This window comes from Catharus ustulatus, chromosome 11, assembly GCF_009819885.2.
Source record: "Catharus ustulatus isolate bCatUst1 chromosome 11, bCatUst1.pri.v2, whole genome shotgun sequence".
NCBI lineage: Eukaryota > Metazoa > Chordata > Aves > Passeriformes > Turdidae > Catharus > Catharus ustulatus.
In genome coordinates this window covers 10177516-10249604 of record NC_046231.1, presented here as the reverse complement: position 1 = coordinate 10249604, position 72089 = coordinate 10177516, and positions in this window count along the sequence as shown.

Here is a 72089-nt window from a genome sequence, read left to right as displayed (position 1 = left end):
CTTGTATCCCTCTGTCTGTCACTTATTCAAGCTATATTTTGTGCTGCTCGTGCTCTGGCAACTATTACAGTCATCCTGCAGAGATGGGGCTGGTGCACGGCTCACTCCACAGCCCCACACACTGGTTAAATCACTTCCATAGCTCTTCCAGCTATGACTGGTACCAGCACTATGAAGAGCTCTGGCAGGCAACAGCCATTGCAGGATTTTTGTTGGTACTCACAGCAAAAAAAATGAGAAACGATGAGAAATGACAGTATCGAGAGTGTAAAAATCGGGTGGCATCAAATTTGATTCTGTAATCTTTTTCTGTGATGAAATGGAAAACTATTCTACTTTTTATAATTATTTTTCAGAATTCATATACAACTGCAGAAGCACTGTTCACAGCTGCTTTTTGCATTTATAGTGCTAAACTATCCTGCAACTTATTTCTTCATTAATCTGTGTTCCCCATTGTTCTGCATTTTTAATGTAGAAATGCTAAATTCCTTTCCACAATATGTAAATTATTTCCAGCTGCAATTGCTTTATTCTTCTCTGTTGAATTTTTTGTTTCTCTATAGTTTACCTCAACTTGGTGACTATTACATGTTAATCCACTTCAATGTTTTAATTATTGATAGTACACAATGAAGTCTTTTTTTGGTTAAGTGCATAAGGTACCTTTGCATAAAGTAGAAGATCAATAAAAAAAGAATCTGCAGACTATTTTCAGCTTATATTTCACAAATAAAACATTGATGCTCCCTTTTAAGTTGTCCATCACTCATCCAGCAGGTTTCGCAGACAGTAACAGTTCGTTAGTAATTTCAGGAGGGGAAGATATATGATGTTGTAAATATTTAAAATCAAATTTGAAAAAAAGGACAGAGATGAATGTGATCAGAGTAACACAATGCTGAAGGCAACATTTTCAAAGCAGCTTGGTAGGTATTGTTTTCCCTTGTAGGTGGCAGCATTGAAAAGGAAGTTAAACTGGGGCTGGAGCAGGCACCACAAACACCCTGCCTGAAGCTCACACCAAGTTGGAGTATGAAACACAGGATAACAACTACCAGATCCAGGCAGGGTGAATTAAACTGGGGTAGAGATTAACTCTTGTTAATTTTAGCCAGAGGTGGATTTTCTTAATTAGAAAGATAATGGTGTAAAAGCTTAATATGTACACAGTCATATTGCAGGAACTGGCTTCTGTACAGTGGGTAAGATTTGTTAACATGATTTTTATTTGAGAATCATGAACCTGGATGAGTACTTTCAAAACCCCCCTACAATTTTTGCTGTTTTAGTATTTAATATTTAGCATCCTTGACTATATACTTCTATGATTCATAGCACAGAGGGCCTCATTTACAATTAACTTTTTATTTTATTCTTTATGCTGGTCTAATAGTAAAGAGCCTGCCCCATGTCCAGCCAGGGCTGTTACCCTGCTCATTGCTGAACTCTGGGAAAGGCACTGAGGAGCTCAGTGCTTTTTAAGACAAACAATTGCTGATAGGGCTTTGGCCTTCTTTTTCTCTGGGCATGGGGTAGTGAGCACCAGCATCAGAGTAAATAGCAAATTTATGTCTTTTAGCTCCCAAGTTACTTTGAATTGCTTCCCAGCATTCAGCTGGTGCCCCTTCATTTATTGCCAGGAAATGCCATACTTGAAGGTCTTTGATGCTATTATTAGTTGATGGTAAATTAATAAATGAAAAAGCACAAACTTTTAGACAATATATCAACTCAGCCTGGAGACAGAAGACTGAGGGGAAGCCTTGTTGCAGTCTACAACCTCCTCATGGGGGAAAAAGGAAGGACAGACATTGATCTCTCCTCTCTGGTGACTCAAGTAAATGGCCTGAGGATGTGTCAGGGGATGTTTAGCTTATCAGGTATCAGGAAAAGGTTTTTCATCCAGAGAGTGGTCAGGCACTGAAGAGGCTCCCCAGGGCAGTGGGCACAGCAGCACCTGCCAGAGCTCAGGAAATGTTGGCACAATGCTCTCAGGCAGAGTGTCCTTGGGGATGTTCTGTGTGGGGCTGTGAGCTGGACTCGATGATCCTTGGGGTCCCTTCCAGCTCAGCATATTCTGTGGTTCTGTGAATTCAGGAAGTGTTTTTAGTCAATTAATTGAAAAACAGATTGTAGGATACAGTGGCATCTTACGCTTCTTCATTCACTTTGCAATAACATACTGCAAAAATTGGCATAGCAGTAGCTTAAATGTTTTTATTATACACTGTGCTGAACTAGCACTGGAAATGTGAAGAATTAGATAATACAGAAATAAAAATAATTTGAATAATCAAGTTACAGGGTATCGCTGCTGTTTCTTGCATCCTTGATGAGCCATGGCAGCTAAAATGATCACCAGGCTTTGATTCTTTGTTTCTGTGCTGGAGGGGTCGGACCATGAGGCAGCTCAGGTTGGGAACTTGGGAAGTTTTGAGTCCAAGCTCTGGCTCAGAACAGTCAGCTGTGGGCTGGGTCCAGCTGGGCTTGGGAAGCCCCAGGGGTGGGCACTGCCCAGGCTCTCGGTGCTGCCCTGTGCCCACCCTGCCGAGCTGCTCCCAGCTGGGCAGCCCCCAGCACAAATTGCTTCTTAATTAATAGCTTTTTTTCTGGAATTTAGAATGTCAGAATTGTTTAGGTGCTAAACAGATATTTTCCCAGTACCAGTTTGAATAGATTTATATTTGATTTTCTATTCCTATAAAGTAAAACTCAAATTGTAAATTTTAAAATCTAGGTTTTATGTTAGTTGGAATACAACATAATCAAAATATTTTTAGACTGACCCATCCTTTACTGTTGCATTTAAAAATAAGAGATCCAAATAAGGTGTGTTCATCACCACTCTTTTGCTTTATTATTTGTCATATATTTTTAATACATAAGTGACATCTGATGTATTACTTAATCAAGAGAAAAAGAATTATACCTTGCACGTAATCAGTTATTTTTGCCATATCAAAAAAATTAGACTAACAGATGAGGAAAATAAATAAGATGAACTTTAAAAATGAAAATGCTTAGCCTTTGGAATTTTAGTTGACAGCTTTTGAAAATTAAATTATAAGTCAAGTACTGATAGGTTTGATATCTTCTTTGCAGCTTTGCAGATGATGTATTGCAGCTTTAATGGAATATCATTTATCATCTGATAATAACAAATGTAGTATTTCTGAGCTTGTCATCTCTTCTGTGATGACAAATAGTCCAACTTGTAGCAGTGATAATGGGATTTTATAATGATCTCTCCAAACTGACTCTGCTGTGGCACACTCTGCTATTTTACACTAAATCTGAAAATACCTATTTCAAGATAGATTACAATAGTCAGGTTCTTCAGAACTGCTTGTATGTATAAACTTGTGTGCTACAAAAGTTGCATTTATCTCATTGATTTTAAAGTTTGGTCCATTGCATTTTGGTGGCTTTTATAGTAAAAGTTGTCTGGATTTACTAAGCAGTATGTTTGTCACAATTTTCTTTGTAACAAGACTCATATGTAATAGTCCAGCAGCAGATATTTTTGCCAAAGTAACTTGTTTTATACCATTGTATGAGAAGAAACAGCAGCTCAATCTAATTCTATAAAAACATGGCCACCTACCTATTGAAGTGTTATCAAATGGCTTTTATTCACATAATTTAATGCCTTTAAAGGAAAATCTTTTTTCCTTGGTAGTATTGTTTTTATCTTAAAGCATAAGCCATTTTCATTAATGAAGTTGATTTCTGTAATACAGCTGCCTTGGTGTGTCTGTCCAACCCATCTGATTCTTTGAAAGCAGCCTTGTCTTTTCAGGGACTAATAGGCAGAGTTTTAATTTACTTGAGCTTGGCAGTTAAACTGTTCTTCAAAAGAATGACTGAAAATGGAGAAATTGTGAAGAAAAGTGGCTATTGTTATTTAAGATGCATTTAAAAAATAACTAGAATGTCTACTTCTTGTAGTCAAGTTTCTATGCAGATTCTGAAGTAATTTGGAGTACCCTAATATTCAAATATCAAATATAACCTTGATGCAAGTAAATTTAGCAGAATTTCTTCATGTTGTCCAGATGTCTTGCCATTAAATACTTAAATAGGGCAACTTAAAATGCGTGATCAGAAATAGATTTTTCTTATGACTCTTCCAATCTGAAGATAGTGAAATCTCCATCTGAATTTCTCAGGGTTACTTTTGTGTACTCTTGTCTTCCATGAACATTTATTCATACAAAGCTATTTCAGAGACATTCATGAGAAGTTTAGGGGTAGATTTGAACTTGATTAAAAAATGAAAAGCTGTCTTCCTCTTCTCCAGTGTAGTTCACTGAAATAAGGGAGCTGCTTCCAATATTTCTGTAATTGTCTGGCCTTGCCATGTGCTGCTCTGCTGCCACTTCTGCTGCTTTTTGTGCAGGGATCCCTGTCAGACAGGACCCAAAGCCTGTGCTCTGGGGGCAGGGGAGCTCTGGTGGATGGAGAGCTCTGGGGTCCTGCCAGCCCTGCCCCAGCCACCAGCACAAACCTTACCCACAGACCTGCCTGAGAGGCCCTGACTGATAAATTCCAGCGTGGTGCTGTGGTGAAAAATCTCTGTGGAGACCTTGAGAGCACCCCAGGCACTCTGTGCATCCCCAGGGCTGGCTGGAGCCCTTGGAGGAGCCACAGCTCAGGACCTTCCTGTGGCAGCCACTGTAATATTGATGGTGCAATGTTGTCATCTGAGCAGAGCTCAGCGTGCTGCAGTTTGGGGGTTACATCCACACTCTGCTCACAACTCGGAAGCAATGCATGTTTTATCCAAGTTGAATTCAAACTAAGCTAACCTACAACCACAGCAAATCATATCCATTTTGTGCTTTTTAGTCTGCATTGTTTTCCTGCCTGCATTTGCAGATGACATTAAATCTTAACTAAAATTAATCCCAGATACTCCTTTTTATTATTGCTTTTATTTTTGAACAGTGGTAGAAGTTTCCAAAGGGATTATATGTAATCAAGGATTTGCAGAAAACACTCTGGTGAAATATGAAATTTTAAATTCTCCTGTTACACTAAGTATCAACACATTTAAGCATCTTTAGTCTAGCAATTTCTTTCAAGTCTCTTACACCCCATCCTTCTGAAAATGATGCCCAAGTAACGCTATGTCTATACAATATTCAGTGTCTTAGGAACCAAGTATGTGGATAATATATGTAACATCAAATATTTAACACTTCAGTTGAACATAACTCCTGCTTATAAACTTCATCCATGCTTTAATGTAAACTGAAAACAAAAAAAACAAAAAAAAATAAAATCATCTATATAATGAAATCTATATCTGCTGCTGAAAAATTTACAGAGGGAAAAAATATCAAATGCCACTTCAAAATCCATTTTGTATATTTTACTGACACTCCATAAAGGCAAAGTAAGAGCATGTTTGAAATGAGGTGGAGAATTAAGGAAATACCCTTTCCACTCTTTCCTTCAATACCCAAAATTAGCACACTGGATTTTCCCTTTAGCATCTAAGTAGTGACATAAAATCTGAAGACTGGGGGAATTGACTTGAAGATAAAAGATGAAAAGGCTGGAAGTGTAGAGCGTGCCTAAGCAGTGATAGAGAGGGTGTGATAAGCATCTACACGGGTATGGGAAGTGTTAACACCAAGCAGCAGAGGAATTGCTGGGTAAGTGAGGGTGCAACTAGGAGTTACAGGAAGATATTTGAAAAGGTAAAGTTTTGGTTGATTATCAGCAAGAAGCTTCTGACAGTGTTATACATCAGTTGTGGGCAAGTGTCTGAAGTGATCTCCCTTGGGATACAGCTAGCCAGAGTGGACAATCCACAGGATGATTTAGGAATAATCCTGCACTTGTGGTCAGGCACTGGGCCAAAAGACTCATAAAGGCTTTTTGACACTTTCAAATTCTCTGACTTTTTGTTTCTAAAAGTAATTCTTGCTGGTGAAAAGAAAATCACAAGATTTTATATCCCCCAGCAGTTCTGATATCTAGGAACAGATCTATCGACCCAATCCCGCAGACAGGAGCCGTGCCAGGAGTTTCCTACCCCGGAACAGCCTGAAACAATGACTGATGTCCAGTGCTAATCATTCGCTTTCTGTCAGCTCAATTGCACATTCCTCTTTCAATGTGATCTAACCCCTGCAGCAAGTGAGATAGTGTACATCACTGCTGCAGTCAGCCTTCCATTCATCACCGGGGGAAAAGGCACCACTTCCTCCTCGGCTGCAGTGCCACGGATCCTTCAGCCAAGCCAAAAGGCCAGCAGAGAAATTAATGAAAGCAATTTAAAGTTTGGGGGACAATGTGCAAACATCTAATCTGAATTTTATGGAAATAAGCATAAAGGACTAAAAGCAAAAGAAAGGAAGCAGACAAAAGCAACACCAAAAACTGGCAAAAGAGCACACGGTGATAAGACTAAATTCTCCTGCGCACAGTCACAAGAACATCCCCAATTAGCAGAGTATTATCTGAAAATATTTGACAAAATCTGTTGACCTCAAGATCTAAATATGGAGTCCTGCTCTCAAGTAAATCCATGTAAGCACTGCAGGGAACTGAAATCTTAACTAATTTCTGCATACTTTTCTAGGAAAATGAGAAAATCATAGGTAGGAGGTAGTTGCTCAACTTTAACAGAGCGGTTCCCTAAACAGCTCCTTAGAAAATCTCTTATGTGTTCTTTCTTTGTTTTGCTCCATCTTGCCTTCAGTTGATAAAATCTCCAGAGTGGATAATTTTGAAATCTGCAAGCTATATTTTCTTATAACCTAGTGTTCATAATACCTGTTTGTGTGAATGAAAAATAATTGAAATTAATGAAGTTACAAGGTTGCATGTGATATAAGAGAAATACTGGGTTTGCACTTTTGAGGGCAAATATTGCATCAATTTAATATTCATGAGCACAAAATCCTCATGTTCTTGGGGTTAGATTTGTTTTTTCTCCTGTTGGAGTGAGATTTTCTGAATTTAGCCTCTGACCAATGCAGACTCAGCTTCTCTTCTGTGACTTTGTGGGATCTCTTCTACAGCTTAACTGTCTGTTAAGAAATTATTGGATGACTTTATAAAAATTAAATGGCAGATTTGTGTATGTGACAGGCTGTATGAAGGATTATGTCTTAAACTGCAATTTCCAATTTGACACACTCTATTAAACACAAAATTGAATGTCATATGTAATGGTCATATGGTTACATTTTACTATTAAAATTATCTTTGTGAGAGAAAATTAAATTTCTTTTAACTGAAATGTATACAAAATTAAATACCAGGTGGCTTGATTAAAATAAGTATGTGTGATAGTCTTTCCTTACCTTTATCAAAGAGGTGATTTTCTATGCAAACAGATGCTTAGAACTGGTGGATCATGACAGGAAATTTATAAATTTTAATATGATTTAAACCTCTATTGTGTTAATGCCCGTTTTATCAGGTTTTTTATTTTAAAAAATTAATATAGTTTTACTTATGAGTTGGTTGTAAATACAGCTTTCCTCCTTCTAGCAGATATGAATTTCTAATTCTACAAAACAATATTTATGTAGAAGAGAAGTAGAACAGTCTATTATATCAGTTAGTCCAACCAGGAAACAAATTCTAGGACATGATTGCTTACACAATTTAAGAATCAAATATGCAAAAATTGTTTGTCGGCTGACAGTTCACAAGCTGTCCATAAATAGAAAATAGTTTTCACCATAACTGGGACAAGTGAGAGAGTAAGACACTGAAACTGTTGAAGAAAATGATGAGTAGGGAATTTCAGTGCTGACTATCCAGATGTGCTGTTACAAACAGCTGCTCTGTGTGATCAGGGGAGCTGGAGAGTGGCTGTGTCCATCCTGGGCATCATCCAAGGGAAATACCCCTCCCTGTCTGCAGAGACCATGGAAAGGCTTCTGTCCTTAGGGGGCTGAAGGGCTGCTGAACAGGTGTTGGTTTCTGGGGCTGCAGCCTGAGCTCAGCATCTCTAACAGTTTGCCTTGAGCAGGCAGAGGATGTGCACTCAGGCTGTTTGACTTTCTGCATCTACACCCACGGCCCAGCCTCCAGGGTGAGGAACATAGTTTGTGACATGTGCCAAAGCTTTTTGGTTTGGTTGGATGATTTTTTTAAAGCATATTACCATCTAGGACAAGTCCAAAGCTTTTCCCCAGTGCAGGATCTGTGCAGCTGATTTGTGTTCCAGGTCTGGAGCCCACGTAGGGCTGGGGAGGAAGAACGTGGATCAGATCTTCCTGCACTTGCAGGTGCTGCTTTGCCTGGGTTTGCACTTCCCATTCTAACAAAACTCAGTACACTTGGATGTTCAGGTCCAGGTTTGTGTCCCAAAAGCTGCTTTTCCCTATTGTCCTCTCTGAGTTAATTGCTGGATGGGGTTTCAGTAGTTACTGTGGGAGAGAGGGGGGTGGGAGAGCAATCTGCATGATTTCTGATGCTTTCTAACTGCACTTCAAAATTATTCTGGGAATTTGCCTTGTTCGTGTGTCAATTTTTTTGTTTATTTGTGGACTTTGTGAGTCTCATTAATCAACACCAAAAAAAAGTGCTATAATTTTCTGAATTGACAGGAGCTAATGTAATCCGGCAACAAAATGATTCTTGCAGTGTTGCTTTTTGTGGTGGTGTATTTGTTATTTGAGTCTTGGTTTTGCTTGAAAAAGGCAATTTAAAAGAAATTGTGCAGAAGAGAAAGGCAGATTAAAGGAATCCTTTTGTGAGGCATGAGGGGAAACTTTATCACTCTTCATTAGAACAGTAGTAATGACTGGAGAATGAACTATGGATTCCTTTCACCTGTTCATACACTCATTGTACTGTAAAAAGCCATAATGTAGTCCCTATATTAAATACAGTTAAATCTGATTTCTATGAATGTGCACCTGAAATAATGTCCCAGGTTTCAGAGATCCAGCCTGTATATGTTGAAGAGCAGAACTTTCCAGGTAGATGATGCTGATGCTGCATTAAGCACACAATATTTTTATTATTTGCATGAATCATGCCTATGACTCTTGGGAACCTGCAGGCACTATATTTCTAGCAGATCTGTGCATTCAAAGGATTCATAAAGTACATTTGAACAAACAAGCTACCTACTGTTCCTGTTCATCATGTCCCTTATCTTAATAAATAATGAAGGTGCCATGGGCTGACAATGAAATATTTTGAAAATAGTTTTAATGTATAGCTGGCAGAGGACCTGTTAGGCATTGATAAATTACACAAACTGAGAGGATGAGAAATCTGTAAAATATTAATGGTGTGCTCCTGCAGCCAGGAGAGAGGATGTACCTGTGCCTTACGTAAGGTGTTACGCTGCCTGTGGCTGGAGGGGAGGCTTGCTGCTGCAGGGCTCATCTTTTGGGAGTGGGACTCACTGCCTTGTGCTGCTGAGGAGAGCAACACAAGGGCTGTGCAGGGCCTGAAGATCCATCTGCAGTTCCTGTAGCATGGGGTCCATGAGACAGAGCCAGAGGAGAGCTGCAGAAGTGGCTCTTGGCTTGTAGGGATGAATTGTAAAGGAGCTCCCTGTGCCCCAGTGCTCAGGGTCCCTGTTGTGCCCTGGATGCTCAGCTTGCTCTTTGCTGATGGATTCTGGATTGCGCTGCCTGGAGGGGCTTTGTACATGGGAATTTGGGAAGTATGGGGAGATCTGTGGGAATGCTGTCCCCTGAGGAAACCAGCCCCTGGCATGGTGATGCTGTGAAGGGGAGGCAGGATGGGATCACAGCCCTTCCTCCTCGTCTCCTGAGGTGGGAGCTCACTCCTTGTCCTTTGCCCCAGTAACCAGCACCTTCTTTTGGGTGAACACTTCTCTCACTCTTGTCAACATTGGAGCAATAGCTCAATACTGCAATTATAACCCCAGAGTTATCTATAAAACTCTTGTCCACTGTTACTGTAAGCCATTAGACAGTTACATACTGCCAGGAAGTTTTTTTTACTCTGTGATTTGACAGTGCTGTCCCTCTTTTAGAAACACTGCTTGTGAGCAGAACTCTCCCTCAACCTGGTGGGTGTTTTGATCTGGATATTTTCTTATGCATCAAATGTAAATGTCTGCAGCAAAGTGTTATTGAATTCAGAAAATCAGGATTCCTGTGGTGCACAAAAGAAAATAATTCTGGAGATTTGAAAATTATTGAGTAGAACATATTTTGGCTGAGAAATGAGTAGTAAAGCAAGGAAAAAAAATGGGAGTAGTACCTTGACTTCAGCTCACTTGTGATAATGATTTGATTTATTTCTGGACAATTCTGAATTGAAATTAAAGCTACGAATGTTAGTTTCAGTGAGAAGGATAAGAACAGATATAAATAAGAAAAGTAAAAATTGATAAAGGGTTTAATTTTTGTTTACCATAAAACCCAAAATATTGCTTTAGTTGGGATATGCATGCCAAGGAGAGGTTTTGACTGGAGCTGGAGCCCCAGGTGCTGCGGGCTGTGCCCCTCTGAGCCCTCCTGCCCCCCGAGAGCACCTGTCACACAGCATCTGCCCTGAGTGACAAGATAACAAGTGTCACTTGTCTGTGCATTACATGCACTTCAGAGAGCTAAACACTTTTCAAAAGTTTAGTAGTTTGGATTACACCACAATGTACCTTTTCTCTTCAGAGCACAGTGTTGCATTTAGTCATTAACTGGGAGTAACTGAGAGTTGAAGTACAAGCATGATTTTTTCTTTTTTCCAGGAATGTTTTCTATGTCCCAAATTCTGTTCAAATTGCTTACTAACATCTGAAATGATTATATTCTTTATTAAAATTATCTAGTTAAAAATAAAATCTGTCATTATCTTAGCTCTGAAGCTCAGCTAATAGCTTTAGCCACTTTGAACTATCCTCACAGCCTGAATTTAATTTTAATAAACACACAGATATGTAATCCATAACCTGATCTAATATTCTGTATGTGAGTATGCCCTGTGTTATCTCTGATATTGAATTATTTCACTATGGAGCATAATTATCTGCACAGGAAAATTCTTATTTAATTTCACTGAAAATTATGTAAAGATTTTCCGTACATCATGCACTAACCTTGCAGCTGGATTAACATGATGGACTATCAAGTCTTCTTTAGGGACATAATGCACTGTTGGGTCAATAGTCCGTGAACAAAGAAGGATTTACACAATAATCTATAACGGCTCTTTAGGAGCTGTTATGGTCTATCAGGATAAAAATCTGGTAGATAATACATATAAAGTGCATACTTGCTTGAGGAAAGCAAGCATTTGACTGCTTAAATTCTAGTCCTTTAAAGGTCAAATTCAATTCTTTTAACATTTTGAATGCGAGTTTGCTTGTGAGAAGATTTAAGTCTACTTGCTTAATTTCGTGCTTCATGACAAAAATAAAATTCATTAAAATACACAACAGGTTTATGAAAAATAATGAAGGATTTTTTTTTTAAGCTTTCAATACTTCCTTTGTAAAGTAATGTGCAATGATGAATGTCTGCCATCCTCTCTGCCTTGGTGTCCAGTAAGTTTCAGAAAGAGAACAGAGGGACCCAGCAGCCCTGAAGGGTAGGGGAGCTCCTGGGGTGCAGCATCTTGGCAGGGCTTTGGGGTCCCAGCGCGCCTCTGGCTCAGTGCCACTGCTTCCCTCTGACACTGGCCTGGGTGCAGGTGTTCCTGCAGAGCCCTTCAAATCCTCAGCAGGCAGGGCCAGCAGCCAGAAGAGCACTTGTTTCAACTTCTCTCAGTGATGAATCTATATTCTCTAGTCCTACATGTTAAAAACTCTGTTCCTTGTCAGACGTGTTCTTCCAAGCTCACGCAGTACAGGATGACACCTCAGCTGCTGTATTTCAGTCACAGCAAAAGAGAAGGGAGGATTTTATTTGTTTTGGGTATTTTTCTATGACTAGAATAGCAACTCCTTATAGCTCTGTTCTGGGCGCTCAGCTGAATGCACACGTTAGGAATTTAATTCGCAGCACCCTTGCAAGAGGCGTGTCCCAGGCTGTGCTGCAGCAGAGGGCAGCAGAGCCGCAGCATCGCCGCGCCGGCACCGGTGTTGACATGGCACTGGGCACCTGGGCCATTTCTGATATTGTCCTGACACATAAACACCTGGAGCCAGGTTCTCAAAGGTTATTTGCTCACTAAAAGAGGAATTAGCAAAATGAACTTACATGCCAAAAGTAATTTTGAATATTCTAAAAAGTCTATAGTCCTGTGGAAAGATTGATTTTAGAAAAAGTCTCTGCTGTCGTCAGGGTGGGAGTGGAAATTAAAACATGTTCAGAATAACTGGGCCAAAGTGACTTCTGGGAAAGTCCAGACAACAGAATTTAAAATTATGTGATTATGTGAAAGTCCAGCTCTTTTCGCTTGCAGCAGGCACACTACCCCAGTTACAACCCTCTCTTTTTTTTTTTTTACTTAATATTTTTTACAACATAATACCTAAAATACTTATCTTAATAGGAAGAGTAGCAGTGGTTCATAATATATTGCTTTATTTTTCATTGTGCAATTTACTTTTAAGTCATTACTCTACCTGGTGCGTAAAAAGTCAGCAAATTATCAGAGTTTATTCCATTGACTTTCTCACACCTTGAGAAATAGCCCATTTGTATTATCACAGTTTGATATATTTCCCATTTACTGAGCTTCTTTGGCAAGCTGGCATTTTAATTTAATTATACTTTTTTGCTAATGGTCTTTATTTTTCAGTGTCTCTGTGGTAAAATGCCTTTAAGGTCTGGGATTTTTTTTGTTTTCTTTCTTTCCCTACTTTTGGCATGCTCTAGTGTAAATTTATAAACTGACAAAATTCAGTGTAAAATTCCAAGAGGTGAAATTAAGGAATGTTAAGAAATCCTGCGTTGAAATGAAGAAGCATTTCTTCACTTTGAGAATGTGATTTCTGAATATATTTAGTAATATACACCCTTAATTAGAACCTGCAATGCAAAGAGAGCACAGCATGTATAACACAAGCATTCAGGAATTTTCATGCAGTTTCATCTATGTTGTCTAAAAATTTTGTTACGGGTTTCAGTCTCAGACCACTGAACTCAATGGGAGCTTTGCTGCATTTTTTCTTTGTGGATAGATCCTTAATCCTTAGTATATATCCTTAATATAAATTAAAGCTACTGTTAAGAATTAAATGCATATTTTTATAATAATGCTTCCCATATGTGTTTGGTACTGATGTAAAATTCCATTTTAACACATAAGTTCACTGGTTTTTCACTCTGTAGTCCTTTTTGTAACTTCTCTTAGACCCTTGTCTTCAGAAAGGTGGTACAGACACACTCTGCTAATCCTGTTAGCATCCTCATGTTTGCACCATCACCTTCCTAACAGCCTGCAGGAACTGCTGGATCTCTTTTCCTGGAACATTAACAGAAGTTTGTGGTGTGATCCCGAACTGTTTGCTTTGGCACCTCTTAGGAGCCAGAGAGAAGAGGGTAGGAATTTTTCAGTGGCGGGGACATTGCACACTGGGGTGTGAATTAGGAGATCAAAACACAGCTAAACAAATGGGACCCGTGCTGTAGGGATGATGGAAAACCAGGAGTGGACATAGCACACCTAACCTCCCTCAATTACAGCTTGACTGAAGCACTAAAAACATTCCTGAGAGGGGAAAGCTGTGGTATAGAGAAAATGTGCTGAAAACCTGTGACTTTTTTGAATTAGCACCTTATGGAAATGAAAGTTAGTGACACTAGACCTAACTCTCTCTTCTGCACACCCGATAAATCAGTATGTCTGGGTTTGAAGTTCCAGCTTTGATATGAAAAGACAAAATAAAATTTATGCTGTCAGTCTTGAAGAAAAGCTCTCCAATTTCTCAGTGGTTGCTTTGCAGGAGTGAACTTGCTGCACACTTTAGTAACAATTGTCCAAACTGGAGTGCAAGTTTAGGGAACATTGACAACCTTCTTCTCTGCTGAATTCTCACTATAATCTTCCTTGTTCTCCTTCTGCCATTATGTCTCTCTCCTCAACACTTGTGCTTTTCACTTTGTGCTCTACCCTTTGAAATGGGGACATTTTCTTTCTGTGGCTTGTGTTCACTGATGCTGCTGTGCCTTGTCATGGAGAGTTATAACCACAACTGCAACTACAGTGTATGAGATGTGTAGGTGAAACTGAGCCTCTTAACCATGTACTTGCAGATTCTGTTAGTGCTGAGTTTCTCCTTGCTGAAGTAAGGATTGGGTTTTTCCCCCCAGATTTGGGTCTGCTGTGCCAAGGGCTGATTCCCCTTCCACGTGCTCAGTTGAGTTTCTGCATTGCTGCGTTATCACAGCTAGGCTGTGTAATGTATCAATACACTGTGTCTTAATGACAGCAAACAATAAGGAAATTATTTGCAGTAACCACAAATTAGAACTTTGTGCAAGCTGAGCTGTACAGGAGAGTCACAGCTGCCTTGCTTTAGCTGCTGTGATGGCTGCTCCTTGTTCTCTGTGCACAGCAGCTCTGCAAGATTCAGTGTCACAATTACACCTTCCTAACTGAGGAAATCACACGATGAAAATAGGCACTTGCTGGGCTATTTAAAGGGTCTTGGAAAAGATTTGACATAAACATCCAGAAGAGCATGAAAACAAAACCAGCTCTCGGGATATAGAAAAGAAATGCTATTGCCTATTTGAAGTTGGTTTTTTTTAATTATTTCTTTTAGTTTTTCTATTTAAAAGAAAAAGAGAAAAAAACTTGGAAAACCCATTAAAAAGCAATTTAGGATCTTGACAGCAAATCCACAGTGAGATGTAAGGAATTCAGTGTCTTTAAATCCCCTACAAGAGTGTTAAAAATGGAAAATTTAATCAGAAGAGGGAAAAGGAAGCAAATGATAAAAAACATCCTTTAGCCAAGTGACAGTGCCTAAAAAAGTTTGTGTGTTAAAGAAACTTGAATGAAAAATAATATACAAACCTAACATTAAGATTAATGAACCACTAGGCAGTTTAAAGAGGTGTTTTCAAATGCTGATTCTCCATCATCTGAAATCAAGAGTGGATATCTTCCCAGCTAGATGGAGTGCAGGCTGCAGAGCCTCTACTTGTCCATCTCATGCTCTTTCAGACTGGCTCTTTAATCTGTTTGTACTTGCCACCATCCACAAAGATGTATGAAGCTTTTAATAGAAAACTCTTCTGTGAGGCCTCTTTCTGTCATCAGAGCAAGGGCAGTAGATAATAACCTCTCATTTTACGACTTCCTCTGTAAATGTTGGCTTGACAATTAGCATTTTCAAAGACTAAGAGCAACCTTCAAAGACAACCATCACCAAACAGAAGGTTGGTTGTCGAACCAACATCAGGATTAATGGCAGAGCATTAACAACGTGACAAAATCTCCCCTGAGTGTTTATTTGGTGCCATTTTCTGTCCTCACTAGTACCGGTGCAATAAGAGGATGTCAGCTCACATGTTCCCAAAGTTAGCTTTGAAACACCTTTAGGAATCCCAGCTCTGTGTGGCATTGCCCTGGGAGCGGTTGGTGCTCCCTGGCCGAGGAGGGGCTGGGTGCCAGAGCAGAGCTGTGCCTGGCTGGGTGCAGTGCCCACCTCACCCAGAGCAGCACTGACACATCTGACACTTCTGCCTTGGCTCTCATGGACAGCTGCCTCTGCTTGCAAGTGGTTAGGAGAAAAGGCAAAGAATGGGTTTTGTCACACTTCTTCCAAGTTTTCATCATGCTTTTGTCAAAGTTTGGAGTACATAGCTGGTTGAAAGTTGAAGTTTTGACCAGACATCTTTTGCTGCTGATCTGAGCTGCCTGGGGACTGAGCCTTGAGCATCAGGCTCTGTGTTTTTGTCTGTTCCAGGGACTCTGCAGGGTGCCATAGCAGTGGCTTGGTTTGTTTAGATCCGAGTAGTGAAAATCATGTAAACATATCCCATCAGGATGGCTCTTCATAAGGACAGGAATAAATCAATTAAAGAAATGGATCATAGAGAGCTCCTCTCTCATGCAGAAGAGCAGAGTACTGTTTCAAAGGACTGTCCAGAACTGGTGCTGTATATATTTAAATAATTCTTTTGCTCATGTAAAACTGAGAAGTGCAAGTTATATACAACAGAAGGAGAACAATGGGAGGGAGGTCTTGACTGCATATTTCAGAATAAAGTTGGAGTAGAGCAAAACCAGAAGATGTTTGCCTTTACTCACACTGTGCCCTAAAGGCCTGGCATATGGTTATAGCTTTACAAGGAAAATAATTTTTTATTCTTCCATAGAAAATAAACAATTTTTTGTTGTTGTATGTTTTGTTGTGTTTTGTTGTTCATGTTTTTTGTTTTTTTTTAAATCCACAAGTATCTTTCTGCTTTCTTTCTATTTCATAGTGTTCTTAATCCATTTTTTTTTTTGCTTGGAAATTAACTTAGCATGGGATATGAAATAATTTTGTATACAAGAGTTACTATTCTCAGTCCTTTACAATGAACAGGGACAGATTCAGTGTGGCCAGGTGGAATCTTTTCTAAGTCTTGCATTCAGTTCAGATTCCCTACATCTCACATGAACGCAGTGTAGTTTAGAGAGCTGTTACCCATTAATTATACTCCACTTTATAAGCTAGTGTTTCCATAAGTCGTCAAAAGTGAGGCAAAAGAAATTAAAATAAAATGTTTTCAATCTATTTTACATCTGGAAATAAACAGTCTTAGTAATTTGTAGCATTGACAGAATTAAAACTTGTGAGCAAAGTCTGTCCAGCTGCAGTTCCAGAGGGGAACTGTTCCGTAAGGCAGCAGTGTGGGAGCAGCCACTCCTGCACTTACACTGGGGAGTTTGATTTTGGAACAGCCTCTTGGTTCTGCAAAATCATCAAAGTATATTAAAGCAGACTGATAACTTTCAGTTTAAATCTCATAAATGTTGTGATGCAGTGGCTGAAATCCAAGATTTCCTCATGTAAATTAAGGATTCTAAAACTTTTTAAAACACTATCTGAGGACAGAGCAGCAGTAATTTTAAAAAGCTGAAGGCAAGGAAGGAATGACTGCAGCAGCTGAACATGGGGTGAACTTCACTGCTTCAAAGCTGACAAAAAGATGCTTCAACAATTTCTGAGGAAAATATAGAAAAAGTGGAGAAGAGCAAAGCCAAAAGAATAATTCAAGGTCTGGGACATCAGTGTTACCTGAAAAACTAAATCTATTCTGCTTAGTGGAGAAAAGGTTGAGTACTGATTTGATCAAGGTGTGTAATTATGTTCTGGGGAGAAGTCTTCAGAAGGGCTTCTTTAATAAAATAAAAGAAGTAACAAGGGAAAACAGTTAGAAGTTAAAGCTAGGAAAAATTGGATGCATGTTTTCAATATGAATGTTAATTAATCATCAGAATGCCCTTGTATGTGGCAATTTTCCATTGCTATTAAATCAAAATAAAACAAAGCAGAACAGTTTTAGAGGGACGCAAATTCTGGTAGTAGGATAATGCAAAATACTAGGAATTTAAGTAACTAATCAAAATAGCTTTAAAATTTTAAAATCAACCAGGTTTGCAATTTTAAAATTTAAACCCAGACCTATTGGGACTCTATTTCTTCACCTCCATTCGGTTCAAACACCTCACTAGTGAGTCAGTGCATATCCTCTGACATCTTAGTATACTGTTTCTTTCCTTTGTTCATTTGAATCCTAAACTTATTAAAAGGAGAAGGATTTTGAGACTGCTGTGGATTTTAATGTATCCTCAGGGATTTGGTGAAGGTCCCAGGACCTTAAGAAGTATGTATCTGTTCCTGCTCTACGTGTTCCAGGCATAAAAATTAACTATGTGACCAGGCTGCAACAGAATGGAAGTTACACATGCCGAGAGTACAGGTGATTGCTGTTGAAAAGGGTGGCTCCCTATTCCTGGTGTTAAAGTTCCCTGTTTTGCTTCTGCTACCTTTGCTGAACTGACTTGTTTGCCTGGGCATAAAGTTTTGCTATTTTGTTTTCTTTTTGGGGATTTTTTTAGTGTTTTTTGGGTTTTTTTGTTTATCTTTTAATTTCCATATGGCTTAGTTCAGAAAGTTTATCAGCAGAATCTGCTCATAAGGGCACTAAGACCAGCACAAGATGCAGGAGCAGGGAGTGAGAAAGAGAACATGCAAAGGGAAAGGTGAATGGAGGAGACCATCCTGCAGCACTGAGCCACAAATCACATCAGAAATTGCCTGCCTGTGCCCCAGCTGCAGTCACATGCAGTGTGCACGCTGCCTGATGATAGATTATGTTTTCAGTGCTTATGAAACTCAAGCTACCCGTAGACTTTTTTTGCTACTGCTGCAGCTTTATATAACTGTGGCCATTACTGTTTCTTTTGTCTTTGTTCTCTGGAATGTTTAAGAGAGTTGTGCACATGCTGTTTAACGAGATTTATTTGGCCTGCAAGCTGCAGATGGGCAGAAATCAAAGGAGGTGGAAGTGGACATTGACATGACCTCCAGCATGTTGTTTATGGAGAACATCCTTCTAGTGATGTATGACAAGTCTGAGGTCAATGATTAGTATCTATTAGCTCTTTGAAAAATGGAGAAAGCAATAGTTCCTGATGGTGCATGTTTTAGATCTGGTTAAAGTGGAGAAACCTGATGTGAGAAGAAAAAAATGCTTTAGTGTCTATGTATACAATTACCACACATCACCAGGGCACGTTAACACTCTAATATGTACACACAGGTTTTGTTAGTAGGGAGAACTGTGGTCTAGATTCCTCCTGTCTCCCCTTTGAAACAGATGGATGTGATTATTTATTATTATTCACATCTTCCTTCTTTTTCTTTTAAATTCTTTTATTTTTGTTTTTGTTGGAAAGCTAAATCAAAAAGGATCTTTACATTCTGTTCTAAACACAGGGAGGGATGGGGTAACTTGGTCTTCTGCAAAAAATAAGCATAAGTTCTTGTGTGAGCCACCTTATGTCAGCTCTCCTTTAGTTCAGCCACATAATGAAAAAATGAACAGGCTTTCAAAGAATTTGGGGAAATTCCAATATAATATTAGCATGAGAGATCTCTGCAGATGTCTCAAGTAGCTTGTAAAATTATTTCTGACCAGATTTAAGCCGCTAATATTAAGTGATACTGCAACAATATTTTCAAGATTCAGCAGTCTTTACATAGATGTTTTCTTCATATAGTTGCACATAGCATTATGAATTAAAAGAGATTAGTTATATACCCCTGAGAAATTGTGTGCAAATCCAGACACAGTTGAAATGGGTGTAGTCAAAACTGTAAAAAAAAAAAAAAGTTTTTATAATTTCATTGGTAAGACAAAAAAATATCTTTTTAATTTTTAAAGGGATGCCTATACTTCAGGGGAAAAAAAAAGACTGAAAAATTAATTGTGAGCACTTAGAAGAAATAATACCACAAAATATTTGTTTCCTGCTATTAGTTATACCAAGGACAAGCACTTGTACTCAGTTAAGAATCTAAAATGATCATTGTCCTTAGAATGAGTTCAGAGACTTTTTATGCCATCAGTCTGTCTTTCAAAATTAAGTTTTCTCCAGCAGCAGCCCCTCCTCCCCACCATACTGTACATGGTGGAGGAGCTTAGTCCCCAGTGGCAGCTGCCCTTCACCTTTCCAGTGTCCAGAGGAAAAAACTTCCAGGTAAAGTGATGATTTGGGAAAGAGACTGCATGGGTGAGCTGCAGTGCCTCTGTGTGTCTCCAACAGGCTGTGCTAGAGGACATGCTCGAGCAGAGCAATGCTCATAAATTATTTTGAAATGATTTGAATGCACTTTCAGGAACGGAGGAGGGGGAGCTCTATTGTCTGCAGAACTCGCGCAGAGCAAACTGCGTTTGTTTATGGCTGGGCTGAGACATGAAATGATCCAGGGGCTCCAAGCACGTAGCTGCCAATATTTCCTCATGGCTTTGGAGGCACAGCCTGATAAACAGAGAACCCAAAGTTTTATGCAACTTTCTGTGAATCGTTTTGCTGATGCAGGAAGGATTTTAGTTTGTTCCCCAGTGACTCTGCTGCAACAGAGCAGAGACTTTTCCTCTGGGGAATGCTGTGCATGGGTGCCTCTGTGGGAATGTGTGTGTGGGGAGCTGGGAATGTCTGCATTTGTCTGCTGTCAGTCAGGTGTTGGCCTCTGCGTTGCCTGTTCAGAGCAATGAGATTCTCTAGGATTAGCCCCTAAATCTTAATGAAGACCTCCTGTCTTCAGAAATCCTCTTCCACAATGGTTTTCAGTGCTTTAGGCAGGCATACAACTTTCCTTTCCCATTCATAACTTGGAGTCTTATCCTTTTTTTCTTTTTTCTTTTTTTTCCCACTCTTCTTTCACAGAAATTAAATGGCAGTGGTTGGCTCCAACCACCACATTCTCTCTCTGCTTAATTTCTGCTACAAAGTTCTCCAGTTCTTTTATCTGCACAGCTGTTTTTAATGGGCTGTTCAGAGAAGGAACTGATAATGGGCACTTTGTGCTGTTTGGATTATCACTAGCTCTAAGGTTGGCAGCCAGTATTGGCAATATGCTCTTCTTTAGGCAGCATTTTTTTGTAGCTGGACAGCAACCCAATGACACCAGACAAAGCTGCAGCAGCAGCAGGCTGACGAGCAGCAGTGTGAGCTCCTCTGCTTCAGCCAACACCCCTGGCTGGGACTGGCAGCTTGGGAACTGCCTGCCTTCCTTTCTTTCTCAACTTTTTTACTTATCCCTTATTGTTGGACTTGTCTTCAAGGGAAGCTAAGGGTGAAGTTTGGGTTCATGAAGATATAAAACACACACCCAGAAGGGAAGTATGAAGTGCTGGGGTTTTTGTCTGTAAGGCTGGTTAATAGATGTGCAGAGTCAGGGAGTGTCTAAAGACTCATTTGAAAATGTCCCAGCCTTTCCCAAAACCTTGTCATTTGTAAAGAAGTATTTGAGAAAACAGACAGGGTGTAAGCAGATCCTCTCTGAAGGGGGAGGTTTTAGATACATTCACAGTTAGGGTGACAAACAGTTGACAAAAGCCTGTCCATTCCTTATGTCCTCTGTTGACCTCCAGAGAATTTGGATCTCTACAGCTCTCTAAAGGAGAATAGTGAGAATATATGAAGTAAAGAATAGGAAGCGGAACTTTCCTAGTAATATTCTTCTCCTGGTTGTTAATGTATCCATCAGCTTAAAACAAGGACATATGGTGAAGAGTCTGGGCTTCTTATTGAGCCCAGCATGGATACCATCATAATTTTAAAAATCACTATGCTTTTAAAGTCAGGCCTGATGTAGAGTTTCTAGTCTACTTTGTGGCAACATAAAGCAGTTTATTCATCCCACTGAGTAGCTCAAAATACTGAACCCATTAATTTAGTTACATTTTTGAAAAGTTAGATACTCGTTTTGGAGCTGTTTCACAGGCTCAGCCACTATACAGTCTGTCTTCAGTTGCCAGGGATTTCTAAGAGCTGTTTCTTCTCTAAGTGTGTACTCCAGTTCAGATACCAAGGAATTTTACTCACAGGGTTAGGTTCTCATTGGTTTCTAAAAGTCCACTACATTTTATCTGGGATGGGAACATTTTCTGATTTCTCTGTGTGTTTCCATGTATTGAGATTGCTCCAGGGCTGAGTAATTTTGATTTTTAATATTTGGGAATTAGATTGTGTCAGAATATACAAAAAGTCAACAGTCACTTTGTCAAAGCTCCAGCCATAAGAAAGATGACATGGTATTATTTCTTAGTACCAAATACAGAGTTGCAAAACTACTCTTCAGTTTCTAAGAAAAAAAATCCATCCTCTTGAAAAACAGAAAAAGAAAGTTACATTTTTTTGAGAAAAGTTTAATCCCAGAAGGGAAAAAACACTCAAATAACTGAAGTTGCTTCTGGAAAAGTCATTGTCCTCTTCCTGCATTACCAGAAATTCCTCAAGATTTTTTCCTAACACTTCTTGAGAACTATCTAAAGGACACCAAATAACCCTAAAATTACACAAAAGGTGGGGGGAAGGAGAAAAAGATGACAAACTTCTTCTGTAATAGAGCCATCTAGGACAGAGCCAAACTTGAGAGAACCTTGTTATCACTATACCTGGCACATTGCTTTTACTTAATTCCACCACAGTATGCTTATTTTTCCAGAAGATAAAGGTCTATGAATGTTCTCAAAACCACTATGAAATTCCCCTGAACCTTAACTTGTGAAAAATTGTGTGCCTGGCTTGTTCGTATATGCATGAAAAGAAATTAATTTTGAATATAACAGTAAATTTAGTATTTTATTCATCCATCTCTTGCATTACTTTGCACCTGCTAAGTGCCAGGATACCTCTGTGAGTTAGGTAACAATGTTAGAGTGAATGGAATAATTCACAATGAATAATTTATTTGGAGTTAGTCTCTTGGCTTGCTCTCAGAATATCCATCAGAATCTTACCACTGTTACTACTTTAAATATTTAAAGGTTGGGCTTTTTTCTTCTTTTTTTGCATTCTAGCTACATTTAGAAATCACAGACAAGTGTGTTCCTCTTAAAGTTATTTCAGCTACTTTTTGTGTGCTTGATGTGATAAAATGTTAAAATGCTGGTAAGGAGGGTAGGAGGTAGATCAGGAGATGAGCACATCCCAGTCACAAATCTCATTTTCCTTTAGTTCAGCCTTCACCATTCATTTCTTTGTGAAGTGTCAGGCCCCCAGGTCAAGGCACCCCAGGTCTTGGGACACTTTCTTGCACTGTAGAGCTGGGGCAGTTTCCCCTCGCTGGTTAGACTTGCTTTGCTCCACAATGAAAGACATTAACTTGAAGTCAAGTAACCTTTGTTAAGTCAGCATGTCTGGCTGTTCAAAGTCCAAACAGAATCCAGTAGGCAGGAAGAAGTTAATGTTTTTAAAAACTTGTGCTTCATAGCTGCTAAATGACTGAAACACGAGATTTCCAGCCTTGAAGGGTAGGCATCAAATTCAAAAATCAAAAATCCTATTTTTGAGGTGAAAAGAATTGAGAAGAAGGAAGGAGGAATTTTATCACTGCGAGCATAGCATGGATAGATTTAAGATTCTCATTGTTATATTAGAACAGGAAATACCAGGTTCTCAAATATTCCTTGAAATCAAGGACCTGGTGGAAGCCAATTGAAATCTGTTGGGAAAATGTCTCCAAATGTTTCAGCAGGACTCAGATCAGGCCTTAAATGTGTGAACAAGTAGCAACTACAATGAAAACTTGAGCTGTACTTACTCTAGCAGGATCTAGTAAGAGAAAGTGATTATGATTGCTGGATTTCATAATAAGTTTAGAAATCTTTTCCTGCTTTGGTTTAAAAAAATGAACAAACAATGACAAAACTACAGGTGTTTATAACCCATACTTTATAGTCTGAAGGAAAGTTTTCCACATCAACTCCAATATAAAGCATCTGTTCATATTATTGACACTATATTGTATTGTCAGTTTCAGTAAACTGATGTTATTATGGACCTAATGTATGGAAAGTGTCATGAATGAGACTGCACAAGGGCACACACTATCCAAGACTCTAAAAAAAAATGTTATTTAACTTTTAGGAACACTAAAAACACAAACTGTGTCACATAAAATTAGAAATCAGTTCATAAAATAGTAATAACTGACCTGCACAATGTAAATTTCCTGAAATGTGCACTCATGTTGGCAGCAAGTAACAGCTAATGAAGGGAGTTTACAGAGCTGATTAACAAGGCCCTATGCTTTTTATTAGACTCATTTTGTTAATCCCTAAAATTAAGGAATTCCAGGTGTATGGAGCCAAGTATGCAAATGATTTCCTTCCGTCTAGCTGCTGATTTCATAAAAGGTCCTCCAAACAGTGAAATAAAACACAACATGCATAATGTGGAAAGCTTTACTACATATGAGAGAGCAGTCTGGCTTTACAGAGTTAAGCACAGTGTGCTGTAAACTTGCCACAGATACAAATTTGAACAAAGCTGTAAAATATGTATAATTAAATAAATTAAAGGAATGAATGAAACAGAAGGAAAAAAGGGGAAAAAAAACTCAAACAAAACCTTTGCCTTTAGTTTACTGGTTGTCAGTTCAGCTGTTGTTACAGCTGAAAACAATATACCTAAAATTAAGCTTATCAGACTAATGTAAGGCATACAGATCTCTGCTGGAGCAGAAACATTTAAAATGATAAAAAACCCATCATAATCTGCTAAAGATGTAGCAATTAGTCTGGTGGTGCTGTGGTACTGCAGATGCTTCTTACATGCAGTTACACTTGGAAACTGGTTTATTAGCCCATAATGTATGCAAATACCAACTCACTTTAATTTGGGGTACACAGGCCTGGCACCATTAAAGTCAATGATAAAGCTCCTCTGACTAAAACAAATATACACCCTCAAGCTGCTCATTACTTTCACTTCCTTTCATCTTGTCACAGTTCAGCAAAGTACTTTAGCATGTGAGAAGTCCCAGTAACTCTTAAAATTAACCCTAGCTTTTGAAATTCAGCGGGCTATAAAACACATGCTACCTTTTGGGCAGCCTGCTCTGCTTCTGTATGACATTATGGAGACAATTCATTCTCACATTAAATTTAAAAAGCTTATAATTTCTACAAGTCCAACATTATATGGTTCAGGTTGCTCTTTTCTCCATGTAGCTATGGATAGGCACTGTCCATTCATCTGAGAATAGTTCTTATTTAGCTTGTGGGACAAGTGGGGCTATAAAACATACAGGAAAGGGAAGAAATTCCAGATTGGCAAGCTGTGGTTTACCTGGAGTCAGTAAAAAGCCATGAGGCCAAATCCTGGAAATGACTAAACAAGGAGTGAGTTCAGGGGGAGGTAACAAGCTGCTACCAAGCTCTTTATAAGAGACAAAGACTCGGGAGTCTGAGACTAGACTGGCAATGGCTTTGACATGCTGAGAACGATTCTAATTCCACACAAATTACTCAGCTGTCAGTCTCTGCTTGCTGGAATCCACGATAAAAGAAAGAAAACTCCCTATGGTGCTTTATCGCATATCTTTTGTTCTTTACAATGACTTATTTTCAGGATTTAGTCCTTCGAGGTGATCCTTACCTGGTTAAGGTAAGGATGAAATCAGCAGGAATGTCCCAATAACCTGGCCTACTCTCAAGTGTGTAGGAGGAGTGTTTGGGTGGGTGTGACCTATCCATCTCACGTGGCAGGAGGAGGAAAGGTGAACTGATGTCCCTGGCAAAAGCCCCTCCTGGGAACACATGCACTCCATGACCTGAAGGCATCTAGGGAATTACCTGTTCAGTGTCACATCTACAGGTTAGACTGCCTGTGGATTTTCCACAGAGCAGCCACAGAAAGGGTTCTAGCTGATCTTTCAACTTCATTTTCCTGATTAGGCAACATAGAGCTGTCCCGTGTGTCCTGTCTATTTATATATTGCACATGATTCCCATGGACTGCTCATTTAATGTAAAAACAGTTCTTCATTCAAGCATTTTCTCTCAAAATCTCTCTTGATATCAGAACACCACTGTTTCATATACTGGGGAAATGAAACAAGACTTGTCCTTGTCTCTCATGTAATGTGTGTGATCGTGGTTTCTGCATTTCAGATTCAGTCCTAATACATTTATAAATTATATTTCTCTAGTGATACACCGAAAACAGAGATTAAATATTTACTTTCCAACCAGGCTCACTCAACTTTTTAAAAGGTGCTTAAGAGGGTAAAATAATCGCATTTACCTCTACTTCACCATAACGAAGGAAAAAGATGAGATGTAAATTGCAATATAGCCATGGGTGCTTTTAACACACTTGTACTATTCATGTGCTGTTATCTGAGACACTGATATTTGCATCCTCATGAACCAGCAGTGCTTGCAGTATATTTACTTATGACAAGAAAAATAATAATTGATAAAGAAAAAATAATTGATATAGGTAAATATTAAGAGGCTGTTTCAGTTACTTGAATTTCCAGTTTGATATATGTTTGTTGATAGAGCAGACAACCATGAACTGTGTGCTGAGGTTTAAAGTTATTCGCTGGTTGCTGGAAATAAGTAAGAAATACCTAATCTCACAATCTTGGAGTTAACCACCCAGTTCACTTTGCTCAATGCTCAGATCTGAGTCCAACTTTTAGTCAAATAGAAAATATTGTTATAAATCTTGTGCAGTTAAATGAAGTGCCATTTTCCCAAGTTGTACTTTATTAGCACTTGTGTGCTGCTACTACAAATCATGCTAAAAAGGCTCCGGAGCAGAGTTTGGGTACAAGTTGAAAGCGTGGCATGTGGTTATTATTACAGATTTTGTCAGGGCACAGGAGCTGTCAGGACGTGGACTGACAGTGGTGCTCACACCGTGTGAGCTCGCAGGGCAGCAGCTCACAGCCACGCTCACACACAACATGCCAGAGCTTTTTTTTGGTCCCCCAGGAAAGATGTAGGAGGACGTGATGAAAGGCAGTTGTGAATGAGCATTCTTTGACAAAGGTCAAATGCAATTGTTTGCCATCTGCCCTTTGCCAAGTGGGCTGTATTTAATCTCAGCCATCATCTTTAGCAGGCTGTACCAGAGAACTGTATGACACACTGTGATAACAGTATCTTTAGATACACCTCACTGACATGCAGGGATGTCCTTTCAAGTTGCAAATAAAACATTTTGAATAAAATCACAGGTAGAGAAAGGCTTCCATTAAATGAAATCAGTAAGTTTATTATTCAGCCTATCATAAATACAGAAGTAATAACAGATTTCAGCATTCACTGTAAATTCGTTGCAAAACTGGTATAAAGAAAACCTTTTACAGCTGCAAAAAGTACGTCACTCATCCAACCCAGTGGTAACAAGAGTAAATACAGCTCAGAATCGTATTATCCAATGTGCAAAACAAAGAATTCTTTCATAAAGTCACCTAATTAGTGTAAGTAATGTACATGTTCAAAGTCTAGGCATTAGCCAGATATACATGTACAATTATACCCTAAGAATTTTGCAGAATTATAGAATTTCTTTTTAAAGAACTTTCTTCTTAAAAGGGAACTAAACATGAACCCATTGAAGTTTTTTATTTTATTTTGAAAAGATTGAAAATAAGGTCTCAATCCTTTTGTCATTTACACGCTTGATTGCTGTTGTTGATTTTTGTGAATTCAATGGACCTATTTATGGGAGTATGCAGGAGACCAGAAGTGGGTTACTCAGTTAAAATATGTTTATTATTGCATGAACAAATGCAATGAATTCTGGCGTTCAGACAGATACTGGGATAAGAAGCTATTTGTGATCTACCAAAAGCTGACTGAACAGTTTTCCTTTCAAGTTTTCAATTTCACCTAAAAACAGATCACCTAAAAAAGGAAGTTTTATTTTATAACAATGTTTAGAGGAAAGAAACTTGGCATTCTTCTTGGCTCTCACCTTGGTGCATAAATTTCTGAGTAGATTAAGCCACTGCATTCCTCTCGAGAAAGATACATCCCCAGGAGAACCTCACAGGGCATGGTCTCAGCATCACTTTTCAGGTCTCTCTAAGGCAGAATTTCATGCAAAGCCACAGTGACCTGTCTAGTAATGAGTTTCATAGACTTCTTTGTATCCCACAAAGCCAAACACAGTTTCTGGCATTGGCTACCTCTCCCTGTGCCTCAGCAGATATCATGCCTAAATGCTGCTCCAAAGTTGTGTCTGATTCTTCTCCCATCCTACAATTAGCTTGAGTCAATGAAAATGAGGGGGATTTTGTAAACTCAAGCTGTTTATTTAACAGTAGAACGTAGATTTAGCATCGTATTCTTGAAACATATATATGTTTCAGGATCTTATACCTGAAACAAACTATTAGCCCTTATGGACCTGCTCTTCCAAACCTCCTCTGTGCAACCTGATGCTTTACTGTCATCAATTAATATTGCATTGGACCTGCTCTTCCAAACCTCCTCTGTGCAACCTGATGCTTTGCTGTCATCAATAAATATTGCATTGCTGTTGGCAAATTATTGTATGACTTGGACTCCAAGGGATTACTGTATTTTATAAGTTGTTAAAACTTGCTGCATTTCAAATTCCAAATAAGATTGGCTGAATTCATGGTAGCACACATCATGGATAAATAATTTAACAACATGCTGTTTCACATATGTAGAGGATGATAGTCAGCACTGAGAATAAACTGCCAGAACCAGCATAGTAATAACTAGTAATACTCATTTCAGGAAACTTACACAAATATTTGAAAGAATAAAGCAAATCTGCTTGCTTTAAAAATATTCCAGGCATGGACTAACCACAGACTTTGGTCTCCTTTCATGTTATAATTTTCAGGGTTGGCTTTCTCAAAGAGACTAAAGCATATACTCAATCAAACTCACTGCACTAAATCTGCTATATGGTTTATCTTGAGCTATAACTTCAAAGTGCTTTTACCTATTAAGAAACTGATTGTTCCTCTGTAATTGAAAGAGGAAGAAACTATTTTCAGGTTATGAAGATAACAAAAATGTTTTACTATAACATGACATACATATAATAATTTATATACATTGGCTCAGATTCTCCTGCTTACCTGGTCTAATGTACATTTCTTGTATGCACATGACCTTTAGAAGCTGGAAAAATCCCTTTTAGAAGGAGGACAAACTTACATTCTCACTGAAGGAAAAGAATCCACAGATATGGTGGTGTGAATCAGAGGTTAAATTCAGTTTCTGCCTTTTATGTGATAAAAGGCACTCATTCATAACTCTTGAAGTTCACGAGGATTCAGGAAATTATCTGAAAATGGGTGTTGAGAAGAAAGGCATGGTGAAATAATTTATTTCACCTAACTAAAATGTTAGCTTATACTCTATTGGACTTTTCCTGGGTTTCATTGTATTTCCTGAGTGGGTGGCAAATCACATTTCAAGGCCTTTTAGAACGCCTGACTCCCTGTGTCCCTGCAGGCTGTGAGTGTAGAGATTCGAGCTGTTGCAGTGCAGCTTATTTCAGCATTGCATTGTCATTGGCAAGACACAGCTGCAGACACAGTGTAGGTGGTAGAGAAGGTTGGGTGTGAAAAATGGAGCTCCCGATTTAAGAACTGGGAGCAGGTTGTTTTGTGTTAGAAGAGACCTTTATGCCTTCAAATCAGCTCTCCTTAGAATAGGTTTGATTGACTGTGAGCCTCTGTCATTACTTTTTCTGTAGTTCTCCTACAGGCAAAGATCAATTGATGTCACACCTACCTGTTTAAAAGTCATGAGAAAATCTCTGCTGATTGCTGCCAGAATTACAGCCTGCCACAAACTGCCTCGTATTCAAGAATGTAATGGTTAGTCAGAACCACAGTGTTAATTCTAGCACAAGCTGAACTTGAGCTTCTCAAAACATTTTCTACAGTAACTAAGAAAGAAACTTGAAAAGTATGGGATTTACAAAAATAGTCTGATCAGTCTAGAACTACTTATGTCTGCTCTGCAGGATGAAAAAAAGTGTTTATGAATAATCATGGTGCAGTAATTTTAAAATACTACTCTATTTCCCTCTTTTTATTAAGAAGAAAATCTTTGTCAGATATTGTTTTGGTAGGTGTTAGCTGCGTAGTAATGCTAAACTGTAGCATTTTGTGTCAGAGGACAAAAACTCCCAGAGTGTATATGAATTGCCAGTGATGTTTAGGTGACCTAAAGTTTAACAGCTTTAGCACTAGCTCTGTAAATGAAGGAAAAACAAAACAAAAATACCTCAGACCATGCATTAGCTGCCAAACCAGCAGAACCATGGTTATTTCAGCCAGTTTTTAAAGTTCCTAAAGTTATTTGTCTACTGAGCATTAATTCTCATGCAATAGAACCGCACAAGCCATTCGTCCACACAGAAAGAAAATGAAGTTGGTGCAAACTGAAATTTAAATATGGAGCTATATTCTGCCTCCCTCATCCACAGGTGATTTAAAGAATGTGTTGAACTTGGAGATTATCTTCTCCTGTTGGAACTCATTATGAAGCCAAATGGTAGGAGGCCACCCAAAACATTGCAAAGTATATCAATAGCACACTATCAAATATTGAGAAATAAGATTGGAAAAAGATTCTCCAGAAAAGCAAGAAAAATATCCCATTATGCAGCTACACAGCAATAGGGAGATTCATCCTGCCATGTTTCATGTCCACTTGGTCAGCATCTGCCCCATGGGTGCTCAGCTCACAGTTCCCTGCCTGTGAGTCTGCTCTTGCAGCCCAGGGAAGTATTGCATCAAATCTTTTGAATTGTTGCAACTGCTGAGCAGAAGTGCCTTTCAAAGTGTTTTGCATCGTTTGGTAGCCATGCTATGCTGTGTTAGACAGATTTTATAGACTATTAAATAAAAATCAGAGCCGTGCCTCCCCACCAAAGAATTTGCTCTGCTGTCTCTAGGACACCACATAGCAACTTTCCTTCTTGGCTGTGAGACTTCAGGACTGCAGGTCTGTAGATAGACAGACCTGGACAGCAGCAGATTTTCTGGGGAAAAAGAACACTCCTTTTCAAAATTAGGTGCAGCTTCAAAGGGTTTTTTCTTCTTTTTCTTACCAGGCGTCTGGCTGCAATACTGTATGAACCTCAAATTATTGGCAGGTGTACAAGGGTACAGAAAGTCTCAGTTATGAAAAATTATTGTAACACCTACCGTATAATATGACTATTATAATTAGACTTCAATTATATTTCAAATTTAGCTGTTTAATACAAAAACTATTATTAAGGAACACTCCTTCATGTGCTAAATGAATGATTGAATGTGTCATTAATTTATTTTATGGCAAGAACGTGACTAAAGGAAGAAATTCTAGGTGGCTGTTTGGATAGTAAGTACAGAGTTTTAACATTTGATTGACAATCAAAATATGTGTTAACCAGAAAAAACTGAAGAAAGAGTCTAACCACTGACGGAGAAAATCCATTTGCTTCAACATATTAAACAAATGTTTCTTTGTTACAGAGGAACATTTTGTTGATTTCTAAAATATTCAAAATAACAGTTTTAGAGAATCTAATAGGTTTTTATATTTAGCCACCATGAAATGATTGTTCCAAATATCTGGAAAATTTAATCATATGAGCAACTATACACACACTGTTAGTTCTGTTAATTTTGAAGAATTACTTGCATGTGCACAGTTATAATTTTCTTCTATTATGAAAAGCTCTTGTATATCATGCAGCTGGAGCCTGTCAGACTCTCCTCATTAATGCAAAGACCATATGAGACAGCAGGAAGTCTGTCCTGCAGCATGAGAAGGCTTTTCCCAAGCCCACTTACAGTAATTTCACGAGTATAAGGCACACCGGATTATAAGGCGCACTTTTTTTTTGCAGTGAGGATCCGTGCGCAATAAAGTAACCAATTAGTGATGGAATCGCACGATCGCGGGGTTTGCTGGCTCGGCTTGGGGCCGGGCGGGCTCAGCTCAGCTTGGGGCTGCTGTGGGCTTGCACTTCCGGGTTGACAAATTTCTGAACTTTGTCCCTATGTATCAGGTGCACCGGACTATAAGGCGCACTTCCAGGTTTCGATCAAAATTTTAGTCAAAAGGGTGTGCCTTATAGTCGTGAAATTACTGTACCCATGTTGTGCTGTAGGTTTGCCTTAGATTCCAGTTCAGCCTTCCTCTCTCTCCTCTGACCCCCAGGGCCTTGCCCTGAGCAGCCTGGCCTCTGCCCACCAGTGCTGCTGCTGTGTCAGTGCAGCAGAGCTGGGCTGTCCCCAGCCTGGGGGCTCCCGTGTGCTCACTGGGACCTGTCTTTTGGGGCTTCCTAGTTTGGTCTCCTTGGCTGTTTGGTGTTCCTGACTGAAGTGAGCTATCTTCTTGGTTTTTCTACAGCTTCACTAACCATAATTGAAGTTTTTCTCTCATAATTAACAAAAAGTAATTTCATATTAGCTTGGAGTCATATTGCATTCTCAGATAGAGTGAACCTTTTCAGGGGGAAGTTTCATTCAACACCACAGTCACGGGGACTTCTAAATAATGCAAAACTCACACAATCTAGTCAGTGAAAATTCTCCCGTCTTTAAGGGGACAGAGCCATATTGTTCTGAGACCCTTTACAATAAGCACACGTTGTATTTGCAAACAATTGTAAACTGGTTTCCGGTGATTTCAGAACATCCCTGAAATGACCCACAATGTTTGCCAGACACCACTGGCTTAAGTTGGCTTTTTAGCATGCAAGACCTAATTCAGTTTGACTAATTAGTATCCTGAACTTGACTTGATCACAAAGGTGATTGCTAAATTTATCCAAAGGTTCCATCACTCAGCAGTAGCACGTCTGCTATATAGGAGCAATTTCCTCCTTGACATTGGATAATACTGCTGCCTAACATGTCTAGGTTCTAGATAGAGAAAAAAATGATACTTTTACTTAAAACTTCATATTTGAAGTCAAATCACAACATCTTGTTAAACTGGTAGAGAAGTAAATAAAACAAGGGTTCAATATCAACTCCAGCCCTCTGAGTATCTAAGCACCTTAGCAGATGAATGGATTAATTGAACACTGCATAAAACACTGAACATTTTCTTCTGTTAATCATTCACTGATTCACCTTGAGGGTAGGATAAGCGGTGGATTTACCTAAACTTGATTTGTTTCTTCTTAGGCCCCATACTTGGAAGGAGTCTTACTGTATCCATTCAGTGATTTACTCACTGGGTGCACTGACTGACACCTGGTTCTTTCAAAGGGCTGTCAGCTGTCCAGAATTTATAAAAATAGTTGCTGTGTTCTATAGATCTTTAGACAGTGGAGATGGTAACATGTCTATTTGGTGACAGGAAAGTCACTTTATAGCTTATCCTTACATGACAGACTTCTAAATGCTTCTAAAAAATAAACAAACATATTACTAGCTGAAGTTTCAGAGTATTTACAAAATCTTTCTGGTGATGTATTGTCTCAGCTAAAAGAGAAAGTACAACATCAGAATCTTTGAAGGTGCTTCCCATGGACCTGCTGAGCAGGGCGAGCTGAGCCTGGGTTCTGTATTTACAAACCACTGCTTTAACCTTTTCATTTGTTGTAGAAGCCAAAGCAAACCAATATTGGCCACGCTGTGAAACATCAGGGCTTAATGTCACTGGAACTCACTACAATGGGTTCCAGGGGGCACACTGCCAATTTCCCTGGGATATGTGTACTGACTAGGGTGAAGCTGTGGATTTGCTCACTGGAGTGCTATAATGCTCTGGCTGTGCAGGAAGTCCTGTAGCCTGGCTGAGCTCCTTGGAGAAGCAGGTCTCCTAACAGGTGCTGTGGGAGAATTCATGAGAGTTTTGGGTAAACGAAGGATTCAAGTGACAGCACTGTATCTTACCCGATGTGTATTTGAAGTTATTTTTTTAAGGATATTTGCCTTCATTGCCAAAGACTGGTCAATAAATAAACCACATGGTATTGTATCATTCAAATCATAATTAACTGCTGTGTACTCTCTGAGCATGCATGATCAGTTAACTAGTCTATGTTTTGCTAGAAATCTCAATTGATCGCTCATTTTATGAAAAAAATAATCCATGGCTAACCCTTTTTCTTTTGAAAGTTATAAATTAAAATCAGTGGACCCTGTTAAGTGCAGTTTCACAAATTAATATGAAATATAGTGCTTTTTCATAAGGTTTGAGAACCAGATTTAAAAGCATATTGGTGTTTGTGCACAGCAGGCAATAATGATCCATTATCCTGCAAGCAGAGGAGCTAGCAGCAACACATAAATAAGAAGCAATTGGACCATCTGCTTTGATTTCTGTAGCATCCCCAGAGGATGTGAGCAGGAGCTGACACTTCTCTCCATCTGCCCTTACGTTATCAATTACAGTTAAATTATGCTGCATGCTACAAGGCTGGCAGATATGGATTGTAGATTGTGGCACCTGAAAAATATAGAAGAAAATACATATGTTGCAAGCCAGCTGTTTATTTACAAGTTCTTGACATTTTTTCTTCACTTTCTTTGATGCCTTTTCTAAAGCTTCTAAGAGACATTTCTGCTTAGTGTGAAATAGAGAAGAAATTAGGTGTAGCAGTGTAGCACCAGGCACAAAATATTCCAGTTCCCTGGTTTATGATTGAATCCTCAGTGGAGCACAAACATCAGGTAGAGCAGATTTTAAATTTTGAAGAAATAAGTTGTAAGTACATCTGGGTCAGCTGCTCGAGCCAGTGTTTATAAAGCACGTTAGAGCAGGAGGGGCAACACACCCTGCATGGCTTTTTGTAGTTTAGGAATCACGTGTAAAACTGTAACTTTTATGAAATGTTAAGTGTTTATGAAAGCTCTGGGAGTGGTAGAAGCTGGAATTGAGGGCTCCAGTTGCCATGTGCTGCTAGAAGTGCTCTGTTGACGTGTCTTACCACAACCCAAAGGAATGCTGCTCCCTTTCGACTAGGGATAATTTTGTTGTAAGTTCATTCAATTTTCAACCTGTTTGATGGATGGTTGCCAGTCGTGCTGAATTGCATTTTGGTTTTGTGGTATGGTATTCTGGCCATCGAAGCTGACATATGAACACTGCTTAACAACTTTCCTTTTGCCCTGACTGCAATTGGAAGCCTGGCGCATTCATCAATCGCCTGGCCAGTTAACCCAGCCATGCTCCGAGGCAAATGTACTCCAAACTTTGAGCATTCTGCCTTTCTCATACTTTCTATCACTGCTCCTTGCCTTTTCAATATCATTAGAGCTCTGATTAAATAAAGCCTTTAGCAAGTGCTAAAAAATTATAAAATTGATTACATATGTTTTAATAGCCTCTTGCCAATGCTGTCTGATCAGTAAAGGCTATTAGAATACTGCACAAGACAGAAGTTAACAGGAAAAAACCTCCCCCAAAGCCTCTAGAAAGACCAGAAATAAAAGCTTGAACATAAAGTAACAAATTGGAGCTGAGAAAAAAGGATTTCTCTGCATTATGACTACCTGTTATAATAGAGGAATTTAAAGGTATTTTCTCTTTGTGGACTGTCATGGGTGAGATATGGTAGTTCCAGAAAGGAAACATAGGTTGTCTTGATATATATGGGCTCTATTCCATGATTCTTGCAATTTGCATGTATTTTACTTATTTTGCCTTTACTTGAGAGCATTTGAAATTGGTACCAGTGTACTGCAGACTGCCTCCTGTGTCTTACTCTGTAGGACCTACTGGAGGCCATTCTGCCCTCCCTGAAATGATGGAGTTTTGTTACCTTCAGTCTAGCAAATAAAAGATTTTGCTCCATGGACTCTCCTCTAAAGGACCCTCCTCCAAGGACTGTCCTTTCCTTTTTTCATGGTTTCTTGCAGCAGTGTGATTTTGTGCCTCCCTCATTGTGTTATGTCTTCCTCTCCCTGGATTTGCCTTTTGAGGGTTGTGTTGACAAACTGCCTTTTCCAGAGGTGAAACCGTAGTTCTTACTGGCAACACATTTGTTTCTCTCCACATGTGTTAAAATGTTAATATTGCTCTTTAGTGCTCTTATCATGCCAAGGACATGAGAATTGTCTTTGGATAAGAAAAGACAGAGCCCTCTGCAGGATCCCAAGATACAAATGAAGTTACTTGTTTCCTAACCAAAGTGAATTTCTGTAACAGGATGTGTTGGTATCTGTCTTGAGCCTGCTTGCTCTTGGCACTGTTATTATCCTTGGCATGGACATGTAGGAAATTCCCTTTTTATCAGCTCACTGCTACTGAATATGCCCTTGGAGAGGCCAGATCTCCCCTCCTCCATCAGTCAGCCTAGAGCAGCAAACTGCATCCATGAGTATAATTGCTGTAAGAGTTTTCAAATTCTTGTGAAATGAGACTCAGGATGCTCAAGATTTTATTCCATGTGTTTCTGGTAACTTGTCCGCATCTGGCCACTTGTCCATGCAGACCTGCACAGAAGAATAATGTGTGTTATTCACAGGTGACTGAGATACTTGGATGTGAGGTTGTTAAAGAAAGTGTGTTATAAAAACACCAACCTACAAGGCTTTTCCAAAGCATATAAAATGTCTGTAATGGAGAAGTTTTGATTTTAAATGAAAATGCCTCAAAATTACTTTAAAGTATCTCAGATTCCAGATTTACACTGTTATTACTCAACAATTCTTTTCTGCTGCTTTGTTGCTATGAAAGCTCATTATTTATGTTCTTTCCTCTGGGAGTGGGGATGGGATCAGAACAGCTTTGTATTGCCATGAACTGTCTGAATTCTGTAACTAACCAGCATCTTACAACACCTTTGTAGCAAACTGACTTTAAAATGCTTGATTGTTCCAGTGGAGCAATGATAACAGTAAACTGTAAAATAGAAATAAGCAGACAAAAGGTCTAAAGTATATTAAACACATTTCACATTCTGGATGTAGCTCATGCTAACCTATCAACAAAAACATTTGTGAAATCCCTGAGAAAATTTTTATTTACTTAGTCATCAATTTGAGAAAAATCTTTATTTCTACCAGTATATGAAGTAGGCTTTCAATTTGCATCTTTATGAACAGCAGATAACTATGTGAAAAACATTAGTTTTCTAGTTTACATATGTGGTCCATAAAACTAGAGTTACTAGCTCAGTGGGTAATTACTTCTATGAAATTATTATAATAGCTTTGAACAAGGATTTACATTACTATAGTAAAATAACTAACAGTTATGAACATTCTAATTCATTTTTCAGCAGCAATATTGGTGTTTTGAAAGATTGTCCCTCAGAAATTGTATATCTTTTGGACAGGGAGGGGCAATAAATGAATGTGCATATTGTTATACTTGCTTTATAAAGAACAATGCAAATTATGAATCCATAATTTAGCTAAAGACTCACTGAAAACAAAGGATTTGCCACATTTTTCAAGAACTTCTGGTGAGATACTCGATTCAGTTTATTGATCAGATAATCTTTAAATGTTTTGTGTCAGTAATAAATTTGTAGATTCTGGAAGGCAAATTCTGCCTCTGTCTCTCTAAGCCCAGAATGGAAGTTCAGATGTGAATGTTATACAGCATCTCTCTCTGTGCTTCAAGTAGTAAGAAGGTCCCTAAGAAATGCTTCAAAACGACCTTAATAAAGCTCAGTAAAAAAATAAGACTTTTAAGGCAAAAGTTACTGCAGGGCTTTCCACATGGCCAAACCTCACTGGCCAAACCAAATGCTCCCAGTTTCTCAAGTTCGAAAGCTCTGACCTCAGAAATCAGGTCCTTGATTTTGATCTTGACTTCAGGAGTAAAAAGTTTATTTTCATTTAAGTTTACCATTCCCTCCCCCACAATGTTTTTTAAACACAAACAGAAGTTCAAAGTATTCAGGTTTTTAAGTGTTTGGTATAGCAAATTGCAGAAGTGCTGTAGAGATTGTCATTTCCTGTCCATCCAGACTTGCACATCTAAAAAAGATTGTATGCAGTTATTTAAAAATGCTAATAAATAATTTTATTTTACTTCAGCAAATACCCAGTGCATTTTCAGGGTAAGAGGGGAACTGAAAGGCAGTTTTGAAGTCTCTGCTCACTACATTAATAGTGCCTTTTGTACTTCAGTGGTTCTGAACTCTGAATTGTCTCTCATGTCAATAGCCTATCTTTTTAAAAGTCTACTGATTAAGTAAATAATTTTGTAGCATGTGAAATTCCTTGTATTTAATTTGATGAGATGGGAAGCTGCTTCTCCCCCTTAAAGTCTAATTAACATGGAGACTATCTTCTCTGATGAGTTCATAAGCTGTTCACAGACAGTTGGGATGTAGCAACTTTGCAAGACACTGTTTAAAGATCTCTGACATCTGAGAAAGCCACAAAATCCAATAATCCTACTTTCAGAACTCCAGGGTGTCCTCTGAGATCAATCTCATATCTAAACATCACATAAGGGAGTGCATTGTGTTATAGACTGGTTTCTATTGAACACCAAGTAAGAAGCAGCATTAGACATTCTTGAAGTAGAGCTTTTATCAGGGGACTAGGAAGGCTTGTCAAATTCTGAAAATTTTACCCATGATTAAAGCAGTACTATGAAAATTATTACATTTTTAACAAAGGTCAGCTTATCCTCTACCGAGATCTCTTGAGAGTATCCAGCAAATTATTTATTGGGAATAAAGTTGAACAGCTTTCATGTTTATCTGTGTGCATGAGCAGAGCTGGCATTAATTCTCTTGTCTCTAATTGCTGCGCTATCATGTCAAATATCCTTTCAAGTAGACTTGGCTTCTAGTTCCAGTTATGCTTTTGGTCCACATACATTAAAAAAAAGGCAGTTTTAAGTGTGAAACTGGCTGAAAAAAAGGTTTTGTAGGATTAGTAATGTACTAGTGTTCTCATTATCCTCGTGTCTGTATTTTCATTCGTACTTAGGCCACTCACATTCAGTCTGCCATTCTGATATTCCACAGTGCATATTTTGTAGTGTTATAAGTGGATCTAAGCATTAAAGATCTTTATACCTGCTCTGCAACAAAAACAGAACTAAAAAGGCATTTGGTTCTCCAAGTTTAATTTGGGCTGTTTAACCCAATATACCAGCCATGGTGTGGAGTTATTCCAGAATCCCTCCTGGGAACACAGTCAGGGGCATGGTTTACTTTGCTCCCAACTGGAAAAATTCTCACGCTGTCAGTCACCAGGGCACTGCAGCTCAGCCAGGCTCTTAAACCCCTACCCCTCTGTACCTGTTTGCACAGAAGCTCAAACTAAGTTTTCTTAATTTGTCTATCCATTGAAAATTTTAAAATATTTTTATGTGAAGATTCAGTGAAAGTTTTTAGCATTATTCTACTTTGGAGTGGTGATAAAATGAGTTTGATTTTTTTTAAGTGCTACAATTCACATTATTTTTTTTGCTTTTTTTTTTTGTTTGTTTGTTTTCCAAAGATATGTTTCTGTGCCTAAAGTCTACATACTAGATTGGTACATTTTAAATTGGTCTCATGTTAGAGTCCTCCCCACTTTCCAGTGCCTCTCTGTTCTCACTGAGAAATATCAGTGTTGAGAGACACAACATTTATGAGCAAAAGGAAAGTAGTAGTAATAGATGCAGTAAATTAACCAGAAATATTTTGTGTTGAGCTAAGAATGAGTAGTATTGTGTACTTACTGCGCCAGACCTCAAAATATACCTGTTTAACTTGTCCTCTGGGAAATATGATAAGTTGGTGTAAATAGTGAGTGACTACAGAATAATCAGAGTAAATAAAATTTGTTTTCTTAAACTGGCAGTTAGCAGATAGGAGCTTGCAATACCAGGGTAACTCTGCTAGAATACAGACAAGGGAACATGAGTGTGCTGTGCATTGAAACCTGTCCAAAAAAGGCTTCAGTTACACAAAACCTCTGGTCAGCTGCTCCAAGCTGGTATTTGTTGCATAAGTGTTGGAACGAGATGTCTATTTTGTAGGCAATCCTACAGCTGCTAAAAATATTTGGGAAAATCAGATTTTGTCATTCTGAAGATGAGTTTCTCAAAGCACGTTCAATTTGCTGTGGGACAGGACATTCTGCTGGAGCATGTGTCTCATTTTAGTATCTTTAATATTGATGATATACATATATTTATCTACCTCCACAAACCAGGTGCTGGGGCTTAGTGTTCTGAAATGCAAATACACTATTTGTACTGTTGAATTAGAACATTTGCTGAGAAGTACAGCTACAGGTACTGGGGCTGTGGAGGGGCGTTTTGTGGTGTCTGTTGGAAAACCAAATGTGACATCCCTTTTGGCTTGCAGAGGAGTCAATAGAATCATGTTTCAAGACATTTTCAAATTCTCTTTTAATTCATTGTAACAGTTTACATGTATATTACATTTTCTCCTTTATTCTTTGACTGGAGTCAATACGTACCCAATGTAAGTGCAGTTCATTTATAAATAAATTGATATTCTGTCCCTCATTACCTATATTTCTAATGCATTCTGATACATTAGTAAATAGACTTGTCTGATTAATCATTAGCACATGAAAAGAATTATCTGTCTACTGCCAAATGGAACTATTGACAATGATAATAGGAACAGCTACTGTATCATCTGGAAGCTGATGTTTTACAGGAAGGCTGGAAATGGGTGGTGTTCCATTTGTACACTGAAACTGAATGACAGAAGTCATCTGTCTGGGTAGAAGAAAATAATAATTTCTCCATATGCCTTCATGGATTTCTACCACTAAAGCACAGTAATGCCTTTGTACCACGGGTATTGATTGGGCTGCTTTCATGACATCTTCAGTTTGTTAGTCAGACTAAGGGAAAAAAAAAAAGTATTTTCCTTCAAAGCAACATGTGTAAGTTTCTAGGCTAATTATACATTTAAAAAAAAATAAAAAAAGAAAAAAATTATACTGTTCTGTGTACTGTGTCGTCTTGTAAAATAATTTGACTTAGCGCATCTCAAATTGTCACCAGCCCAGTGTTTGAAACTGGTTGTGTGATTTTTCCTTTTTTGTTTGTACCATTTAAAAGCATTCTCATACCACAAATATGCAATTTAACTATATGATAAAAGCAGCACCTTAATTTACCAAAACATTGTGAACAATTTTATTGTGGTTAGTACAATAAGTGCTTTGTTAATGCTAAATATTTGCAACTGCTGGTGAAGCAGTGGCTCTGTTGGGTGCAGAACTGGCACCTTTTCTCAGGTACTCAGAGATTCATGTCATGTGGAGTAGTTATGAAATGCTGACAAAAAAGCCAAACAGGATTTTATTAACACATCATTAGTCTTCCAACATGTTAAAATACTACACAGTTAACATAGGCAAAGAGGTGCTAACCATATTCTAAATATTTTTGACTAGCCTGTACGCCCCTAATTGCATAAGTTAGCAAGCTGAGAATTATTCCCTAAATATTTTTCTAATATTTTTTCTTGCACTCTCTTTACCTCTGAAGAACTGGGAACAACTGTAATTATTAGAAACTCATTTTGTGAGATCTTTTATCAATACTCTGGAAAGCAGCATTTCCATTTTTCAAATTTAAACCAATAATTTCAGATTAAATCCTTTTTCATGTGATGTTGATTAGGCAAGTAAACATGAATAGTGTGCTGAATTTCATTTGTATGTAAGACAGAATACTTTTTCTGCATCTGTGATAGCCGAAAACTTATAGACAGTCCACTACACAAGTGAAGAATATAAAATATTTTATCCCTCTATCATTTTTGAGGGCCTGACATGTGATTGTGCCTTTTGGTCCTGTGCATAAGAACAGAGAACAGCTGATATCTTAATGCAGTTTAGATTTCTGATCTTTTTTGTAATGTTTTGGGTTAAGAAATGAGTGTAAAATGCTGCCTAGAATTCTTATGTTAAAGTAAAATTTTATTTGTGTGGTTTGGTTGTAAATATGAATGCAGGTGAGCAGAAATGGTGTAATAAATAATATTTTTAAAGTTGTCATATTTAATAGGATTAAAATACAGCTCTAGTAATTATTGTTTTATCAAACACTAAATGCAAAAAAGGACAAGAAGCTAGCAAAATACCCAGTCTGTGGGGAGAAAATAAAAAAAAATGACAGTGTATATAGGTATGTTTTTCTGTGGAAAATGCAGACTGCTGCATATAAATCAAATATATTTTGAAAAGGGGCTATTTTCAATCCTTTTAAAATTAAATTGAGAAGAATACATCCATATGTTAAATTTAAGGAAATTGAAAAGATGAAGTTTCTTCAGAATAAAGACCTACAATCCCCTTAACTGTTCCCTTATTTATAGCAGAGTATGAGTAAGGCCATTTATATTAATATGGATTCCCAGGATGGGGCTGTGAAGTTTGCTGTATTCAGCTTTGTTACTACCATATTAATAGTGTTTGGATTGCATAGTATCAGTGCTTCCTAGGTTCACTTACCAGTGCTTTTGAGACTCTGTCCAGGGACCTAATTAGTGCTTGAATTTGCAGTTCTCTTGTAAGAAAAGTGCTACATTTAACATAAGTCAATGGGACTTTTACTTTTGCAAAGACTACTGGATCAGGCTCTTACTGTATACAAGAAATATTTCAGGTCGATGGCCTTCTCTTTGCCATATTTGAAACTGAAGCAAAAAGAAGGTCATTGTTTTATGAAAAATATTAAAAATTCATGATATGTTTTGGTTTCTACACTTGGATTCCTGGAGTAAATAATACTAATGGTATATTTTCAACATGTCTCTTAGCAATTACTGTATATTATGTAAATACTAGCAGGTAGCATACAGTAAATCTGCAACTGAAGAAATATTGACTTGAAACAAACTCATTTTAATTGAGAAACAGTGAACTTTTTGTGCCTTTTTACTGGTCTCAGATTCATGGTGTAACAAATCTCTAATTTCCTAAGACGGTACACAGAGAAACTGTAAAATGCCATTCTCGGTGTTCAGGGAATAAAGCAAGCAGAAAGACGTTTTTACTAAAATAAACAACTTGACTAAACCCAATGCTGTAAAGTAAAAGTGTGAAAACCCCATTTTAATTATGAAAGAGAGAAAATTGCATCCTCACTGTGGATAAAGACACACCTTCAGCAGACATATAGAAAGGAATAGAGCAGACAGCACCAGCATCCCTCCATGGTGTGTGCTCATGGAAGGAAAGGGCAATAGATCATGTTTCCAACATGATTACAAATTAATTTTCTTACTCAATGCAGTAATGTTGCAGAATGCTTTAATGAGAGGGGATTTCCAGAAAATTACCTCTTTCTGGTGCTGTCTTGAAAAAACAGGATGATCTGACCACCATTCAGTGGGTTTGTGCCAGCACAGCAGAAGGGTTTGAGTGAGACAGAGCAGGACCAGCTGTGTCTTACTCAGAATAACTTATCTGTGAGGGTGGTGCCCTTCCTTTGGGCAATTAGATAGCACAGGAGCAAAGCCCTCAGTATTTATTTCCCTAAGTCATTGATTTCTGCCTTCCTTTATCATCTTTCTCCCCCAAAAATACACCAGACTTGTGCCTTTGGATATCAGCTCCACATGCCTTTGATGTTCCATTCATGCCCAGTGAAGGAGGCACAAAGACAAGCTTCTGTTCCAGAGACCTGTGGAACCATTTCACCACCAAATTTCCATTTGTTGTAGTGATGCTGGAACGAGTTCTAATTCACTTCCTCACATGCTGATCAACTTTTTTGTGGTAGTGTTCTTTTGATGGAATTAGTGATTGTTAAAGTGCTCTGTGCTTTGGAACACTCATTTCTAAAGGACAAGATCACATCTAACTTTTTATCCAGCTCTGATATTTATTAGGTTTTCATGTGTGCAGTTCTAGTTTGAATTTCTCAAAGGGATCTTTGTTAAATATTCTGCTGTCTGCTTACCAGTAAGCCATTAAATCAATCCAAGTAATGTGTATTTGGGGTTCCTGGTTGTTTGGGGTTTTTTTATGTCTTTTAGTAATTTTTTCCTTGCTAAGCAAAGGAGCTTATGTGGTGCTCAGTACCTTTGTGTCACCATGAATGGTGACAAGACAAGATTTTAATACTAAATGAAATTACTTAAAAACCTGAAGGTTGCTTTGGACAACTGTCTATCAAAATATGGCAACAAAATACAGCATTTTGTAGCTCAAAATCTCTGTTTCTCCTGCTGCTGAATGCATAGGGCATACAGACAGAGAATGTATCATAATAGGTTAAGTTTTTGTACCTTTCTTTTCCATTGTCCTTAAGAGCAAAGAAGGAATTGCCTGTTGAGAGTTGAAAGTAATTTCCCTCTTTAATCTGTTTCTTTAAAAGACTGCAGTAACATTTTATTTAGTGAAGTGTACCTTTCTTAAATAGGTAGCACAGGTATTCTTGCATTATGAAAGAGCAACTTGTCATCTCTCTAGATAAATAGTTATTGGAAATTAGGATAGTAAAATGCAAAGTGAAACTTATGACTTGGTGTAGATTTTATATGAAAGTAACTTAATTTACCTGATAAAAGATAATATCTTTGATGATGAGCTCGTGTGTCAAAGAGTGACTTAGTTTTGAGGAGTTTGAAGGAATCCAGTGTGAGGAAAAAAATCCAATGGAGAACAATACTAGTACCCAGTGCAATGATATGAGTCTGTTCCCACTTTGTGAATGATGAGTGAAGCCCAGAATTTGCAAAAGCTGCCGTGGAGGAAACTTGAGGTTTATTTAGGCAACAGGTTTGGGCTTCTCTCTCCACCCATGATTCCTCAAGGAATTGTCATTTTGTCTAGGGGCTCTGCATATGAGAGAAAAATGAAGTATCCTAAATTCTTATGCCCTGGGTACACTCTAATCAAAATGTGTGAATGGTGCAATGGCAAAGGTTCCTCTTTCAAGTGCCCTAACTCTAATTTGTGCGATTTGGATTTTATTGTAATATATGTTTATAGCAAACAATTAGTTTTGTCATTATTCTTCATCAAAAGTGCTTCAAGTATGTTTTTTATTTGAAAAGTTACTGTTTTTATTATAAAGGGATTAGTATTTTATTTTATAAGCCCTAGCAATTGTTGTATAATGAGAAGGCTAACCCTTAAAATAAACTAAATGCATGCTCAGTGATTAAGTGGCTTGCTTATTTCCATTGAAAAGACTATATAAATTACTTAAAAGCCACATGGACATTATTTATGAAGCTTATAGATTACTTTGTAAAGTTCACTTGAAACTGTCAAAGGATGGGGACCATTAAAAGTTTTACTTGTACCAGATTATACTAAAATATAAAATGGGGTAAAATGTTCAGCTAACATATTTTGCTAGTTTTCTTTCAATTAGCAATAATTTGACTAGGCCATGAAAAAAGCATTTAAAAATGTTTTATGATACTGTATTTTGTGATAGTTTTTTATACTGTAGCAATTAAATACACCGAAAAAAATGTGCACTAAAATATTCATAATAGCAAAAGTAACATGAGATTTATATGGATTTATACAAATTTATTTAAATGCTTTAAAGGTAAGAGTCAACATAAAAAGATATGAAGTGTCTGCAATATCAGAGAATAAGATTTCACATTTATAATAACTTCAGGCTTCAGGTATCATGAGCAAAGATACAGAAAAAATGCATAGCAGTATCTTACACTGACTTATATTTCTAACTGTCTTTCATGTTAGAACCTATGTGACTCATCCATTATTTATCAGGAATATATTACTGATCAGCAAATATTGTGGAAGTTTGTAAGAAAGCATTTGGCATTATTTAAAGCTAGATATTTCCAGTAAATTCTTGTGAGAGGATGTGCTTAAATTTACTGAAAATAAACCTTTTAGTGACTCAGTCTCTCAATTATCCTTAAAGCATTTATACAATAAAAATATCAGCAGATTAATTTTAGTTCTCTAGTGGGTGCTGAGCATGTTCAATTAATTTAATATAATTAGTCCTCTCCCTTTCAGGTTTGCCTCACCCCTAAGAACAGATGAGATGTGTAAGTGTTGTTAGAAATTTGCTAATGGGGGAAGTTCTGTTCTGAGATGAATGAGCCAAAATTTTGATATCTAACTCTACTAAAGGCAATGAGAAAGCCCCTATTCATGTAAATTCTCTAAGGAGGTCATACCCAATTCTTGGAAGCTTTCTTTAAATAGCTGATGGTTTGTTTGTGTGCATATGTAGAGGAAGTTTAAATAGGTTTGTAATCTTGAACATGGCATGTGGTATGGGATTTGGATGTGCAATTTCAATAAAGGTGCTCTTATTTAATCTAATACATTTTGAAAGGAAATCCATTTTTGGACAATGTCCCTATATTTTGAAATAGAATATACTCTTTGAAAATAGTCTCAGCTTGAAAGTCTCACAAGTCCTACAAATATATATATATATATATATACACATGATATATCATACAAATACCTAAAGATCTGGAATACTTCATGTGATATTAATACAAAGGTTTGATGCATCACAAACAGATTTCTAATGTAGCTACTCTGGATTTGCATCTTTCAGTTGTCTTTATATTTGAATCATGACTTCAAATCTGTAGAGTTTTAAAAAAATCAAACACGACCAGTGTATTTGTATGTTTATTTGGACTGTTTGTGGGGAATAGTTATATGACACTCTTCCCCTCTCCTCTACTTTCCTCCTCTGCTTTCATTAGCACAGCCATGGCTGAATTTGCAGGGAGGTGCAGAATTTACAAAATAGGTATGTTTGGAAGAAAACTTTGCACAGTACATTCCACACCCATGTGAGTACTTTCCTAAAACAAATGGTAGTTAGTTTTAGAAATTTTTTTATTTTCTCATTGATGGAAAGTGACAGGGACTCAGTGACCTCTGTTGTGAATGATACTGGCCAGAATAGATGACAGAGGAAGTTATGAGAAATAGAATAATTTCATGCTAATAAACTTGCAAAAACTCCAGAGACAGGTTTGTTGGTTTGGTTTGGGTTTTGTTGTTTCCGTTTTTTTCTTCAAAGTATGTAAAGAGAGAAAAGTACTTATTCATTATAACTAAAAAGTGATGTCTGCCTATAACTTGAAAAGCTTTAGACAATGCCTAATGGATTCTGGAAGCAGATGAGACTCAGCTCCTGAGAACTCGATAAAGCAATCCTTGAAATCCTCTCCTAAAGAGCAAGGGCAGCAGTCCAGAAGAAAAGACCAAAATAATAAAAACCATTAGTTTTGAGCACAGATGGAAGCTAAAAGGCACTCAGGAGGCAATGGGACCAAGAAGACATCCATCACAGCAGCGCATGCTGTAGAAATGATATGAAGGACAAAAATAAAAGTGTTCAGCCATGGGCAAAGTTCTGTGCTGTGGGAAATGGAATCACTCTCTGATAATGCCAGTGGCAAGTGCTAGGAAGGTTGGAGCATTAATATATCAAATGATTGAAGACATGAAGTTCTCCTATGAAGAGAAAGATGCATATAGGGTGACTTGGAGAGATCTTAGGCAAATGCATGTAAAGTACATGTACATGGCAATCAAAGCTTCCAGCTGTTTTCCTTCCAGCTGTTCCTATTAAGAAAACACTCATATCAGTCCAGGTCTAGCTGGATTACAGAATTCTAACTACAAAATGCTGCTTATCAGCAGCAGAGATTTAATAGGAAGCCATGGCCAAGTTTTAGAGAAATACAGTAACACCTTTCTGAAGCTACTGAACGAGTAAGTAGTTAATGAAAAACTTACTATGTAAATTGATGCATTATTATTTAGAGGGGACACAAGAGAAGACAGGTTTTTTCCCACAGGCTTTTTTTCATAAGCTCAAAGCAATAATTAATCATACTTTTTTAAGCATATTATATTTGTTTATTTTCTGTGTCTGAGTAAAAACTAGGGAAAATAACTGAATGGGTTAGAAAGAAAATTAATAAAGATTATCTTGCAGTTCTACTGCTCAGTAGGGATCATAAAGCAATGAAGCTCACATTGGCTGCCTCCACATGTTCAGATATTGCAGGAATAAAATGTCAGTTGTATGACCTTCCCTCTGTACATTGAAACACTGGGCAGCCTTGTGGGCTTTGGGTGAGTTGTTTGAAGGTGCAGTAACGCAACCCTGACATGGGCATTTCTTATGGTGTCTTCAGAAGAACTCAGCATGTGAGACCAAGCCCATGAGTACTAAATATTGTATTGTTTCTGCAGTGCACCACAGGGGTATGCACATTGCCCAGATTTATTTCTTTAATTCTAATTCATTTATTCTAAGACAAAGGATAAGCCAATCTTAGCAAGCCCTGAGAATAATCAAGTAGTTTCTAACTTTGCTTTCCCTTTTCTTGCAATCAGGGATTGATCTGTACCTTCTGTTGCTCCTTCAAGGATTCAGTTTCTGATATGCATATTCACATCTGCTTTCTATATATGCTGACAGAACTCAGGAGTGTGGATGGATGTTTGAGCAAAATGTTCATTGCATGTGATCTCCAGATCTTGTTTGGCTATAACACCTGCAGAGACCAGCACTTTCTGAAGAGCAGAGTGTAGAATAATTTCAATACTGCAGCTTGTTATTTCTGGAAGTGTATCACCTGTGTGAATATTGTCCCTCTAACTTCTACTTCAAGAATAGGGGCAGAGGAGGAGATAGAATTGTAGGTTTCTGATTATTGCAGACTTTGTATACAAAGGGAAGATAAGTGTTAAGAATTCTACTCAAATCACAAGACATTACATTTCCTTATTAAAAATTGCTTTTTTTCTTTATTATGACCTGCTTTTTCAATGCAACTCTATTATTCTAACATATGTTGCCACTAAATTAAATCCAATAACTCTTACTTTTTACAATATTTACAAAGATATTTGTGCTGCTAACACTAGGGCAGAAGAAAAATCTGAACATTTCAGTTTTCAGTGTTTTAAATTAAAATTTAAGGACTTATTTATTTTGATACATTCTGTTAGTGGTTCACTTTCCAATGCACTTTTTTTTCCTGTTTATATAAGTTCATTTCCATCTAAGAGAAAAGAAATTGGGGCAAAAAAATGTTCCCATGACTTTCTGAAATTTTGTAGCAAGACATTGGAAGACCAGATGCTATAGCCTTATAAATTCAAAAGGCATTATATACAGCCAGCTGTACCAAATAAACTCAGATTTTTATACCACATTGTGGTGTTCTGTGAATCCCTATTTGTTTTCAACATCTGCTTGGACCTGTCCATGCTTCCTGTCTATTAATTATAGTCAATCATATACTAGAATGTATCTTTATGTTTGAAGTTTGATTCAATAAGAAAGCTGTTGTAGCATACTGAGTGTTTGCTAAAGATAAAATTGTGTTTTCTTATGGTTTTCCTGCTTAATGGAAATTTCTTTACTTTCCTGTGTATTTCTTAGCTTTGGAAAAAGACCCTTAATTATAGGTTTATTGACTCAAAAAGCATTGTGGAGAATAAGCTCCATATAAATATAACTTTTCCCCCCAGTTCCAGATGATTATTTGCTTCCATGTGAAAATACTATACTGTGTGATTGTTTAATGTTTTGCACTTCTTATCAGAAACTGAGCAGTCTTCTACCCTATTCTAATTTTTATCAGACGTTACTAACCCTCCTGTAGGCACATCATTTAATGGGGATTTTAATAAGGCCTTTGCACAGTCTCCAAAACTTGTTTTAACTTTCTGTGTGCTAGGTTGATAAATTAAAAAAATAAATTAACAATTGAAAACTTGAAATTTAGAGCTCTGTGTTTCAGGTGAGTTTGCATTTTCCTGTGTAGATCCTGTGTAGCCTCTCATTTCAAATTAAACAATCCAAGGAAAAATCAAAATCAAGAACCTGGAATAGAGCAAAGCAGAGTGGCAAGCTCCTAAGACACTGCAAACACCACAAAACTTATGGAAAAACCCAAAAGGCTGCTCAGCTCTGTCCAGGCAGGACTCCTTTCCTTTCCAGGCAGGGTGGGTTTTCATGGGATTTCTGAGGGACTGGTGGCATTTGAGAATATCCTGCACCCAGATCTGCTCAGCCATCACCAAAGAGACTCAGAACAGGTCCAGGGAGGGCTGCAGGTATTTGTAGGCAGACAGGGGATTCTTGTGGGACTGGGCAAACTGAATTTGGCTTGTTGAGCCTGACAAAACAGGGACTGAGGAGAGATACAGAGCCAGCATTGTGGATGTGGAGCTGGGAGCTCCTATAAACTGACCAGGAATAAATTTAGGCTGGAAATACAAGAGGTTTGTCACATGACACGGAGCAGCTCTTTCCTTGGACTGTGACCCCTCAGTTTGCTGTGGGCAGAGTTCTCCCTGATAGGGCTGGGGGGTTTATGAGTCTTTGGGGGCTGGGCTGCAGTTGCTGGGTTTCCTGTCTCCCTGCAGTTCAGCAAGAGGACATGTTCCCCAAGACTGGCGCTTTATCGGGGCAGCCTGGTCATTTAAATACTTTCCTCTCTAAGGGATTGCTATCCTATTTCTGTGAAAGCCACCTAAGGTAGCAGGGAATAATTTTTTTCCCTATATTTGGCTGCAGCCAATGTATAAATAGTGGATAAAAGGTGGTATGTGGCAAGAAGTAATTTTTAAGAATTGAATGTGCGTAAAGTGTAGGTTTTTCCATCCTTCATTCACTTCATTAAATGCAAAGCAAGCAAAGTTTTAAAATAACTTTAATAAGTGTTTAATAGCTCCTAACACATCTGAATGGAAATCACTGTATTATCTTTTCCATGTATAAGATACTATTAGGCAATGATTTAAAATTTAATATTTACAGAATTGTACATACCATCTAAATACTCAAACTTTTAAAATGCAGACACTTTTGGGGATTCCAAGAGCCTGATTTTTCAAATATACTTTTTTTTGTTTTGTAAAAGTTTTCAGTCCACTTTGAAACATATATGCATTAGGCTTAAAGGCAAAAGGAAGCAATGAGTGGTAAATTACTAGTGGCTGAAATAAAACAGTGTTTCAGGATCAAAGTGTGGGCCAGCATTAACACAAGCCTTTCTAAATTTTTGAGTGTTTTCAATTCTACAGCTAAAATTGATGCCAGAAGAGTTAGATTATATTTATTTAATTTGCCTCTTTTTCTCATCACAAATATACTGAAAAACACAGCACACAACACACTGTGCTTGTATTTCCCTGGGATGTCTGTGGTATTATTCCCAGGGAAAACAGGCAAGTCTGAGTAAAACTTTGTCTTCAAAAGTGTGAACTTGAATATACCTGGTCACCATGAGAATTTTAAAACAGATTGTATTAAATTGTTCAATATGGTGTCACTGATTAATAATGATTGATTCTGTAATAACCATGCAAATGTAAACTATTCATTTATTCCAAATCCCTATGAATTGGGAGAAGGATATCTCATATAATCTAGTGTTAGTCTATTCACTGCATCATAAAAATTAATTTGTCTAATTAATGACATAAGTTCTTTTATACATGTATAATTCATATTAATTGATAGGTCTGCCTAAAAAGAGTACCTTTTGGAAGAAAAATGATCCTATTAGTACAAGTTTAATCCAAATCAGGGCTGACAAAGCATGGTGCTTTCAAGGCTTATCTCTAGCTTTGTTAATTGTCATAAGCATTCTAAATTGATTATTCTTACATTAACATGGGACATTTCATTCATCAATGCTTTGCTGTAAAGAAAATTTGTCTAATGGATTTGGGTAGCAGCACTAAATAAGTGCGTTGGTCCATTTTTCCACTGTAGCTACAGGGGTATTCAAAGCATATTAATTCAGTAATACTGAAAAAATTAACTGCTAAAATATATAGAAATATCATACAAAATTAGATTTCTGACACTGAATAATTTTTGTGATATTTCAATAGTAAATGAGTGTGCACACTAGCACTTTTATTGCTTTTGTATTTCACGGATGCCTTGATAAACAGGCAATGTTAATATTTCTTATGAGTGATGTTGCTTCACCTTCCAGGGCCACAGGGGCACAAAGTGTAGGATAAATTAGTTAAATATGCATTTTAAGGAGCTGCTTGGAGGAACAAAACTTATAATATAGTCAGGATTTATAATGTACAACCTTATAGTTAGCATTTTAATAATTTATTTGCAGATTATCAAGTTTACTATTGGTCAATGAAAGAGTTCAGATAGAGACTGAGATTTCAGTGAAACAAATGAGTTTTAGTGTTTGTTGCTCTCTCTCTGCCAGTTAAGCCACAGTTCTAATTTTTTTTAAAATATATTCATAGACACAGAAAATGCAACCTTTACAAATTCATCTGGTTTCTGCTCAGAATGGGAGGGATTGACTTTCAAAACCTACACTCCTTTTATAAGTATTGGCTCTGTGGTGGAATGTACTTTATGTGCGCGTTTTATGGTGCTCTCGTTTCTTTTCCCCATTCACCTGATCTTTGTTTGTCTTGCACTTTCTAGCATTCTGTTAATCACTGGAAGCCACTGTGGAATCAGATCTGTGGCACTGCCAAGAATTTCAGGAAGCTTTTTATAGTAGTTTGCAATTGAAGGCATGCATCATAAAATGAATGAGGAGGAAGGGAAGATGCTGTCCAATAGAAGTTAAAGGTTTGTTTTCTCCAACTCTAATCAGGGCATATTTTCCACTTTGTCGAGCCTATCGTTGAACAGCAATCCATAAAATGAGGCCATGCTTGACCTCCCTTGCTTCTGCCATAGTTTAAAAGGATCCACGAAGGAAAGAAAAATGCTTTTCTCAGTTTATATTCCTCTCAATATTGGTTCAGGGGGAGCAGATGAGCTATTCAGTTTAGCCTTGGAGTTTTGAGGTTCATTCAGTGTTTGTATGGGACTTTGGATTCTCAATACCAAAGCTGTTTCAATGTCTGTGCTGCTTTACCCTGGCCTTCTAGTTCCACAGGGCAGGCTGGAGATGGGTGGATTTTTGGGGTTTTTTTTGTTATTACAAATACATTAAAAAAGGGATTTGGTATTTTGATCATTTTATTGTTTAATCGGATTTTCCTTCAGTCAGAGCTACAGAGAAAAAAATGCAGCTGAACAGCTGGCTAGGCTACTTTATTTTTTTCAAGCACAGAACTTAGATAAAAGTGAACAGTGATGGTTTGAATTTAGTCCTATGGGAAAGGATTCTACTCTTACTGATTAATTTTATTCAGGAAGTGCTCTGTTACTCTGTAATAAAACTCTGGGAGTTATATTGTAATTTTACAGGGTATGATGTTCAGTTTGCAGCAGGCTAGGAATTAACATAACCTTAAGCCTGTGTTACTTGCATTTAAACACAGATACTTGCTTTTTATGCAGAAACACAATGGAAAGGACCACCCTTTTGCTTGGCTATTCTGCAATTCTGACTCAGTGCAGAAATAAATAGTGCAACTTCAGTTTCATTTGAAATATGTATCCTGGCGCTGTAAATTTGATTCCTGTATAAAAATGCACTTAGAATCCATAAAAAAATCCCTATGTACTTCTCCTTCCTGAGTGCCATCATTTATAAGTATGCTGTCTTCATTTATCACCTTTGGCTTAGATCCAGTCCTGATTTCTAAATTATATATCCTAATAACTGAAGCTAGGATGGATTGCACCTTCAAGTTTATATCCATTCCTGTGGTCTAAAAAAAATCCCTTTGTTCCAATCATGACTGGTTTTTCACATCCATTTTTAATCCATATGCCAAGCATTCTCCATAGAGTTCAAATTTCAGTGAAAAAGGAACACTTCCGAAAGTTGTTCAGTTTGGTTTACAGTAGACAATGTTTGGGAAAGACAGAGATATTCCATATCCCAAAACTAAAATATACCAGATGTGCAGCTTTATTCTGGTTAAAAGCAGATCAGAAAAAAAACATATATAATATTCTTTGTTTCCTAAAAGTAATTTAATATTGCTTTCAACAGAGAATATGATACTCTAATTTTGTATAGTAAAAATGGGAAAAGTATCTATGATAAAGAAGGAAATGAAAACAAATTACCTGTGCTTAAAATCCAATAAAACTCAAATACCTCCATGTCTGATATTAGTTGAATACATACTTCCAAGTCATGTAAGAATTAATTATTATTCAAGTAGTGTCATTTACCAGTGCCTGCATTTAACAGATTGCTCAGGTTGACATGAGAGTCTGGTAATTTTTATTATTTTAAAATGAATGGAACTAACAGGTTTTTACTGGTCATTCAAGGAAGTATTATTGGGTTCCAGTATGCCTCTCATGTGCTCTGAATTGAAGGATAAAAAGCAAGGGGGTAGTTTTTCTCATTAAAACACAACAGTGAAACAAGATACTCTTGTCTTCTTCCTTTACACCACAAGAAGCAGAACACAGTATTTCCTCCAAATGCCTTTGTTTGTTAGGAGTTTCCTGTAAGTTTGATTGTTTTAAGAGACAGGACAAAGGGGGAGGAGTTGAACTTGTTGGAAGATGTTTAATCATCCCATAGTTATCTTGGAAGTGTCTGTAAGACATGTTTTCTCAAGCTGATGAGAAGTCTTTTTAGGATTCAGTCACCTTCAGATGTTAGACATCACAGTAATTATTGAAATATGGGACCTTCACAGGTTTAAAACATAAAATCTGCTAAATTGCTTTTCCTTGTATATCTCTTCTTTCTGCAGTGAGGTTGAGTTATCCTCTATGTTCTGCACAGTGTTGATGTCTTTCACTCAAGACACATGTTTAAGCCTATAGAGTGCTATCCTTAGGTTTCCAGTTGTGAGTAGGATTTTGGAGACTGTTAGGGTTTGGAGTTGGAGTTGTGGGTCAGCTGGATGCAACTTTAAAAGCTCAGCCATGAAATTCACATGCTGTTAAAAATTCTGACTGCAGTATTTAGAAATGTTCATATTTGGGGTTTTATTTTAGTCTTTTATTTGGTTACAGTACAATAACAGAAACAAATAAGATTAAGGAACCAAAGCAATTCAGCTGAATTTGCCCAGGTCTGGCTCTCTGTTGAATAAAAACAAAAACCCATCCCATGAGGTTTGTGGCCCTGGTGAGTGTCTATGACAAAACCAATTAATTTACTGCAGAAAAGATCCCTTATTGGATAGATCTATGCTCCAAATGTCAATTCTATATGACATCTGTTTTGCAATATGTGCTAAATCCACACAAAGTTCTCTTCCATAAGCATCTTCAGAAATACTGCTTGCAGGAACATAATTAATACTGACTACATGAAAAAATCAAATAGGCATGTACTTTACAGAAATGCATGGGCCTGGTGGATTTCTAGTTTTATCAACCAAAAGGGTGAGGAAAATCCAACTGTGGCACAAGAAGGATGTCACTTTTTTTTAGTTGTCTAAATCTAAAGGAGGTTATGAGGAGAAGAATCATGACAGAAAACAAACTTGTGTGTAGAGAAGAAAACATCAGTGATTCTCTTCTATGTTTATAAAGCCTTTGTCTCCAGCTTCTCATTTTAATTGTAATGAAGAGGGAGGGAGTAATAGGAATAGTTCATGTTCTTATTTCTGCTCTCCAAAAGTTAATCCTGAACGAGAAATCTCAGAAGATGTTTGCATCACCCATGACTCAGAATTCTGTTCTTGTTCCCACAGTGCAGCTCTCTGTGATGATTTGGTGCAATAACATTTGGCTTGGACTCCTACTAAGGGAATTTTGCATGTAAGGCCCAGCAATTGACTTACTCTGGCTTTTTCTTTAGGCTGCATTCTTCCACAAAGTCAGTCATCTTCAGGCTGGCAAGAGAGAAGTGCCTGGGCAGCCTCATGCAGAGGATGTCCCCCCACAAGCACATGGATCACCAGTAGCTCTCAGGCTGGGCTCTCGAGACTGAAATTCTGACATTTCAGAGATCAAGCAGTGACACCAGTACAAAGTCACTAACAGGTTGTATAACTGAATTATCTTAAATGGGAGGTGTTCCAAAAACCTTTCAAGTTCCAACCAGGTTACTGTTGGTGAGTTTCTCAGGACCAGAAGATTGGGAATTCTGGCGAATATGTTCATGGGAATTTTTTTGTGGTTTTTCCTGTCATGTCATTTCCCTCCAACTCTAATTTGGAGCTATCAGAACCCAATGAAAACTACTTGTCAGAAATATAGCATGACTTGGCAAGAGATGCAGCAGCTCTTGTGTACATCAGGCTATTGCTTTGGAATATGACATGCCAATTGCAGTGTGCTCTGTCACAAATTAGTGATGCCATGTCTCACTGTACAAGAACTATTATGAGATGCTGCTGCAGATAAAGGGCATTACATGAGCAAATGTTTATGACAATCACATTTTCCTTGTCTCAGCCCTGAATGAAATACCAACTTCTAATATGTTGATGAAAGCTTGTCTTTCCCATGTTTCCCCTGCTCCCCCATTCCTTTGTAAAGCAATTTCAAAGTAAACAATGGCCACCAAATAAGAGTTTACTAAGAATAAAAATTGAATTTGGTCTGCCTGTTGACAAGCTGATTGATTTGTGAGCTCTTATGACTGAATCCTCTCCTAAATGTGCTCTCATTTATCATGTGTAAGATTGTTTCAGAATCAATACCAGCTTAACACAGAAGCATTTCTGCCATGGACATTTTGAAAACAACTTGCCTTCTCAATACTGCTGCTAATTTTTTCAGGCAGAATTATCGGAACAGTTTAATTGCACTTTGCAAGTTAGCACATTCTTATACTAGGTTCTGCTTTGAAAGGATGATTTTCAAAGTAACTTCTATATATCATCTTTTTAAGAGAACAAAAATAGATTAAAATTGGATTTTCCTTCCTCTTCTAATGGGGAAATCAGATCGAACTTTCTCTAGTTGCTAAATGTGCCCTTTGAAAACCCATTTTCCAAAAATTGGATTTCTCAAATTAGCTTTTTAACATAATTATTAGCATTCTATTGGAATAAGTACCAGAAAGCAGTCTGGGAGTAAGCCTGCTTGGGTGTATGCTCTGTTTCTTCCCCAGTGATGTCAAGGGTTTTAAGTTACATTTCTCAATTATAAATCATAGAGAAAGTTTTTAAAGTCAAATATAGTACAAGGAATGGAGAAAGGGAGAAACATGCTAAAAGGTTCAGAGCTCTTCAGGCAGCTCATGAGTTGTCTGAGCTCTGGAGTGCAGCTCTGGCTGTGCAGAGCAGGGCAGAGCTTGGCTCCCAGGATGGACGTGCCAGCAGCCCTGGAGGCACAGCCAGTGCCAGCAGGGAAGAGCAGAGGCAGGTGGTGCTGGGGCCTCCTCCAGCCGGGAGGGGAGGCTGGCAGAGGAATCCTCGGTGTCAATGTCCCCCACCTGCCCTTGGCAGTGTGCGTGGTTCTCTTTGTACCCCTGCAAGCTGCACCTGGATAACAAACAGCCAGGCTGTGGAAGAATCCGTTTGGGAAAGAATTGAGAGGTTTGTCCACATTCCATTTTAGCTCTGAAAGAGAAATTTCTCCCGAGCCCGTTTGGATTTGGTGCTCTGGAGGGCTTTACCTGCAGACACTCCCACTGTGCTCAGACTGTCCCCAGCTGGTCCCAGTGCTGAGGCTGCCTGGGCTGAGTCAGAACCCTGCAGGCACTGGGCTACCAGGGGTCCAGGGGACATCCCTGCATGCAAGTTTGGAAAGGATCTCCTGTGTCTTCCGGCCTACAGGAATTTCAGAGGTTCCCACGTCATACAAACCTTGTCACAGATGGGTCACACTCAAAGATTCTTCATTTGAGCAAAAGGCCTGAGCTTCACAAGATAAAAGCATCCTGATCAAAATTAACTTCTTTGCAAGTGTAACTTTATTCTATTCTATATTTATGCATCATTCTACCACATTTAGCTATCTTTATGCTCCATTATTTTTTATTTAATATATAATTGTTATTTATCTATAATTTATACTTATTAGGTATATTTAAATATAATTTATTTCCCCAAGGAGAAAAGGAAAATTATCTTTTAATTTTTCAGAAAGGGGCTTAGCCTCTATTCAAAACGACTGATTATTCATACAGCCTTATGTGTTACAATAATGACAGCCTGCAAATATTTCTCTCCACTGCTTTACTTACTGCCTACTAGCATATTGTCTTAGTCACAATGAAAGTAAATCAGAAATTTTATTTTGAATTATGAGATTGCTTAAGAAAGCTTTCAGGTGTTACCTTGTTTTTTTAGATTTCTGCTGAGGTGGAATGAAGCATTCAATTGTGACTGCCTTAAGTGTGTGCTCTGCCTCCATTTACATCAAAAGTAGTTTTTCTGAAAACTTAGAGAAAGGTACTCCCATATGATTGATTTAAATTATTTTATGGATACAAATTAAGTTTATGGTATAAATTCAGCATTCTGATGGAAAATAAAAACCTCAAATAGTTGAAGTACTAAAACAGTGGAAGGTATTTGCAGGTGTTTAATACTGAACAAAAAAACCCCAACAGATGGAAGACAAAAGAAAGGAACAGAACAAAAGAAATAAGCATTTAAATTATTATTACTGTACTGTGCCATATCAATTTGAATTAGATTTGGTGTTCAGCTGTGTTTTAATAAGTGCAGACAAAACCTAAATGTGTTGTAGAGCCAAAGTGTAAAATTTTGAAAGTTCCCACTTAATGCTAAATATGTACATGATCAACTATTCTTCTCAAAAGGAATCAATAGTATTTTTTATGAAATATTTCAACAACCTATTTTTGTACCATAAAGTGCTATTAGGGCTTACCTCAGAGTGGGAGATGATGATAATGTATACACGCAGACAGATAAATGATTCAATTCTTACTTACAAGAACAGCTGACAGTGATTGCTTATGCTCATTTCCTTTGTGCACACTATGTAGACCAGGAAACTCGAGGTTTCATGGCCTTTCATGTTCTCCGGAGTAAATCAGTCACTCACATAATAATTATTAATTATTTCATGTTGACAGATTTTTGTACTGGTTTATGACAGTTGAAAGACCATACAGAATGGAAAAAAAAATGCAGCAACTAAAATCATCACAGCAGCAGTGATAGCAGAAATAATTATCAGTTGTTTGTAAACAGCTAACCAGATAAATTGAGATATTTGTTGTTGAGGCTCAGCTCACTGCACTCCAAAGATTCAGCTTTGTAGATCATGCAACAAAGGTTTTGGTTCATATTACAGTGGATTTATCCAGGTCATATTTGGGTCTCTACCCTGTATATTAAGAACATATGTGGTTAAACTTTTATTATGCAAGATATACACCAGTTGGTTGTGAATTTCTTGTATTGTGCTGACTCCAATGTTTAATTTCAACTTCAGGCCTCTCAGAGCTGTGGTGTTTGGAATATTTCTGATTTTAATCTGAGCTCTTTATCCTGCTGTGCTTTCAAACTGGACTCCTAATCACCTAGCTGAGTTGAACTTTTCATCTGGGGAAGGCTGTGAGGTATCCTAGCCAAAGATCAAATGCTCTCAACTGCTGTGCAGTGTGGAAGAGAGCCAAAGTGATCACCAAATGCATTGCAAAGCAGGAAGGGAAGCTGTGATGTTCTTAATATTTTTCTCGATTTGGAAGCTCCTCTGTAGCAGCTGAATTGGGGATATCTGCTGGAAGACATGGGCTGTGTGAACAAGCCATGGTGCTGGGGACAGGGCTCTGCAGAACCAGCGCAGGGCTGGGGCTGGGACAGGGAGCTGACCCTGCCAGCTCAGCCCTCCCAGACACTGCCCAGGCTGGGAGCTCTGCCCCTGCACTGCACTGTCCCCCAGCAGGGCTGAGAGGTGGGGGAGAGGGACAATGACAGTGTTTGGTCACTGCTTTAGAGCTGAGATTGGCTTCTGCACTTTGTTCCTTATCTGCTTGGCTAGAAGGGTATTTACTTGGAGGATCTGTTCACACTACTGGATGACGTGGGAAGAGCTGCAAATGAAAGAAAATTTATTCTTGTTCTTGTTGTGATAAGGCTAATTTCTATTCCTTTTCTTTTACTAACTCTTTAAAAACACAGTGTAATTTTTTATGGGTCCTGTGCCAAATAGGAGTGCTGAACTCTTGTGAAGCAGAGTGCTCTGCTCTGTACTGAAAAGCAACTTTGTGTTTCTGAGGGGTTCCACTATTAGCAACAAACCACGGATGCTTTTCTGCTTAAGAAGGGTCTACAAAATAAAAATGCATTGTGCTATGAATCACGTGGACATTGAGTTTTAGTATTCCGCATTATTTTTAAGTGAAAGGTTGCTACACAAAATAGTCCTATTTTTTTAAAAATCACCATAATATGAGACTATAATCAGGAAGTTTATTCATTTATAAACATATCTTATCTTTAGCATCTCAGTCATATGCAACTGAGTTATTGTTTGTATTATGTAGATGACTCATTTCCCTTTCAAGGATGTGCAAATCATATGTCATATACAGTATCTGACCTTTCTTTTAGTGTCTACAGGCCACCATTTGATTATTCAAAGCAATGCTTACAGTAACGATAACAATGTCAAGAAAAACAGTGCAGGAAAATAAAAGTCCCTTAAGGATGGCTGATATTAAATGCATGCAGTATTAAAATATTAGAGCAAAAGCAATAGTGATAAAAGTTTAAAATAATAGTAGTAGGAACTACTTGGAAATGAGGAACAGCATGGGAAAAAGCAGTGTGGAGCAAAATGTCTAAGGAATCCAACTTTTTTCCAGATGAATTTCAAAACATGAAAGGACTGCCTTTGTGAAAATACAGATTCCAATGGGGAGGCTGTAGCCAAGACTCAGCCTCTGCTCCTGCAGTGTAAATCTGCTGTGGTTTCAGATTGCAAATCAGACAATGTCCCTTCATGATTTCCCCTCTTGAACAGACTTCCAGAGTTCTGACTGCTGCATGTCAGGGTTGTCTCTGGTAACACCTTTGGGGGGATTGGGTAAAGGGTACCTGTGGCAGTTACCTGAGTTTTGCCTTTTTCCAAGTCCTCTCTAACCACAGTCTTTTGCAATGTCATGATACTACCCAAAATATCTCCTCAGTGTCCTTGGCACTACTCCAAAAATAACACATCACCTTTTTGTGTGTCAAGTGTTGACAAAGCAAAGGTCTTGTACAGGCACAGAACTGGGAACCCCAAAGTCACTTTTCTCTTAGATTTAGTAATGGGTGTCTGTGACAGCTGAACAGCAGAATATTCCAATTGTGCAGCCCATGGGACTGAAACTGGAGTCCTGCTGGTGCCAGAAATCACCAGGTGATGCTAGGGCAAGAGGGGAGCCAGCTCAGCCCAGGAGCTCTGGGCAGGGCACAAAGGGGTTAGGAGAGCTCTTAACCTTGGCTCTGCAAAGCTGCTGCTGTGCCTCCAGGGCCAGCCTGGCTGTGCTGGTGACATGGCTGTGTTTCCTTGGGGTGGTTTTGGGTGAATTTATTCTGCTGAGCTCAGATTGGCCCCACAGGAAGCTCTGTGAGTGTCTGAGCCCCACGGCACGGCTGGCACTGGCAGTGACAGTGGCAGTGACAGTGGCAGTGACGTGGCTCCCCCCCTACCTGCACCTCGTCCACAACCCTGCTGGGCTCCTGCTCCTCTCCCTTCTTGCAAGCAATGTTTTCCATAGGGTGGGTTTTGTTGTTTGGTTTTCTTTAATATATTTTAATTTAATTCCCATTACTGTGATTCATTCTGCTTTTGTGGAAAATCTGTACTGTTTTTGTATAAACTCTGTTTATGACATGTGTCAGGACAGCATATAAACTTCTGCTGATTCCCACCTGTACTTTTAATCTTCTTGGAACTCAAAGATGTTATTAACAATGGATATTATTGCAATGATTTTGGTATGGGTGATTCCCAATTTGCTAATCTTACTATTAAAATTAATATTTAGGTTTTGTATCCTTCAAATGGGAATAATGATGTTAGTTATCTGATGTTTATGTCTTTCAGTCACGAAAATGTTCCTATTTAGGCTGTAACAGGCCACACACATGTAATCACAATAAATAGCATCTAATATGTTTACAGTAGTGGAAGGATGAGGTTAACTTCTGTTTTCATATTGATGGACTCAGCTGGACTTGGAATACTATTGTTTACAATTAGCTACATTTTTGTTGTTGTGCTTTACCCTCAGATTAAATCTTTATTTCATCAACTAACCCTAGGGATTCCCTGTTATAATCAATGTAATAAACAGCATTAGTTGATAGCCTATAGCTGATGTTAATTTGTAATTAGGCTTGTGTTTAAAGAAGAATAATTTCCTAAATTTTTCTGCAATAATTTTTCTTTGCATTTATTTATGAAAGGCAGGATTAGAAGTTGACTACGGTTTGTCTTGTCTCCACATGTCTTTAAGCAAGGTCATTCAATTGGGACAGCATTTTTCATAGTCTGTTCTAAGCATAATTTTGGCAGGGAAATTGCTAACAGTCAGTATAGTCTGAGCACCTAACTACCAAGTACTCATTCAAAAGTCTTTGTCAGATGCTTGCTAAAGACAGCTACCAGTGTAAGAACAGAGCATGTGGCAAGTGTCAGTGACACCCTTCTGAACGGGGAAAAAGTAGGAGCAAGATGTCACGGGCCAGGGCACAGATAACAGCCTCCAAGTCAGGTTTTACTTGATAAAAAAAAGTGGCCAGAGGCAGACATCCTGCAGGAATTTAATAAAAATCTTTAACTGCTGTCCTCAGAATGCAGGTGACCCCCAAAGATTTTTTGTGTACAGTGAGCAAAGGGACATGTAGTGAAAGTTGTTTAGCAGACAGGTTATTAACTTTACCCGTTAAGTTACCCTTCTTTGGCCAATTTCTGAAAATGTTCATGCCTGCCTATGCAGAATTAATGTAATCTGATGAGGTGATCTCTACAGTTCCAATCTTTGAGGAAAGTGATCCTGTAATAATTTTTAATCTCTAAAGCAAGACATAAAAAAACCAATTCAGAAAACAAATGGAAATAATCTTTATAAAGCATCTTCTTGGTTAGTCAAGAGGATCAGCACTCTCAAAGTGATCCAGAACTTTGAGTTTGTTTAGTACCTGTTGTGAGGTTAAGAGATTTTTGATAAAACAGTATGTGCCATATCTGTGTGCATTTTAGATTAGAACATTAGTATTTAGGAATAGAATAAAAGGAGAAAGGAGCTGACAAGAAAGCCAATGGATTATTTAGGTATGGGTGGCTTAAAGCTTTTATCTGTGTGAAACTCAAGACAGCCCTGAGAAGTTGCTCTGGTAGTACAAGTTGTCCAGCTTGCACTGTTAGTACAGTGCTTTATTTTGATCCAGCTTTCACCATGTAGATTTACTCCTAGGAACAAGATTAATTTCCCCTAAAACCACTGCTAATACTCTCAAACCTCTTGCTTATGTGACTGGTTTCCTGCATTTAACTCTGGGAGGAAGTGCTGATCCACCCCTTCTGAGATTTTGGTTAACACTCCTGGCTACCACCTCATACCAGGGCTGGGCAAGCTGAGCTCAAAAATAAACGAATTCTAGTTAATAAAGAAGAGAAAAATTGAGAAGTGGAAAGGTACAAGGGGGAGATTCATTAATCTGGGTTTCGTTGGTAGTTACACAGCCTGTAGGATGCAGAAGAATCTTCCTTGTTTTCATGATTACTCACATGCATTTTATTCAAATCTAACTTAGACAAAATGTGTAGATCAAAGACTGATAAAATAATTTGCAAGGTACAAAGCTTAGTATCTTACATAATAAAGCTACTGGCAGAATAAATTAACCTGCTGCACTGGACCCAGAGGAGGGCTGTTCACCCCAAGCTGTGAATGCAGGATACATTTGACTTGAGAAACCTGAGTTTTTCCTATGAGATAGCAATTCTGCATACTCATATGGTTCCAGTAATGTCTATTTCTATATTAATTTAAAACTCATAGATCAAAATCTCCACCAATTTGTCCTTATTCTGTTTTAATCTGTGTAGGCATGTGGGAGGGCAGATGCACATATATGTACACAAATGCATAGTGGCAGAGATGCAGTATTTTTGAATCCCAGCTATGCATAGAAACACCTTATTATTTCAGATTATTAACCATTAATTCAAATGGAAAAAATATTTTATTCAACTGCGATTATTATGAGCAGATTGTGAAACTCTTTTTTTTGTGCTGAGTAGTTTCCATGCTGTGCCTAGAAGTCTGTGAGGGGTAGATCATGACTTGGTGCAACCATTCCCTCCAGGCCTGGGAAGACACTGGACCTGCACATGTGAGCAGCTGCTCCCTGGTGTGCTGAAGGGACTCACAAGCTCACCTTCAGTGACAAAGTGCATTAAAATCTAGGGTTGACACTTCAGGAAACTTTTAAGTGAGAATGAACTATCCAATTTATGCCACATATCCACAGTAGGCCTTGGAGATCTCATAATCATGTGAGGAAATGTGCTTCTCAATTTGGGAGGTTTAAATAAAAATAAAAATACTTTAATTTGTGTTCAGGTAACACTTTTGTAGCATGAACTTTATAATAAACATAACAGCTGCAGCAAGATTGTTTTTCTTGCTGTAAGGCACAGGAGAGACTGTTTGCCAATATTCTGTCTCAAAAAGGTGTCTTCACATCTTGACTTAGCCCTGAATATTTCAGCAGAATCTGTAATAACTGACTTGCATCTTATAAGATTCTATAAGGTTATAATTAAAAAGGCAAGAAGGAGTTGGTTGTCATCATAGGACTGTGATTTGCAAAAGCTAGTTTTAAGGGTATGTTGTACGTTATTTGGTTTATCATGACTGACTTTTGCTTGACCTAGTTCAGAATCTGTGGTCCTGAAACAAGCTGTGTTCTCTTGCTGAGCCTTATTAAAGGAATGCAGAAAAGTACATGCTGACTATTGCACTTGATTCATTTTTTGCAAAATACATTATTTGTTCAAGTTTCTGTTTTCATGAATGGGAAGGAAAAAATTTCACAGAGGAGAGGTCTCTGCATCTGCAATTTCATCTTTAAATAAAGAACTATTTTGCCATGGCATGTAGGAAGTACAAGATGACCAACCTGTGTTTTAGGAAACTTTAAATGGGTTGAACATTGTTTGAAATTTAAAAAAATAACAAGGGACACCAAGACCATCTTCAGTACTTAGTATGCATTTTAAAATTTCTTCCTTGACTTTTATACTTTCAATTGCTCTATATTTAAATTCGTGTCTCATGTCTCTATAAGGCACAATCATCTGAAACAGTGGTGGTGAGCTTTTCTGTCACAGAATCAAATCCTCTGCTAGTGAGAAACAGGAGACATAGCAAATAGCTGGGGAAAGACAGAATCCTGGCACTAGTGTGTACATGGATGTTTCCAGCAGAGTCTGCTGCACCACTGAAGGACAGTTTGGGTATCAAGTTATGTCCTGAGGTGTCCAGACTGACTTTTACAAATGAAAATGAGCAGCTGCATTGATATGCCACTCTCAGCATCCAACTGCTTGGAAGTTGCATAAAGTTTAAAAGTTTAAATTCTGGTTTAGTACATGCAGAATTCCTGTGTATCCTAATCACAGAATGTTCCGAGTAAGGCAGTGAGCACCTGTGTGCGACTTAGTGGCTGGCTGGGGTTAAACCACAACAGTAACTTAGAAAAATTATTTTTGTACTGCCCTTAGCAGTTGAATAAGTCACTTGGGAAGATGAAATAAGGTATGAGCAGGATGTCTGGTGTTGACAAACACTCCACTCATAGGAAGAGCAGAATAAACATTGGCTTGTAGCTTTGTCTCCGAGTTGCATGTCGAACACTAATCATCATAGCCTGGTATTTTCCTAAATCAAAATGGCTCCACAGTCATTAAAGTAATGGAAAATCTTTACAAGAACTTCACAAAAGGATATGCTACACGTTAATCAAACTTATGGCAGCTGCTAGAAGGGTTTGTCAGTTTCTTTTATGATGAAAATCCACATGGGGCCAATTCACAATGCTGGCCAAGTTACAGGTGTCACATGTATAAAACATGTAGTTGGTTTAAGATTTAATTAGGATTTTCTTCTCTGATCATAACACTTTAAAGGAAAAATACACTTAGGATTTAATTTTCTTTGAGAGTGGTTATTAATTTGATGTGATTGATGTTAAATGGGAATTAAATCATAAATGTGATTATGCTTGTGGTTGAATGTTGTCTCAGCAGATTGTTTCTGCTTGTCACTTTTGAATGACTGGTGACGTGATATGACATGTTGATTTTTATTATTGCTTAAAGATTTCACTTTATCATCATTTGTCAGGAAACCGATTTTCCTCTTAGTCCCATTAATATTAAATCTGTCATAACTAGATTAGGATAGAATTGTTATCTATTGCACCTATAAACCCTAGGCTAAATTTTTACTTACAGGAAAAAGACAGATAATAATACAGAGGGGAAAACCAACCAACTCACAAAAATTAAAGCTGGAATGTGAATACCAACAGATGAGAGTAATTTTTTTCTCCTGAGATGATGGTGTATATTTCTATTTACTTGGATAAAACAGATTTCAGGAGTGCTTATACCTGAACTCACTTTTCAGTGAGTGTGGGTTGGAAAAATTATTAAGATGAGGAATTCAAAGATGGAATAAGAATGCTGTACCTGTTAAAGACAGTAATTTACAAGTTTGGAGAGGCAGTCTCTGATTTTCCCCACAGGAGATGTGCTTTTGGCAAAGATAGCAGAGAACGACACATCGTTTCTGCAGACCCTCTCCCCATTTTGGTTCAAAACGCACATAGAGGAATTGTGAGATTTCTGTCACCTTACAGGAGGGACCCAATGTCTCTAACATTGCTGCCCTCTTTCATCCAGAGAATCTCAAAGACTGCTTGGTGCAATGTGCCCTTTCACAGTCAGAGTCGAGTCTGAAGCCTGCAGGTCAATTAAAGGGACTTCTGTGCTCTCACTTCAAGCCTTACATTTGTTGCTCATTTGCACTAACCAGTGTTCTTCTCTGGTACTTATTTGATGCCCATTACTGTGATATCTGAGAACAAAGATCATTGAGAACAGATACTATTTCTACCAGAAAACCAAATTTTGTATTGTTGGAGAAGCAGAAGAATCCTATTAATGCACAAAACACTTCAGAGTACATTGCACACAATGCAAGCCATGTGCACTCTCTACACAAGCCCCAGCTCACAAGCTGAGATAGCTGTGCCATATCCCTCAGCATGAACAATAAAAGGTAAAAACTTCTTTGGGGGAAATTTTTAGAATTTGGGAAAAAAGCCCCAACAACCAAACAGTTATTTAAAGAAAAAGTTTTGCTTTCTAGCTTAAATTTGGGTATAGAAATAAGTATAAACTTGAAAACTGTTGGTTTGTGGTTTTTTTATTATTCATGGTCCCTGCATTTTTATTAGTCTCAAACCTGGTACATGCCTTGTTAGAACATTTTAATTATGAACAATTTATAGAATTTAGACATCTCCCTGTTTGATTGATCCACCATCTACTATCAGTCTCAGAGCCACACTGAGCAGGATGTGCCATCAATTGCAAATGACACACAGCAGGGCAGATGTTGTGGGTTTTGGGCATTCAAGAACCAATGTACAATAATGTTAAATGAAAAAGGAGTCGATTTTTGTACTGAGAGTGCAAGCAATTTTACATGTCTTTTAAAACAGGCTTTTTAGATTCAAGAAACCAGTCAAAATTAAAGCTTTCTTGCAAATTCTTCACCTTTTTTGGCACCAAATTTTACTTTAAAAGTTCCTCTTCAGTGCTAATATTTAGTAACAAAAATTTAAAAGTGAGAAACTTCAGCAACAAGCAAAGAGAAGCAATACCTCAAGAGCATTAATTACCTAAATGACTGAATACGGCAAGAACATTTTCCACAAGAGAGCCCATTTTCAAACAGCCTTTCAATTTTATCCAGTGAGTCTCTGAAATTCAGCATCTGTCACATTAGACTACAATTCTGTTTAGAAGATCTGTGACCTCAAATTTACAGAAGTAGCTTTTGCTAGCAAGTATTAACTGTATCAGAGAACCAAAGAAGGAAGGGGTTAGATTCTGCACTGCTGGTACAGAAAAGCGGACAAAATTCAATTGAAATAAGTGGAATTACAGAGGAGAAAACGAGTCAGAGATCAGAATCAAGACTTTATTGAAAAAGCTTATGATGTTGAATATTAAATTAATCCAATTTGCACTGTCTGATGGTGGCCATTAGTGCCTGAAGTAGAGGCAATGAAATGCTAATGTGATTAGTTAGCAACACTAAAAACAACCAGTACATTTTCTCTTTGATTGTCTGTGTGTTTAGGAATATTTCATTACTTCTGCTTCCTTTGAAACAAGGGTAAGATATAAATCATAGGCACAGATATAACTAGCGGTTGTGACGTTTTGTTACAGAGTTTAATTACATGAATCATAAAATATTGCTACAATTTTCCAAACTGTTAAACCTTAATTAATATGAACCCACAGGGACCACCTTGATGGTTCATGATACTCTGGAAACTCTCCTACTACAGTAGTAGTTCATATGGTTGAAGATTGCTTTATAATTTACAGAGAGTGATCAATTATTAGAAATGAAGCCAGACAAAATTAATTTAATATAAATGGGGTTGTATGGAGTTTGACTAATTCTTTTTAATTACCTATATGTTATTTTTTCAATAGCTAACAAAGGGAACCATTATTCTTCCCCATGTACAAATTCATTAATCTCATTACTGTGCAGTATTAATATAATTTTATCACACATTCCAGAAGTGCAGCACATTGACAAACCATAATGAATCACAGCATTAGTGTACTATCACTACATTAATTTCAGGACATGCCTTGCTCATCTGCAATTTACATTGAGACTTAGTATAAAATGAGCTGCATAAGCACGTAATTATGACATCTGCTTCTTTTCAGGTACCTCTTTGTAAATCAGTGACAAAGGAATAACAGGTTTAAATATGTGTTAACACTCTGATAGCATGTATAATTGCAATATGGCAATGTGTAATGAAGATTAAATTAGACTGCAGTGTACCTGACATATGCAAGAGCATAATTGAACTGTAATAATTATGGAATCAAAAAGACTATAAAGTGCTAATATTTCAGTTCAGTAAGGTAAAAACAGGCTAAAGGAGAAATATTGTTGAAATGGTGATGCAAACAAATGCTTTGTTTTTATAAGGAAATGTTATTTATGTTTGTAGTTTTTTTTCTTCAGTATACCGAACATGTTCTTGGTGTTAGGCGAAGTTCTCACAGACTCTCTTGATCCTTCTTGGACTTCTGTGCCTTGCATCTCTACAACAGCAAATAACACCCACCACATATAAAAATAGAACTGCTGATGAGAGATTTTATGAGACTGAGAACCTGAATTTCACACATCTACTGTGGTAGAAAACAGTGATTCACTGAAGTCATGGCCCCAGTCAGGGGGCTGAGGAAGGGTTATGTGCTTTGTCCTGTAGGAGGGACAACCTGAAACATATGGGAGATCAAACTGTAAGCCAGAGGGTATGGCAAATTATTAACTGCATTTTAACTGAAGTCATTATCACAGAACTGCTAAAATATTTATTTTAGATGTGTATCATGCTATATTTCAACTTCAAATCACTTGTGGAGGACTATTAATTCTAGAGGTTAGTAACAGAATATTAGGGTTTGTGTTAAGTACTCTTATTTGAACAAAAAAAATGCAATATATGTGAATGTGACTCTGATGATCTCTGCAGTCTTATACCCCATTTACATTATAAACTAAATTATACCATTATAATTTCAGCAAAAATGTATTTACTATACGAACAAAAGAGATATTCATATATATATAATGGGATATTATACTAATCAATTCATTGTTATATTAAATCATTCTCATTTTCCAAATGACTACTATCTCTCATAAAACACAAAATCCTATTCATGGGTATGACAGCACTTAATGACATTTTAAATATAATCTGTGACCCCTTTGTCATACATTTGTGTGCATGTGCACATGTGCTGTGCATACGTGAGACTGCACTGCATTCCTTGTAAGAGATGATGTGCCTAGGAATTCTGTAGCTTCTGGGACTTTCTCCTGAGAGCAGCTTTTTTGAACTTTCTTCTGACATCAGCTTTTCTCTTGTTGTTACCAAGTTGGAAAACCACAGTTCCTCCACATACTTCACACAGAGATATGTTAAAAATAAATTTCAAGCTGCATAAGAGGATTCCCAGTGAAACCATCAGTGCCTGAGCAACAAATAAAACAACATGTGACCTTTCTAAAGAAGCTGGTGAGTTCTTCCTGCTCAGGTTGGGTCTGCCTGTGTCAGAGCTGTGTGGCTCTCATTATGCAGCTGGCTGGAGGAATTCCCCAGTGGCACCCAGTAAAGGCAGGCTCAGCAGGGGCTGCGTCACAGAGCAGGTTTCAGCTGAGAGCAGAGCTGGGCTTGCTTGGAATTCCTCACACAGGGACTTTGCTGGGCTCCCCATGGCCAACAGCCACAGAGTCTCCTTTGGCTTGGATTGGGCCCTAAGAAAGCACACAGGCAAATATTTTCAGACTTTTCTCAAGTCTTTCTAGTTTTTTCCTTGTAGCTACACTTCTATCCACACAAGAACCCATCCTTCATTAATTAGCAAAGACAACTTAAGCACTTTTATCAACTTGATTTTGAGTAGCTAGACATGCAGAGAAAGGTAAATAATATTTTAGTCTCAAGGATGAAATTGCAGAACATACGAGCTCTTTCTGTAGTGCTTCTGCTCACATTTGCAAATTTTCATATCTCCTATCATGTGGACTCACTGTTAATTGGTATAGTGGGTTTTAGCCAACAAACTTATCATGTGATGATGAATAAAAACCTTAATAGAAGTATATGAAATTAGATCAGAAAATTTAAAACTGAATTTAAGGCAGTGGTGGATTTTTTCCTGGTGATCTTAATCAAGAAACAGAAATATTTAGATCTTAAATACCATTATTTTAGCACAGATAAGCTAGTTTAAGATTAGAGGAGTTATTACTAAACTGGGACTTTTTATGATTTAAAGTGGGATTTAAACAACACTTTCTATTAAAACTGATAAAAAGAATAATGTAAGGGAGAATGGATTTTACTTGTTATAATATATATAACTCCTGCAAAACAGAAGTTTCACAGATTTTTTAAAATCATAAATTTTCTATGTAAATAAAGCACACCAGAAATTGTATAGAGGTAATTTTATAGCAATATAAATAACAGGTTTGTTTGAACTAAATAGTCATAATGAGGAAAAAAGAGAATTTTAAGACCTGTAACTTATGCCACAATTTTGGACACTAGGCTTGATAAAGCCATAATCCTTTTCTGAAATAAATAAGGAAAAGAAAACCAACCTAAGCAAATTTCTAAAATGTTTTATGAATTGCAATTTCAAAAAATTTCCAAATTAGATTGGAAAAAAGTTCCAAATTATTAACCTATAGAAATATTTTAGATATGTAATGTTAATGCCGCCTGAATAATGGAAATTAATAAGATAATTTGTTTTTAAAGTGAATTAGAATTGAATAAATTTAAGATTGCTTTATTGACACTAAAGGTATTTTTGTTTTTCTCTATGTAAATGAAAGCATTTTTTCCCTGGTACACTTGCCAGTGCAATATTTCACTTTGATACAAAATTTGCTGAATACTAGAGAGGATCTGCACATAATTTCCTTTCTTCAACCAGTTCAAGGCATCTTACTTTCAAGAGGTTCTACTGATAATTAACCCATATTTTTCCTTTTTTACATTAATCTTCTAACTCCTAGTTATATTACATGAACATTGTTAGATAATTCTTTCGTCTTATTTGTGTGTTTATATCTTGAAATATTTATAGACTGCTACCATGCCTTATATCCCCTACCTAGTCATTATTTGGCCAGTCTTTTCTTTTAAATCTTTCCTCATAAATCTCTTTCCCTTCACTAAACACCTTTCCTTGCTTTTCCCTGAATTCCCTCCTTTTCTCTCAGTCTCTCTCACAGTGAGATGACCTGTGCTGGGCACAGAGTTCCACATGGGATTGTCTCCCAGCCATGCTGGCACTGGCAGTACCTCACTGCCCCACGCTGGGGTGCTCTGCACAGACAGTGTGAAATTGTGGTGGGGGTTTGGTGGTTGGGTTTTGTTTGTTTATTTGGGATTTTTTCAGTTTTCACTTGGTTTTATTTTTGTATTTACATACTTCTTTACAAGGTGATGTCCAATATCTTATTAAGGAACAGCTTTAAGAATCTTTGTTATTGTTTCTCAGGTTTCTCTCTTCATGTTGGATGCATATTTATTTACCTTGGACGTATGACCAAACACACACAGGTCCATCTCCATTGCCTGACCTGTTAGAATTCCCTCCCTTCTCTCTCATATTTGCTAGTGGGCACAGACCTAAGTTCTAGGGCCATCAGAAAGACATAAAGACATGGATGTTACTTCTACTCAAATGTCCTGCCTCTTTTCTGAGTACATAAAATACATGGGTCAATTTATGATCAGATCTTCAGGCTGCAATTCTACAGATACATAGTTCATGGTTCTCCCCTCCTCCTAGCCTTCCATAGTTGCTGCCCTTAAAGACAGTAATGTGGTTTGGGAAGCTGAGACAGACAAAAATTTGGGGTTTTTTTTTTTGTTGTTTGTTTGGTTGGTTTTTGTTTTTTTTTAATATTCTTGTATTTTGCCCATTTCAGTTGCTAGAACTGACTCACTGTGCAGCCCCAGGAATATGAGTGCTGGTGTAAGAAAGAGGGAGAAGAAGCTTGGCCAAGGCAGGGGCAAGGTAGGCCTGTAACATCTCTGATTAAATTGGTCTAAAACAGTAAGCAAACTGCTAACGTTAACAGCAACTGGTCACAACAGATATGCACTATTACCTTTCAGAAAG